General features: G+C 38.3%; 1 protein-coding gene, 1 long non-coding RNA gene and 1 pseudogene across 3 annotated transcripts; 1 reads left to right on the plus strand and 2 right to left on the minus strand.

Moving 5' to 3' along the window:
* Window positions 1-17354: 17354 nt before the first annotated feature.
* Window positions 17355-17450, minus strand: LOC145767750 (U6 spliceosomal RNA; annotated as a pseudogene).
* A 10622-nt stretch (window positions 17451-28072) lies between these two features.
* LOC145765957 (uncharacterized) lies at window positions 28073-29235 on the minus strand. Its single transcript, XR_014288683.1, has 2 exons — window positions 29139-29235; window positions 28073-28736 (listed from the first exon to the last, which is right to left on the minus strand). It is a non-coding gene; the product is annotated as an uncharacterized LOC145765957 (long non-coding RNA).
* A 508-nt stretch (window positions 29236-29743) lies between these two features.
* Window positions 29744-44346, plus strand: LOC145766475 (tomoregulin-2-like). Of its 2 annotated transcripts, XM_082578196.1 has the most exons (7): window positions 29744-29825; window positions 30520-30802; window positions 31103-31203; window positions 39757-39859; window positions 41793-41856; window positions 42321-42433; window positions 43540-44344. In XM_082578196.1, the coding sequence occupies exons 2-7, from the start codon at window positions 30681-30683 to the stop codon at window positions 43694-43696; spliced, it is 660 nt and encodes a 219-aa protein (XP_082434322.1). In that variant the 5' UTR covers window positions 29744-29825; window positions 30520-30680; the 3' UTR covers window positions 43697-44344. The 2 variants fall into 2 exon arrangements, with proteins under 2 accessions (XP_082434322.1, XP_082434321.1); XM_082578195.1 differs by lacking the exon at window positions 29744-29825 and having other exon boundaries at window positions 30289-30802; window positions 43540-44346.
* Window positions 44347-63319: the final 18973 nt, after the last annotated feature.

Here is a 63319-nt window from a genome sequence, read left to right on the forward strand (position 1 = left end):
ACTACCCATCTTAAACGACCAAAATCCGCCAAAAATAGACCATATGTTTGGCTTTTGCTTTTTTTTGAATGTTCTGCGAGATAACCCCTGCAGTGCGTCGATGGTAGCATGATGCTAATTTCTCTTAAAACTGTGTCTAATTGAAAGCAATGATAAAATTGCTTATCATATCATAAAGCCAATTTTCATGTAACACAATTACAATCATATGTAGCAGAATGAATGATTGCTTTTAGCGCCCAAATAGCAATGACTGCGAAAAGTCCATATAGAATAGATCAAACACAAGAAAAAAATGATTTGAAATTTAAAATAGAAAACTGGCCTTCAATAAACTCAGGGAGATTAGCGGAACATCAATTAATCAAAAACTAAACATCAAACAAAATGTAAAGAAATTTGCTCTCCCCAATTAACCGGACTTAAGAGGCTTGATCCCGATGTGTTCATGGGCTTGAGTATCGTTGTAGTCAGAGCCATAACTTCGACAGTTGGGCCCCGGTGCAACATGGGCTCCATTTGTTCTGTACATTTTTCCAGTAAAGACTCGGCATCGCTTTTTCTATTGTTTTTCTGTTTCTCCATTACGGTATACTCCTATATGGCACACGCCTCCGCATGATGAGCGGAGCTTTCATGACCTCGAATTTGCTGGGATAAATGTCTCCAGTCATTTAAACCTTTTGTATCCTTTGGATTTTGAAGTGTAAACGAAATACTTGGAAAGGCATTTTTGTGACAAAATAAGCAGCAGGGTTCGCAGTAGCCTGAACACAGTTTATGCTTGGAGAATAACATATTGTAACCAATGTTTTCTTAGTTTTAGACTTAATTGTGTCAGTTTTGGAAAGGCACAGGAATTCCTACACCTTATATCCACGTCTAACAGCATATGCTTCCTATGCGCCTGATTCAATTAAATGTGCTTAAGTAATTAATGTACCCCAGTAATGATTATGATTACCTCAGATACCTGAACAATATAGTCCAATTTTCCATCCATTTTGAACCAACGAATGAAAATGAAGTAGACAATGAATTACATCTTTTAGATACTAATAAAGCGTCTGGTTATGATAATATATCGCTAAATTTTATCCGTCCTGTATCAAGCATTATAGCACCTCCTTTGACAGCTTTGATCAACTATTCATTCACATATGGAATTTTCCCGGACAAACTAAAAATTGCCAAAGTTATACCAGTTTATAAGTCTGGTAACAAACAAGAGGTGACTAACTTTCAACCTATTTCGTTGTTATCGTGTTTCTCTATCATTTCAAAGCTAGTGTATAAACGGATTTCCTGTTTTATTGATAAAATGCTGTACTCATTCCTACGCAATATGGATCCCGTACTAATCGCTCTACAACACATGCCGCTCTCGATATCATCAGCACTTCCTACGATCAAATGATAACCAACGATTTTACAGGACTTGCTTTCTTGGACCTAAAAAAAGCTTTTGATACTGTTTGCCATAAACAACTCTTGCGCAAACTTGATCACTATGGTATCCAGGGAGTAGCAAACGACCTTGTCTCATCCTATTTGAATGGCCGTCAACAATATGATGAGATTAACAACTACTGTTTCACTCATCAGTTTATTGAGTTCGGCGTTCCGCAGAGATCTACATTAGGCCCATTGCTTTTTGTTGTTGTATATAAATGATTTGTCCAATAACATATCATCAACACCAAGATTGTTTGCCGATGACACGTGTCTCATTGTCAAAGCTGAAAACTTAACTCGGTTAGAAAACAACCTCAATTAAGATTTAGTTGAAATTAATAGCTGGATAAATGCCAACAAGTCAACTATCAATGCTTCTAAATTAAATTTATTAGTAATTCCGCCCAAAAAAGCTACAACAATCTTGATAAAATCCATGTTCTCTACAACGATGATAAATTAGAAATAGTTGACCATGCTAAGTAAATAACTTGGAGTAGCCTAACTATTGACCAACAACTTTCGTTTAAACTCCACATCGATGATCTAAAATCAAAAATATGGCGAGGTTTATGGATTTTTTCTTAACTTTCTGAAAATTTGTAGTGGACTTTTACAAACACAAACGTGAAAAAAAATGAAAATAATGATGTCACATGGTCGCGCTGGGCGTTTCTATGGTTACCAGGAGCCATTTTTCATAAAAATTGTCATATCTCGAAAACCACTGGAGATAAAAAGATGAACGTTACATCAAAAGCTGCAGAAGTGGCATGTTTATATCTTCTCTGAGAACACTTTTTATTGTAGGACTACTTGAAAGATATTTATAAGCAAAAAACTCAATTTTAGAATTTTTTTGTAGTAGGGGAGATGCAGGACCTATATTAGACATTTTCTTCTTTTTTGCCCTCATTTTTTCAGCTTATATCAAAATAAGACAACATTTTTAGAGAATGCGGCCAAGGTCAATGTTTATTCACTGTGTAAATATCTTGACAATCGAATATATTTTTGTGAGGTTAAAGCTTATACAAACTTTTTTGAAGAGTGTATAATCGGTCCTGCCCCTGAAGGACTTAAAGGTGTGAAGGTGTGAAAGAAAATCCTGGAAGTTTGGCGACATCATCAGAGCAGGTTACTAAAAAAGCCATTGCCGTTGTTGATTATAACTGGAGTTGAAGTGACAAATACCAAAGATACATTTTCGAACTATTGCTACATGTAGACTCTTTAGGGACAGACATAAAACGAAAAACATTGTTGGCAGTGCTAAAATCTTGCAATTTCAAGCAATTGCAATATGTCTGTCAATTGTAAATTGAAATTGACAAAACATTGTTAATATGTCTGTCAATTAAAATGGGTCCTGGTAATAAAAATGGGTCCTGGTAACCATAGAAACGCCCAGCGCGACCGTGTGACGTCATAATTTTCAATTTTTTTTTTTGTTCACGTTTGTGTTTGTAAAAGTCCACTACAAATTTTCAGAAAGTTAAGGAAAAACCCATGAACCTCGCCATTTTTGGCACAGCCTATTGAGCATCCCCATATACAATAAGCAAAAACAATATGGGGTTGCACTTTTAAGACATATGTCGACAAACTCCAAGCATTCCAAAACAAAGCAATAAAATCGTGACTCCATATTTCAAACAACTAAATGTTCTTAAAGTAAAACATTTGTTCAAACTCGAAACTGCAAAATTAATGCATAAATGTGAAAACAATTCTCTGCCATGTACTTTTTGTAACTATTTTAAAAGGCAAAAAATGTTCATTTTTGCAATACCAGAAATGCAATTGACATGGATAAATTTTATGTTTCTCAATACGCATTTTCAAAACTTCAACGTAGCTTCAAATATAAAGGTGTAAAATTTTGGAACTCAATCCCGCTGGAAATGAGCAAAAGCTCACCTAACTCATTCAAAAATCATTGTAAAAAATTTCTACTATTGTATTACTAATGTTGATGGCTCCAGCGCTTCAGGCCCATGCAGATTGTAGATCTCTTATTAACCGATGCATATTGTGTTCATTCAACCAACTATATGTTTCAATTCTTTTGCTTCGCTTCTTTGATTGCTTCTTTTATGCTTAATTTATTACCTTTTTTTGTTGAGGGTGGCTGCTTGACTAGAAGACCTTTAAGGTCACTTGACAGCCACCCGTTGCAGTATCCACATATTCTATGTGATCGTTTGTATCATTTGACTTTGCTTAATGAATGTGTGTATTTATACTCTCAACAAAATAAACGCCAATCAATTAGCGAGCGAAGCGATCAAATAAATTTTGTGAAAACAGAGCAAAATTGCATGTTTTTACTCAGTTGGAAGGAGGCACGTGATCATGTGCGTTTTTCCCCTGGATCCGCTGCTGTATTCACTTTCGCTGAGTACGTCTAGCGAAGATGTTGCAAGAATTGCAACTATTGCGTCACAAAGTACTAATTACAAAGAATGAAAATGATGTTTGATTTTTCATCAACATATCAGTTCCATTAGAGCAAAATCAGTCGAACCAAACACAAATATTAGGTGGCTAAAGTGGTGGCCCAAAAACCTGAAGTAATAAAAGAAAATCTTGCACAAAACAAGTCACAAGCTACGTGTAGATCCATAAAAAAATAACAATAAGTCTACTTTAATTTTGACGTAAATATTTATAATAAAATATAGCAATGCTAGGTCTCCTTGCTCTGCACCGGAAGCACCGGCGGTAGTTGCGGCCCTGAGTTGAATACTTACGTTACGAAACCTTAAAAAAGTTGCAGGTTGGAAAACCTTAAACGATGTAAAACGTGTAAGAATATTAGTTTGGAAAGTAAGGCATGTCGCGTAAAAATAAGAGGTGAGAAAGAAAAAAAAAGTAATCATCAAACCATTTTGTTGAAATGCAAAAAGTATTTTTTCCCCTTTTTATAAAGGGTTGTACCATGACTGATGACGTTGTTGTCAGGACAGTTGTCCGAATCTTCTATTGTTCTTAAGGATCTGTGCAGAAACTTAAAAACCAAAACTCTCCGTTCATGGATTCAGCATGATTTGAAATCGAGAAATCGATGTATTATCAAAATTATTCTTATTTTGACCACGGCCACCAGGAGATTCAGCCTGATTTGTCATATTTTGCAGATTTTGATTACAGCTACTGCTAGTGTTTGACTAACATTTTCAGAGATTTTTTTACTTTTTGCTGTCTCCTAATGTTATAAAAGCTTTTTGTTGCATTGAAGAAGCAATAGCAAATAATAAAAAGTAAGTTGAATCAGACTGTTATTGAAAAATTAACAGTCTGATTAAAATCTTCGAAATCAAATTTTCTTTATTTTTCAACATCTGAAGATGTTAGAACCTTTTGTGTCATCTGGAAAAAATCAGTAAAGAAAGCGTAAAAATATAATTTTTAGAAAACTTTATTTAAGCATTCGCTCTAAGTGAGCAAAATCTGGCTATTTCTGCAAAATGTGACAAATCAGGCCGTATCTTTAGGCAGCCATGTTTTGACCTAAAAATTAACTTTTTTACTTTTTTTAAAAGTTTGGCTTTATTCTGATCTAACAATTTTTCTTCAAGAATGATATTTTAATCGAAATATGAGTTAAAATACGCGAAAAGATCAGTTTTACAATGCTTCGTGCAATTTTTATTCGCATTTCACTTTCTGCATTTTGACAAAGATCTCAAGTTAATTGGGTAACAACACGTAACAACTCATTTGTTTATCAAACTTTAAATAATGACTTCACTTTACAAAAACACACTCACAAAGTAACATATCTCAAGTTTAATTAATCATATATTTTTAATTGGGGTGATATTGCAGCACATTGTCCACAGAAGTTCTACAGAGTCTTCAGAAGTTTCTCCATCCTCTTCGACCAATCGCCATCTTTCGGTGAAGCGGTGGCCATGTGCTCCAACCAGTTGTTTTTTATATCAATATCTTGGACTGGATCGTCATGCTATTGTCTGATTATTTATCTATTTTTCTAACATGCCAAATTGGATTTCTTTATCACTTTTGTTATGGTTTAACGTGTAAAACATATACACGGTAACCCAAATTTATCATATTACTGTGACATGCCACTACTACTTCCCAGCTAGCGATGCCTGTCGTTTTTGCATTAATTCAACGTTTGCTAACGTTGGATCAGTGTGGAAGTGACGAGTTTAGCTGACTGGGTTTTAAAATTATCGCTTTATCAATGCAACTTTTATCAAAGCACGCTTGATATCTTGAAGACATAACTTCCCTGGGTATAATTGAATTTCCGAAAGATGATGATGTTGTTTTTGCTAGTTTGTTTTATTTGTTTTCGTCATTGTTTTCAGTGTCGTCAAGTTATAGCCTATCTACTGTATTTTGTGAGTCGTGCAAGGCCTATGGTGCGTTGCGCTTGAAATGGCTTTGCCCGTGGTAGGATTTCTTTGTGGGGTTTTCTTTGCCTGCCTTGCTCTTTTTGCTATGAGCTAAACGCATCAAGACGTGTTCCCCTTAAGACCATCAGCACTCTTGATAACGCACCATGGCCAATCTTCATAGCAACTGTCCATACAAATCTTAAATATATCAGCTAAAGCTATGTGGGCTAATAAAGCTATAGCCTAAATTTATTTGTTTTTTTGTTTATTAACATTTTCTTTTTTTTATTTTCTTATATCTTAAATTTTTCTGAAGGTGTTGCGACCGTGCCAAATTTTTTTTTTTCAACTCAATAACTTACTTCGGTCACAAGCACGTTTTTAACGTTCGCGTTTTGTCGCTTCTACCTTTTTCTCGACCTTTGCTATGTTGACGTGTATTGTTTTGATATGATGGTCAGAAATAAAAACAACTGAACTGAACTGAACTGACATTGTGGAGACAAAAGCTTTGACAAATTCTCATTTTATTTTGACGTAAGTTATGAAACGTATGAAAAGAGTTGGCAACTGAAAATAATTTTGACACACGTTTGATGTCGCAACAAAGCAATGAACAAGTTTTCATTGGGTTGACTAAGCTGGCCTATTCTTTTCACAAATCACAAGACGCTTTCTCCATTCCTTGTTGCAACACAATCAAGCAATTGATGACGTCATGTAGGCTTTGTCTTGCTCCACATGTGTCGTGTTGTTGCTGTGCATTGTGCAAAGGGCCACAGCACAAAGAAGTGCTTCGATGTGTCGGCTTGCGTTGGAACCATGACAACACAATCAGTTTCGTTGAGATGTTCGTGAACGGCAAGTTTCGACATGACGCGAAGAGTGGAAATAAACCTGAGCGGCAACAACACCTCCACAATACAACAGCAGCTTTGTGTCCTGCTCGTTATTTGCTAAGCCTTCGTTAGAATGATCACATAGACTGAGTTGAGTTGATCACATACACTGAGTTGAGTTGAGTCGAAATAATACAGCCGTGTCCTTTCAACGCCGATAAAACATAAAACAATATCAAATAAAATACATTTGTACTACTATTTCAAAACGTTGTGTAAAATAAATGTGGAATAGAATTATTTAAAAACATATTGACAATTATTGTTATGCATTCGCATACTGGTGACATTATAAGAAGATTAAATACCGGCAAAGATAGAAGATGAACAGCGCGCATGAAGGTCACTGGCACAAACGACTACACAAGCGACATTCAGGTAGATACAAACTTCTACGGTCTTTGTTGGCTGTTGCTGAATTCGCAGAAACTTCTCTGCTTTTTCTATTTTTACTCTTATCCGGTCACAATCAAACAAGATGACGTCACCAAAGCGCTAGAGGTGATGTCACAAAAGCGAAAGCAGCTTGTGCGGCCGCGTTGAGTTTATTAGGTTGTTGAAGTTCACATGGGCGTATTGGTGCACAAGTATGTGAGCATTGCAGTAAAAACAAGGCCACATGTCACTTTGCCACTTGAATAAACAAGAAACATTTAGCTAGAAATCCCATTATAGGCAGACCGACGTTGTGTATATTTGAATTACAAAGCTTATTATCAGTCAGATACATTCATACGGCCGTATTGCAGGAACTAAAACTTGTTGCTAAAAAATTCTAACCAGTAAAATACTCTCACTCAAAAGCATTAATCTACAAATTGCATTGAACATATCCTGATGGTAATAGAAGTAAAAATGTTTGGGTAAGATTAAATGAAATTATTAGCCTATTAAATGTTTGCTTTGCCCAGTCCCCATGAGGGATTTAATCTCCTTTGGAATGTTTGCGGCGACTGAACTTCGGTGCGTACATTTGTTTTCAGGCCGCTGCGTGATTTTATTTTTTTTGAAAAAGCTTTGTTGAGTTGATATTAAAAACGCAAAGGTAAGGCTAAAAGAAAGGCGAGTCTCTTCTTTTGACAAGGCAAATATTCCACTTATGAAAGCCAGGAATTTTGAACATTATCCATGTATGCCAAATCAGCTCTTTGTTATTTCGCAGATGTTGAATCAGTGGCGTAGCCAAGGGGGGGGATTGGGGGTTGCAACCCCCTTTGGCACGCGTGTGACGTCACGATATTGAGAATGATGCTTTCAGTCTCTTTATGCTTGAGAATGATGCTTTCAGTCTAAGAAAAAATTTAACTGCATAAAAAGAGCGAGCTTTGCCAATACCAAACATTTAAACATCTCAGCCAGGAATTAGCAACAAGAAAACATAGAGACTTGGCTTTGGTTCCGAAAAATGCCGAAGAAAACATGATCTTATCCTTTTTCTATGCCACCGGACAGCACCATTTTACAGGAATATTTATACCCACATTTTTGTTGAAAATGCTATCAGAATGCACCAAACTCAAAGTAAATTTTCAAAATTTTCTGGGGGAGATCCCCCAAGCCCCCCGCCGCTGGGTCGTCAACGCCCCCCCTCCCCCTTCAAAATTCCTGGCTAGGCTACTGCGTTGAATCAATATATAAAAGAACTGACTTGTTGATCAGGAAAACTGTACAAAAGTAAAATCTTTTCTAGACTAGAATAATAACAATTTTTAAGTTTTCAATATTTAAACAAAGCACGTTTCTAAAATTTAAAGAATGTTTCTAAGATTTTAATAGTATGGTCTGAACCCGGTCAGTGCCCACACTGGATCCTGGAAAACTCTGCTCTGCCGCAAGCCTACTTGCATTCATGCCTAAAATATCAACGAAGAAACGAGAAATACACAGCATATCTCCACCAGAATTAATTATATTGATCGTTTGGTAAATCTACTTGTACCGAAGATGCAACAACGAGGAACACAATATTGCAGTAGTTTCTTATTGGAGATAGAAGGAAACAATTTTTGATGCTACAAACCTCTTGAAACGACAATTGACTATATAGGCCATAGCCCATAGGGCTTTCAGGATGACAATGTACAGAAAAGATGACAAAACCTTGAAGTGCAAAGAATTTAGTTCCACTCGAGTCAGTTCAATCATAAACAACTGAAAATCGATTTCGGTCTAGTGGCAGCTGAGATCATGTTCATTTAAACTTATTCAAATAGACATACTGTATAATAATATATAATAAACAAAAACCTTTTTGAACGACCTTTGCATAAAACAGGTTCTTTAACATGCGAAAAAAAGTCTTCAAGTTAACCAAATAATAACGATCTAATTTGGCCCAGGCAGGCATTTAATTTGGGTTCCACAAATGGGAAAACGTCACACGGAAATATATATCTCTTGTGGCCATGCCTAGTGTACCCACTGCACTGTAGAAGCCGAAAGGTCGAAACCGTGTGCCACTGTCTGCTGTTAATGAAGGTTTTGGTGTGCAGTTTTTATTACAGGATGTATGGCACGCGAAATAAAAGAAAGAAAAATCTATTGTTACTCATCACACAGAGAAAATATATATTTATTGTATTGTTCCACTCATCACGCATCCAGGAAGCTTTTGTAAGAAGGCATTATTCTCAGCAATGGCTACTGGTTCATGTTGACCAGTTTTCTTTTAGTTTTAGTCAGGAAGGGAATCTTGACAGACATCATTTCTGCTTATGTAAACCTAATTACAGTATGCCAGTATTCGAAAAATGAACCACAGAGCTTTTCTTGATTATTCTTAATGCACTTGAAAAATCATTTCTTTGTATTCTAAACTTTCCAGATGGTATCGCTTTTTATTATTAAGATTATCACACGATAGCAACAAACAAACATAAGAGAAAGCAGATATACGATAGAGCCAGATCTGGTATATGCGGTTGCCGCTCGTTGTGATATGACGAAAGTTATATTTTTGTACTTATTCGGACGTTAAATCAACGTAAAAGCGATGTCTTAGCATTAGTGGCATATTGGCCGTGTTGTTATGACAATGTGGCTCAAGACGAGATGCACGTAATCTCATTGTCCAACCGCCTTGGGTCGAGCCGCTGGCAGGCCTGGTACAAATATCCCTTGAGAGAAGTTCACCTCACTGCTTTTGTAAGAAGGCTTTATTCTCAGCAATGGCTATGGGTTCATGTTGACCAGTTTTATTTTAATTTGAATTGCAATATGAACACTAAAATCAAAAACGTTATGCAAAGTAGATGCATAACTACTGTTTGCCTATTTTCAAATGTTATCTTTCTTTTTACGAGAAATGCCTCACCTTTTCTGGCTTTTAAACTTTGCGTCCATCCTCACCAAAGTAACAAAACATCAGCGATTGCCATATTAGGGCAACATTATGTTAAAATACCGCCAGTTAAAAAACCGCCAGACTCTTCCAATCTGCCTTGAGCCAGCATGGAAGCAGTACGGCTCATAAAATCACATGGAACCCTGTCAAGTAACCCATGTTGATGCGCAATCTGCTGCAAGCAGAGATAGCGAATGATTATTATGTTAAAATATGGTTAATGTGAAAAAAAGAGATGTTTGTGATAAAAAGACGCATCTGCGCGTACGCGTCGTAACAAATTTTTGAATTAGCTGACAAGTGACAATAGAAGATAAATGTGAGGTCGCCAGACGCTGTAGCGATAATAATGAGGGCTTTTCTCGCAGAGATGTTACAAACGTTGCAGTGACTACTGTGCACTGTGCACGCAAATCGCCAGACACTGACAACTAAGAGAAGTTTTTGAACTTTTAAAGTGAAACTGCAAGCTTGGGTGAAGCGTAAGTAATCCTAAAGGAGATTTGTCCAATAAAGCCTATGGCGCTCCCTTGTAGATCAGCGCAAGTTGACAAACGAACTTGTGAGCAAACAATTATCGTTTTAAATTTGTCCAGGGCCCATCTACAGGTCATTTGTTTAAACACATTGTCAATAATTTATTAGTGTGAAGTATGGAGTTGGGTTGGCAAAGACACGACTTATGGTGAACAGTTATTTACATAATCCGAGTAGGCCTACATGTTAAAAAATGTCTGGAAAATTACCTATGTTGTCATTGAGTTATGTGCAAATAATAAAACTATTACTAGCCACAGACTTATGCTGTTCTCCCCAGTATCAAGCCAAATATTGTGGTTTGTACGAGTGAAGGACTGCCAACCTTAAGCCTCGTGTTACGTCACACACAACGATCTCAACAATCTTTATCTCGTGTGGCACTCTGTAGATGAAATCAACGAAGAAACAAGTAACGCCGTTTCACCAAACACGTTTATAGCAACGAATGAGAACCGACTTTCGTGTTGTCAAACCTAAAGGAAATTTATGCAATCGCGAAAGAATCGTTAAATAGAAACCATTCTAGGTTGGAACAAAAATTCGAAAATACAAACATCAGGTTGTGTCCTCTGTGACATCGTCACGGGTTGGTGACGTTGAAAACACAAAGGTTGGGGATGGTGTGCCCCATTGGTAGGTGGTTGGGCCTCAAAGAGCTTTGTGACACAACATTTTGGTTAGCGACGTCTGCGGATTCTTTATGCGTGGAACACAACCTTGCATTTCTAATATATTCGCCTTTGTGGTTGGCAATTGCACGAGCCGTGCGCGCTGTGTGCACAAATGAATAACACTAAAAATATCTTGGAGTTGGTAGTAAAATAGAACCGGAAAAGCCGAAACTAAATAAAGAATCAGTGACATGTTTTCAAAGGTTTCCTAGTCCCTTCTTTTAACTTCACGAATTTAATCGCTTTGCTGCGAAAAATGTGGTCAATGTCTTGTGCTTTGCTTGCACACGGCCACGATCACAGAGACATCCTAGCTGGAAAGGGGTCATTGTTGCATCACTACAACGTTTGCAGACGCTGTATGTTGCTCTTTTCTAGAAAAGGAAACAATTTAATTTGAGAGAAGTTACGTCTTGACGACTACAAATAAAAATACTACTTGCATCTTCATCAATTCTATAAACTTGACAAAACTGTCGATGAACTTCAAACATGCCTCAGGGGCTTTTACTTTGTAAATATCAGTGATGAAATGACTTTAAGTTAATTGGTGGATTAAGTAACAAATCTACATAAGCTGATGTGAGCTATTTTAAGCTGCTGACCTTGAAGGAAGGAAGTAGGATATCTTATGTTTCCATCGGAAAACAATCTGTTTTCTTTTTGGTCAATTCCTCTGGCGAGTCACCAGAAACATAAAACATGACATAACAAAATATAAAGTACAAGATGGCTGATCTCATTCACTGGAATACATTCTACCACATTATTCCAACGTCCAGATTACGTTGATTCATTTTGAGGGAGTTTGGTAGCTGGTATGGGTTGTCACCAGCAAGCGTTACCGGTACCGCTACTTGCACCTTACGCTAAGATTTCATAATTATCAAACTGCCAACTTGAAGATTTACATTTTCTAATTATTTGTTGATAAACATTAAACAATGCTTATAAAACGATAACTTTTGATCCAAGGTGCACATATTCTGCTATTCAATATTACGAGGCCCTCTGCTACTTACTTTAGGCTACATCATAAACGCGTTTCATGTTGTTGAATGCCTGATGAACAGCCTTATTCAATTTTAGCTGTTGTGAGTTTGTTATGCTTTAACAACGTTCATTTACTTCGAAACAACGTTTACCGGAAATTTTCAAAGTTTCTGAAGAACATTCATGATCTTCCTGCTAGCTTCAACATAACTTTGTGGGAATTTAAAAGCTCGTCTTGCGCAAAACCGAAAGCAGAATAGACTGATTTGGTCTGACATCAAAATGATGATATAAAATGTGTAGATATAAAAGCATAAAATATCAATCGCTTTGTCATAATGTAGTATCAGTATTTCAGGCAGTCTTGCTTTGCGGCTGATAAACTGCTTGAGTTAATTTATAAATTGCATGATCGTTGATGATGTAGCACAGTTGTGATGCATGGTCTTTTGGAGCGCAACAACAAAAGTGTGTATGAGAAACAATACTAGGTCGATTCTAAGTAGCGTTTAACTTGATATGTTTATGACGTCAGAGTCGTTTAAGCATTGAAATCTTTGCTTTGTTCTCGTCGACGGCTCCAGCTCATCTCCGAGCATTGGTTTTGTCTTAATTGCGATGTTCTATCCCAGTGAATACTGCAAAGCTTCTGCCATACGTCGTTCAACATACTGGCTAAATACTGTATTCAGAAACTGTTCTTTTTACCTCCATATAACTAAAACAGTCCGACGTTATAAAACATTGTATGGTTGGAAAGCTTTAAAGTGTCTCTGACAGGTAAATAAATTCGCTAAATTTACCTAAGATACCAAAAAGATGACACTAACAAACTTCCCTGACCAGAAAATCGTAAAAAATACCAACAGGCTACTAAGTTATACGCTTGCAAAGTTTCGTTGACTTTCGGCGAATCTGGCACTCATGCACTTGCGAAAATAAAAACGGCAACACCGCTGTGCCGTCACCATAAGTTGGAAAGATACATTCTTTGTCTGTGGTGACTTGGTGAGGTATAGTACGACTACTGAAAAACGTGAATGTGTGGGGCTCTGTTGGTCTAAAGCATGTGCAAAAGAACAATTACCGAAATGAAAAAGTAAACTTATTATTACTATCAGGTTGAGTTTATTTTTATCAAACAGCATCTCAAATCAATTGAAATTGCAGTTTCGTAGGGCTACAGTTTTGATACTTTTTTATTTGTCCTAGCCTGGCTATAGCCATTTGCAGTGTTACAACAGTATCTCACAAACAGTAAGTTACCCTTAATTTACGGTTAGGGCAATGCCTACAAATTGCTGTTTATGTGACAGTGTCACTGTCAGAGTGTCAGTGACAAAGACCGTGTGCTATCTTTTCACGCTTTTCCATAAAACCAGGTGGTGAGAAAAAAATGGTCAAAGTTTTCTTCAAGTTTTCGAAAGTGGGATGGGCCATGCAAAACTAGTCGTATATGTTTTCTTCACTTCACTGAATATGATTTTGTTATGGTGGTGCGCTTGCCACAACTAGCACTCTAGGTGGTGCGTTTGCCACAAGTGCGAGTCTATGGTCCAGCCCAATGAATGTGTATGTTGTCATGAAGTGCCACAGACGAAAGAACTCATGAAGAAAGACGCATCTAGTTGTGTTACAAATTTGACCGATTTTGAGGCATACTTACATCCTGCAGTTCTGAGAACTTTTTTATGAGGAGCAGAAAGAACTGGAGAAAAACCAATAAACCGAAAGGAGAAAACGGAGACCTATCAAACGAGTAAGGATGCTACAGTAGGCTAAAAATACCCTAAACACTAAAGAATGCACACTAAAAGAAGTGATTTTATTTCCTTGCAAGCATTATCGGTTAGTTGCCTACAAGCATGTATTGGAGTGGTTAGGCTACTACAAGGTGATGCTCTCGGAAGCAACAATCGGATTGTGCTGCCGTCATGCATTGTTTGGCGAATCCGAAACAATTTTCAAGTCCAGATGGCCGTTACGCCGGATTTCAATGGCCAACTGAAGGCACATTATGAGACAGAGAGAACTTTTATTTGTTTATGAATAGTGATGATGAATGATGATTCATTTTTCACTTCAAGTATATTTTATGTTTTGTAGGAACATATCCAGTACAATTTTATTAAACTGCAAAAAACAATAAATCTTTGAAAAAAGCAACTGCTTGTACCAGCTCCGACCAAACTGTGATCCACCAATTACATCTAGGAAACGTTTGTTTCATCTGTCGTTAACGACGCCCACTTAGGATGACGTTACACCACCAAAGTCGTCCCAGAGCAGTGAACCATGTAGTTTCGCCTGTGGTGGCGCTGCGGAGCAGTCGTTTGATATAAATTACGCCCTAACCAGTCGAGCTACGAGATTAAGATTAAAAAGTTCGCTAAGCATAATTCTGCGCTAGGAAATGCTTAAGTTAGGCTACTATACTTGGATCCAACCTGTCAGGGGCACTTTAATAGTAGTAGAAAGCGAGAGAATAATTTTGTGTCGCTTGTTATGAGAATAGTACAGTAGCTACAACCTACAAGTATAAACAACACGAAAATTACTACCACGAGAAAAAATAAATTCCACAACAGACAGGAGGCAGCGAAAGACCACTGTACATATCAGTCATCAAGACAGCTGCCTCCTGAATTTTCAATGAGACAAATGTCAAGCATTGACAAATTGCGTTTAACAAAAGACAACCTGATGTTCTATAAAAATGAAAAGATGTTATGTGCTGCAGCGATACTTGACCTAAGTAAAATCCTGTAGCTTGATGCAAATGTTATTAATTATTATGCCCTACAAAGCAGTATGAAAAAACGAGACCAAAAACACATAAATTATACAAAAACAGCAACTGCTAACATTAAGGACAAAACTAAACAAATGAAAAATAAACATAGCCTATAACTTACTCTAATGCAATTATGGCGTTATATAGTACAATAGGCTACAGGTACTAGCAACTAGCAACACTGTTTAAAATCCAAAGCAATTTGCAAAACAGCCGTCAATATAAAGCCAATAGGAACACTGAACAGTCACAGAAAAGTTCATGTATGTAATGAATTTTAAGTTTTATGGTGAAGATTTACTATAAATTTGTAGCCTGGATCATTTCTGAAGGTAACTCATTGCATATTTTTGGGCCCAAGACTTTCAAGTTGCTTTGACCTTTCCTTGCACTGATACCAAGTAATAAAGTAAATGAAAAATTTTTTTTTTGAAAAGCTTTCGTCTAGTGCGATGACAAGGTGCTTCAGCACTTTCATGAAAGTAAGGTTCAAAATATCCAGGTAAAAGCATATTGTATTTTCAAATCAAGACAAGTTTAGAGATTTTCAATTTATGCAAATTACTGACAAGAAGTATGTTGAGATCTTGATTTTGTAATAACGTTGGGTTCATGCAAATGTTATTGGATTTAATGTAGGAACAGAATCGACTCGGTGTCTATTCAATAGGACTATGATTGATTCAAACCCAGTGCCGAGAAGCTTGTTTTATGTTGTAGATAGTTATTTAGCCCATATAGTGCATGGACCTGGAAGATCTGTTCCAAGAGGAAAGATTGAGGCATATCATAATAAATCAACCGGGCATCAACGTGGCAAGATGGAAACTGGAAAGACTTCAAAGCAAGAAATCACAGATAACACGTTGATTAGTAGTGTTACATCACATTTCAAAATGAAAACAAAGTTAGATTGTTGGGCACCAGGCTGTCGCACAAGCCGTCTGTCGATGCAGGAAATCAGTTATTTTTACATTGATTCAACATCTGTAGATGTTAAACCAATGTAAAAAAACGCTAATTTTCTGGCTGTGGATACTGTACGTAGCCTACCTTACTCTGCTCAAACAATGTTCAGACACGCTTCCAACATAAAGTTGGCAAACCATGTTCTGTCATCTTTCTATGTTTGTTGGCTTGCTCGTTCATGCGAATTGTCAATGGTACTTCGTTTTCCTCACAGACTCGTTGATGACAAACAATTAGAAACCATTTTCAAAATCAATGCTCTTCAAATTTGACAAGTCGGTAATTTTCTAGTCCTGATGACTACATCCGTTTGAAGTTAACAAGCAACTGCAGTGCGATGTTGGCTTCTGGCTTGATGACTTTATAGGGAATCATGTTTTAAAACGTGTTGTTTGATTTTCAGGGATAACTTCAGTAATAATTAATCAAACAAAATCAACATATTCCGTTTGAGCCCAAAGTCAAAAATGGTACTTTCCAGACTGTATGAACCGGCGTATTTTTAACTTGAAACTGTTATGGCATACTTGAATGCACACACGTCTTGATTTGGCTAAACCTTGTGTCTGTACGTGGTAACCTGAAACTAAAAAGGAATATCCGTGTGGATTAAAACTTTTACAATAAATAGAAAACAAGGTTTATGAGAAGCGTTTTGTGGCATATCTTTAATACAATGCATAGCATTCAACTTTGCTTTGTATTTAAATTTGAATTTGAATTGAATTTGTTCAAAATCCGCGAGAGGTTTTGAACAAATGACTCCTAATGTTATACTTCAGGGGTCACCAACTGGCGGCCAGCGGGCCGCATGCGGCCCGCCACGCTGTATCGCTGCGGCCCGCGGAAGGTATCAGCGTACAAGTACAACCAAAAATACTTTTCTTGAGGAGTTAAAGAGCACGTAGGCAAAAAATACTTTCGGGGAAGCATATTTTCGCTTTGCATACGATTCCACCGACCGACCAATCAGATTATAGTTCTAGGTGGGGATCGCTTGAACTTATTCCAATGCGATGTCCAGCTACACTGTCCCAGTGGTTGATTAAAATGTCTGTTTCCGAATTTCGAAAATGTCTGTGAGCATAGGGTTGCTTATTTTAAGTTTGCAAATGTCATGTAAACACTAGTGTGCGTTTCATCGTTATTGTGTTTCACGAGTAGTGTTCTCTTTATGCAAGTTTTTGTTGGCAAAATAGATCGGTGTGCCAACTCAATTTATAATAAATTGGCAAAATATTATATATAAATTTAAAGACTTTTTCTGATTGTATTATGAAAATGTTTAGCTTAGTACTGCAAAATGTTTTTTTTTTAAGAAATATGGAACGTTTCACGATTTTGCGTGTCATCCTTGCGCAGGGACCATGTTAATCTTCTCTGTATCGTTCCAATTTTAGTATTGCCGAAGCATGTACTACCAAAGCAAATACTGCAAACAGTTGATCAACAAATTCTTGCCACGCTGATAAGCATCGCAAGTGACAGTTGTCTACAATAAAAGAAAGACGGTTTTATAGACTCTCACAAAAAGGATGAAAAACCAACTCATTGCTTTTTTAGAGGGAAGACTGTTCATGAATTGCGATAGAATTACGATTTTTCTGTGATTTCCACAAGCGTTTGTTTCATGGTGCCTGGTTTCTTTCTCCTTGTTATTGGAGCCTATTTTTCGCTGATATGTTTGCAGATCACTATTGTTGCCTGTATTGCGATGTGTCAAACATTTCCTTGTTTACTGAAATTGTTAATTGCAAGATATCTTTTGTGAAGTGAAGTGACAACACCACTCTTGCTTGGCGATGAATATTCTGATGAAACCGCTCGTCTCGCTATAAGTGCGCAAAACAAGTGGCCTCGTTTATTAGGCATTGTTAAAAAAGTCAAACGTGTTGTAAAAGGAGCTTGGCCTGGCGGTAGCGTTATTCGATTAATTTTTTTGCTGCGGTATTCTAACATAAATATGAACAACATGTAACGCTGGATACTGGGTACGAAATGCGTTCTTTTCTAGCATAAGAGTCAACCTACCTAAAATTTTATTAGTGCGGCCCGCCACAGCTCTCCTTAGTGCCAAAGTGGCCCGCATGCAAAAAAGGTTGGTGACCCCTGTCATACTTCAATAAAACGTTAAATATTTGCGAGTTGCACATTTCGATTCTCGGAACTCTGTATTTCGACAAGAAACAAAATTGATGAAACGATCCCAAACTGTCAATAAACTGACTTTGTTTGGGGAAGCCAAATTATCTCATTTAAATCTACAATAGACCCATAAAACAAACGCCTTCAAGCAGTGGCGTACGCAAGATTTTTTTCAAATCGAAACTAATAAAATTTGGCGACGTAGAATTTCCTTCCGTATGCAATCCCCCCACCTTCTTTAAAAAGTTTTTGAATTAGAAAATCATCTCGAATGCAAAAGTATACGCTAGATCAGGAGTCACCAACCTTTTTTGCATACGGGCCAATTTGGCACTAAAGAGAGCTGTGGCGGGCCGCGCTAATAAAATGTTAAGTAGGTTGACTCTTATGCTAGAAAAGAACGCATTTCGTACCCAGTATTCAGCGTTGCATGTTGTTCATGTTTATGTTAGAATACCGCAGGAACAAAATTAATCGAATAACTCTACTTTTACAACACTTTTGACTTTTTTAACAATGCCTAATAAACGAGGCCACCAGGCATCATGAAACAAACGCTTGTGGAAATCAACGAAAAAACGTTTCTGTCGTAATTCATGAACAGCCTTCCCTCTAAAAAAGCAATGAGTTGGTTTTTCTTTTTTTTTTTGTGAGAATTTATAAAACCGTCTTTTTTTGATTACTAGACAACTGTCACTTGCGGTGCTGATCAGCATGGCAAGAATTGTTGATTAACAACATTTTGCAGTACTAAGCTAAATATTTTCATAATAGCCCTAAAACTATAAAAAGTCTTTAAATTTATATATAGTATTTTGCCAATTTATTATAAATTGAATTGGAACACTGACCTATTTTGCCAACAAAAACTTGCATAAAGGGAACACTGCTCGTGAAACACAATAACGATGAAACGCACACTAGTGTTTACATGACATTTACAAACTTAAAATAAGCAACCCTATGCTCACAGACAATTTCGAAATTCAAAAATGGACGTTACAACCAGTGGGACAGTGTGGCTGGACATCGTATTGGAATAACTTTAAGCGACCCCCACCTAGAACTATAATCTGATTGGTCGGTCGGTGTAATCGTATGCAAAGCAAAAATATGCTTCCCCGAAAGTATTTTTGCCTTCATGCTTTTTAACTCCTCAAAAAAATTATTTTTGGTTGTACTTGTACGCTGATACCTTCCGCGAGCCGCACATAACAGGGTGTCGGGCCGCCAGTTGGTGACCCCTGCGCTAGATAATCTCTGTAAGCTGTCAACACTTCTGGATGCCATTATTGAACATCTTCGTCGTTTCATGAGCATTTCATTTTGAACAAGTCTTATGCTATTAACCGTTAAAAAGACATTTTCCAAGAAAACGAGAGCGTAGTGTTGTTTCTTCAGTAAACTTCAACAAAACAACATAGATTTTACTGGTTTTGTTGATTTAAAATAGTCATTCTAAATGATATTCAGCAATACAAAACCGATGGGTACAGCATAAGCTAGAAAACAGGAGTTTTGTAGCATTATTGTCACATTTGTTATTTAAAATTGACGAAAAACGCTGCACTAATAAATATGAATATGGGCGAGTCCTGGGCCCATAAACAGAGATGTGGGCGCACTAACCGGAGTTTTGGAAGCGGTAAGTAGGGTCTTACGTGATTTAAGCTATTGAATATAGAGATGTTGTACCAATTTTTACAACATTTTTCCATTTGAAATAGCCACAAAAACATAAAACAGAATGAAATGAGTTGGTCCCCGGTGGATACGAGGGCCGGTCTATACCGCCCTGCTACCCCAGACCACTCTTGAACAATAACATGCTTCCGCTACGCAATCACAACAACTCTAAAATATCAACATTTTAAACGAGGGAAGCCATAGCCCAATGGCCCTCCCACTGCGTACGCCACTGCTTTCAAGTATTTGAAACATAGGCACAAAGTTTTAGCAAAACAACAGACTAACTAACTTTTAAACCACTTTTTTGCCGTAAAAAGTTTTAATTATAATTTTTCTTGCTTTCTGTGATCGCTCTGACATCACACGCTCAACTCAGAACTCATCTTTGTTCATGATAACCAAACAATGGGTTGGAGGGCCTTAATTCGGGATAGGAGGTCATTGACGTAGTGACACTTTACTTTTCGTTTTGCAGTCTATTGTCGCATACTAACATATTAAAATTTTCAGTAAGGTATTTGGCTCATTCCACTTACACCAGTTCAAGTAAGAAAGCGTTCTCCAGAGCAGGTAGGCTATACCTCCCAACAAACTAGGTTCGAAATAATTACATCACATGCATCATGCTATTGACACAGATTAGAATTAAATTTGTTGCCCGACCCAACAAAGCTTTTATGCTTGAGCGGATTTTAGTTGTGGCTTTTAATATCTTGTTATTTACCAGAAACTGAGTTACCGAAAACCGAAGACTGAGTTACCAGAAACCACCATAATCGCAATTGATTTGGGAAGACTGGTGGTGATGGAGTTTGGGTTTGTGAGAAGTACCATAACCAGAACCGTACCCTCCAGCCGGGGGCACGGTTGATTATGGGCCTACCCATTTTAGTCTGTTTAATGTGTTTTGGCTGTTTGAAAAAGAAAAACTCTGCCACAGAAGCTTGATAATCAATAGGGTAAAACTGTAAATCATACCACGCGTATTTACTGCTTTTCAAATCCCGGCTGGGGGCCACCTAAGTCTAAGGATTCACGCATATTTAGTTCGTGCGTTTTTTAGCTTGTAATTTTACATTTTATATCTTCTTTTTTTTTTGCAAAATTTTTTCACTCGCTTTTTTCGCTCAACCACATTTTATTCACCAAACCAGCACTATTGAATAATGAGTATGCATAGCTTCAGAAGTGGAATAAGCTAGAATTTTTTTTTGTGTTGCATACCACAAAAACCTAACAAAACAATGTAGGCTAATATTCTGAAATAAACACTGCTTACTCAAATAGCTTATAATTACAATTATATTAATAAATTTCAATGTTAATGGAGATGGGCTGTAAAGTGAAATGTGCTGTGAATATAGGCCAACTAGGCTAAAAGTGAAAGTGGCATAGCATCTTTTCACATATAAACTAGGTGGGCAATTGCCCACCTAGTCCCTTTGCTTGCCCCCCTAGCCCTTTCTTTGCCCCCCTAGTTTGAAACTAGGTGGGCAATTTTTAATACTTAATTTTTGTTTAAGTTAGATCCAAGTTAAAGAATGAACAGCTAAACGGAAAGCTTTAGCATACATTTAGAACTTATGAGCCTACCTTTGACCTTACGGTACTTATAATATCCTTAATGTTCCACTCAAGCAGATTAATTAGCAATTTGTGTTGTGAGTAGCTTACCTCAAATTTTGTGTGAGATTCTAAATTAAGTTTGTTTCCTGATTTTCATCAAAATAAAATACCAGCTCTTTAGAATCATCTAATTCTGCAAAGATTCAACTCATTATAATATCTTAGCAGTTGTGTTTCATAGATTATCGCAGTGGCGTAGCCAAGGGGGGGGGGGGGGGGTTAGGGGTTACAACCCCCCCCCCCCTTGGCACGCTTGTGACGTCACGACATTGAGAATGATGCTATCAGTCTCTATGTCTCTAAAACAAAGTTTGCCTAATTTTAAACGAAACTGCATTAAAAGAGCGAGTTTTGCCAATACCAAACCTTCAAATATCTCAGCCAGGAATTAGCAACAAGAAAACATAGAGACTTAGCTTTATTATCGAAAAATGCCCAAGAAAACACCATCTTATCCTTTTGCTATGCCACCGGACAGCACCATTTTACAGGAATATTTATACCCACATTTTTGTTGAAAATGCTCTCAGAATGCACCAAATTCAAAGTAATTTTTCAAAATTTTCTGGAGGAGGCCCCCCAGACCCCCCGCCGCTGGGTGTCGTCTTTGGCGAAGACGCCGTCAAAATTCCCCCTTACAAAATTCCTGGCTACGCCACTGGATTGTCGCAGTTGTTTCTTTCTACTTTAGTACAAGAGACCTCTGCAACTAAATGTTGCTAGATTAAATTTTATTACATTATTATTTATAAAATATTGTGGGTGGGGATGAATATAGGAAACAATTATGGGTCTCAAAAGTTTAGTCTAGGTATACCGTATAATATGCCTTTTTACCCACAATTTGTCTGAGAAATCTACATCTTTAAGCTTAGGCTACATATTTTACACTCGTGAAAAAAATGCCTTTTTCCCATCATTTACGGGCGAAAAGTGCCCTTTTTAACATAACTCTTGCACTAAAAGTGCCCTTTTTTAAAAATTTGCCCACCTAGTCTCAATTTGTGAAAAGATGCTATGGAAAGTGGGGATATCTCAGATAAATTTTTTGAAGTTCTAGCCTGCTGAAACACTAGCCTGCGGCTACACCACACTAGGCTATACAAATTCTCAAGAAAAAATTATTGAAATCTTTCTGTGATTGTAACTGAATTTTTTTGTTTGAAATGATAGGCTTACTTAAATTTTAAACCCAACCGTCTACCCAAATCGTATTGTAATTTGATGAATTTGGTTACATAGGCTATACCGTACATAGTAACCTATGGCTGCAGCTATGGTCATACGAAATGTGCATCCCAATAAAAAAAAAAACATTAGTGCTTCTAAAGATGCCCAAAAGTGACTAAAATAAGATTACATTTGTAAAACATCACGGGGAACAAGCCCCCACACCCCCTTTAGGACTTTAGTTTTTCAGACAATAAGTTTACATTTATTTTATAAACTTTAAAAATCAGATCTTTCCCTAATCTTTTTCTACGTAAGTCAGCGGCTGAAATTTTTGGATTAGCTTATTAAGTATATTTTTTGTTGAAAATCCGAGAGTAGTTTACTCTTTGCTAATTTGAAAATTGTGAATTATTTCCTACATTGAAAGAGTTTGCGGTCCTAACCTAATGCTTTCTTGTCTCATCTTTAAGCGTTATCACTAGAGCATTTCGGGGGCTCAAAATAGTGCTCACATGGCAACGCATGCTTTTGAAGCTGTATGAACACGCGTTAGCGTTTATATGCATTGTCTCATTGGCAACAAAAAAGACAAGTGGTTCAGAATCATTGACATCAGAAGAGGTGACATTAAGTCTACATAAAATGATGGATTTATCTCAATGTCAGTTGCGTTGAAAACGTTTTTCTAAACGGAATTACCAACTTTAGAAGTTAGAAGACACTTAGAAGTTAGATGACACTGTATTCTGATGCAAAAATCAAAAAAAGATAATTTTGTCGTTGACTTTGTTTGAAAAACGAGAAAAGTTCTGGAAATTTCTTAATGTATTTATACGAAGGTTTATAGGTTGTTGACACATCTGAATTCACTTCCGCAACTTCATTCAGGCGGAATGAAGTTGTTTTGACCTGAAAATGAAAAACCCCGTTTATGCGTGAATGAACGACAAGCAGACGTGGTTGATGATGTAAAATTCCAGCAATCGACTTGTTTGTCAAAGTGACGTTGTCACAGGAGCTCATGAAAAGGACTTGAATATTGGAATTTCCAAACACTTTCCTTGTGGCTTTGAATTAGTCGACTGTAGGCTACACACGATGACAATGGAAGAAAACCTTGGATTCGGAAGCAAAGGTACGTCAAGAATGGAATGAACGTTGCACAAAGCAGTAAATCGTTTTACAACCCAGCCTCAATGAAAATCTGTTGGAACACGACAATACTAGGAGCGGATCCACGGGCGCTCTGTCACGTGCCATCTAAAACGAGAAAACATTGATGAAATTATGATTTATACTGTATTTCAGAAAAACAAGTTTTTCTCTCTTAACCTCATTAAATTTATCTAACTGACTAAATAGAGCAGTGGGGGTGCACATATGTTTAAGTAACCGTATTCTCACCATTCATTTGCTGAATCTAGGTTCAAGATTAAATCAAAACACAAAAAATGACTTTCAAAAAGCAGTACTTTAATTAATTAGGGATGGTTTCATTCACATTGTAATAAGCAAGGTAGACTTTACAGTCTTGTACGGTATGGTTCTTTTATGCATGGTTCAAGTTCTTTTAGATTTTTAACCGAAACCGAAAATGGCGCCCTCTCAAAATTTATTTTTCTTGCTGTCAAATCTTTTCCTTAACGCTTGATTTTCCAGTAATAAACATAGCTAGTTAGCTACTGATGATAATTATTGTCAGCACAAGCCAGCGAAGACCAACACGCAGGTCCAGAAGCTTCCCAATGGTAGGGTCATGATATGGGTTTTAGTCATCGTGTTTCTAGAATGGGAAACTGTTGTCGGACTGAAGAAGCCGCTTTGCTTAATTCTGGTAGTTTCGCATACCGGTACTTAAAAAGACGGTGAATCACTGATGCAGGCCCAGTGGCGTTGACAGAGGGGTCAAGGAGGTAACTTTTGACTGGGACCTGAAATGATTTTGCTGGCCTGCAACCTTTTCAAGAGGCTCAGGAACTTCAACAAACCACCGCTTATTTTTGGATAGTGCGTTTTCTTAGAAGTGTCTTGATTTGGGGCCAGTGGCGTAGCCAGGAAAAAAATTTGGGGGGGGCCAAATATTTAATGAATTGAAGAGAACGACAAAGTGTTTGATTTGAGCCATCGCCACCTGATGCGTAGTGGCGTATTCTGGTGGGTTGAGCAAGGGAAGCAATAAAGCTGGTGAATGGTTAGCGCGTGCCGAAGGCACGCGTATTCTAGGGGGGTCCGGGGGCATGCTCCCCCGGAAAATTTTTGCAAAATTACACTCAAATAATGGATTATAGCGCTTTCTGGAAACACTTTTAAGGTAATATTTGTATAAAATTTATTAGCAGATAAACAGCTATTAACTTATTAAAGGTAGCTCTTACACACGAACAGGCAAAAACTGCGGCTAAAATTAGAGAACACCAAAAACTCACCTACACAAAAACCCAACGAAGTAAGCCCTTCTGAAATTGCTTCAACAAATTAGTAAAATAAAACGTAGATCGCGTAAATTTGCGCGATTTACGATTTGCAAAATTTATTGGTGTCTTTCTGTGTGTCTAAAACAAGTCCTTGGGGGTGTTAATAGCCAAATCTTTTGGAAAACGTTATATGTTTCTACAAATTTTATTATATTTTCAACAAAGGGCTCAACTTTGGAATCTAAACTTTGAAAATTTGGGGGGGCCATGGCCCCTTTCGCCCCCCCTGGCTACGCCTATGTTTGGGGCCCAAAGATTTGATTAGTACCGGGCCCAAAATATTCTCTGTGCAGGCCACTACGAGCCATTGAATAGAGAACTGACTTTGAAGCGCGCTGTTTTTCCGCACATAGCGAGAATTAAACAATTATGACGTCTCTTGGTTCTCATAATTGAATATTTATCTTTGTATGTAGGTTCGTTACTAGAGCGTGACAACATATCAACAACAACAAAAATTGAAACATTTTAACAGTGCTTGTCAAATCAACAAGCGCGCAGGATTAAAATCTCGAAAGTTACAAAATGCGGAAATTAAATCAATATAGATTAATTCAAATCAATGAATAAACGGATGCAATGCATTGATGCCTTCCAGCACTTAGGCTACCAAGTGGTGGTAAATCACTTGTAGCGGTTGCGAAGGCACGTCAACTAAAGTGGATTTAAAGTATGCCCAACGGGACACATGCACCACGGAGGCCAGATGGACTGAGCGAGTACCTTGAAGACCCACTACGGTTGAAATGAACATGACACGCTTTAATAGTCGGTTTAGTCTACGATAGGCTATTCAAACTTCGTTAAACACTAAAAGTAATAGAAATCTTTCCGTCATAACTCTAACTGCTACACAAATCTAGTTGTACTTTGACGAATCAATGGCAAAATGCAAGCTGCGCATAAACTACAAAGCATTAGGCTACTATGCCACAAAATACGCAAAACGTTTTCAAAATAAGATGAATATGTTAAGATGGCTTCTCAAACCTCCTGTCAATCGATTTGATTTTGAGGACTTTCTATTTTTTACAACCAATTTAACATAGCGTACTCCATGTATATCGCTGCGGTGGGATGGCGCAGCGATAAGGCGTTCGCTTTCCAATCATGCAATCCTGATTCGACTCCCGGCTTAAGCTGGTTGTTGACAAACACCGCTCACCTCTACCCAGGGTGTAATAAATCGGGTGTGTGTAGTTGCTGAAATAAAGGCGGCCGAGAGAAAGGAACTGGCCACCCTACTCTCTTAGTGCCGAAGGCTTAGTATCATGAGAACCTTATCTTCACATCCCCTAATGCTTGATCAAGTAGGGGACTCACCTTTCACTCCATGTATTTCGCCTTTGTTTAATTAATTGTATTGTCCGCTGCGTAGCCGAGTGGTGATAACGTCTGCACGACATTCGAATAGACGTTGGTTCGACACCGCTCCAGAGCACGAGGCTGTGTCTCCACAAAGACACATAATAACAAGCCAAAACAAGGGAAACATTTGACTGGAAGACTATATGTCACTTCGCTGCTTCCTGTCGTCTGAGGTATCGCAGAGTATGTTAACGCAATGGGCGCAAATAAAAACACAATTATTATTATTGTCCTGCACAAACTAATTCATTTTTGATAACTTAAAGAGCAACCTAATCCTAGTTTGTATTTTTAAACATTTCCTTTTGTGAGGTATACAAAGTTTTAAAAAAATTGTTAAAGATATACCACGAGAAAAAAGGTAAAAGAGTGCTAGCATGCAAGTTTATTGTGATAACTCTTTCAACGGAATCGCTTCGACAATATTCATAAGTACTGTGCAGACTGCACAGTACTGTGCTCTCATACGGTAACGGTTTGAACAGCTCTCTTACAAACTCAGACAACAAACTTTGATCTGCTATCCATCAGAGGCATAAATAAACAACCTAATTATTTTAGAAAGAGCATATGTCACACGACAATCGTGTCTGCTCTACACAAGATTTGGCCGAGTTCAACGACAGACATTGTGATGCTTTGAACTACGACCATGTGGCACACGAAAAAGAATTCATGGTTTCAACTTAACATAAGTGTTTTGTTTAAGACAACCTCAATAATTTGATTTGAATACATCCTATATCAGCGACTGACTGATTGAATCTTTATCCTCGAACTGGGAAAGCTTCTTTAAGAGCTAAATCCTGGCAGTTTCGCATACTTGTAGAGGCTTTGGATTACTGACGCAGGCCCGGTCACCGAGATTGACAGAGTGAAGTTTCCGATTGTTGAAGTCTTGTTGCCAGGAAATTATCCCATCCATTAGATGCCGCTGAATGGAGAGCAGTCCTTGATACATTAGCTACTGGCAATATGAGATTAAAATGTAAAGGTATTTACGTCTTACCTTTGAATCACTCAGCCAATATTGCGTCACTGCCTACGTCAGCTGTGACATAGGTCATTTATGAGTTGGCAAGGACCAATCACAACGCGTCAATCTTGTTGCAAAATCAAATGACATTTTAGTGCAAATGAATTTAACTTGATAGTTTGTATTTGAAATAATTTAATTGCCAACTAAACTGGATTTGCTTGATCGGATTCTAACCTAAAGTGCAACTGCACGATCAAATTAACATAGGCTAAAATCCATTGCCAAGACATCGGGAACCTGTTGAAAAACTTACTTCCTTACAATTGAGGCCCACAGCCGAGAAACCGACCCTTTTCCCACGCTCTCTAGCGCTTCTCTCTCACGCTACCTGGAAGTAGCAAACTCGTCAACGCCACCTAGCGATATGACGTCAGTTGGAGTCGAGGTTAGTGGAGATCAAACTAGCTGGGATAGGCTTGGTTGCTAGTGAATGCGCAAATTTATAAGGCATCCATAGTGAAGACGCATCTTTCAGCCAGCATTATACAAATTTAGTTGTTTATGCCTGTGTGCCAGGAGTGGTTTGCGAAGCCCATCGCCGAAAGCTAGTTTCGTAGATTACAACATCCAAACTTGGTTATATCGAAAATATTTTGTATTGTAGGACATAGTACAGTCGACTATCATGCGATAACGCTTTAGCATTCATTGGGACTGTCTTCGACGGTGTTGACATCTACGTTCTTTAAAAATAATCTAGATGAAGCTAAAAAAAAAGACCAGAATAAACCAAATTGAAGCAGAAATGAACTAAAAAATAAACCAACATACAACACTAATGACAAATCGCATTACAACACATGAAGCTAAACAAAAAATACCAGAATAAGCCAAATTGAAGCAGAAATAAAGTATAAGAATAAACCAACATACAATACTGATGACAAATCGCATTACGACACACAAATCGAAAACAAACCAAACCAAACAAACACCAAATCGAAAAATAAAAATAAACCAAACAGTTGCAAATAAACCAGATTTCGTTTTAAAAAGACTAAAATGTTAACACTGGTCTTCGGAACCCAGCATGGTCTCCATCGTCACTGGGATACTTTCTGCGGATAAAAGAGACAATGCAGGATGGCAGCACGACTCTGTTGGACTTGCCCAGAACTTCTCCATCCAACAGCCACTCCAGCACGTGCCTACTGCCTATAGGCGACCAGCCTGAAGCTGAATTGCCTGGGAGATGTAACAGCAAGTCGTTTAATAATGAATGGAACAATTACGCCACCAGCACTTGAAAGGCTGTTGAACAGTAAACAAGCTCAAGTGAACTCACTCATTTGACAACTTTCCATCGCGTCCTCATTTGCGGACTTGATGAGCAAACTTGCACCAGTTAATTCGCAAACGTTCATTGTTAGGGGAGGCAAAAAATATCACCTTTGCATCAGAAACAAATTTTGTATGACAGATAGAGCAAATTTTCACCATTTTAAATGTTTGGCTTAGAACTAGAATAATCTAAAAAACGAAGTTGCAAGAGAAATGTTTTGTTTTAAAAGATTTATATAGTTGAACGAAAGACTTGAAGCTTACAAGAATGTCACATAACATTGGTTAAGATGTACCGTACCTTACCTCGCATGGCCTATGACAGCTTTGGTCTGTTCCTTAACCAACAATTTCAATGGATAAGTCAACAGACCTGGCTTATTTTTTTCAAACTCGAGATTGCAAAGAGCCTATGCTACCTGCCTTCACATAAAAAGCACGTGCAACAAGATCGAAGCAGTGAAAAAAAACAACTTCCTCTAGGACAAACACAACTAAAAGACTTGCAAAACCAATTGTCGCTTCGATCTGACTGACTCCAACTGACGTCATAATGCGCGTGTTGCGCAATGCCATCTTCTATTGCAGGAACGTGGCCAAAAATGCAAGCGCGTGGAAAACCATAGTTTTGATAATTTTTATTGAGATAAATATAGCCTTAAAAAGTAAGGGCGAGGTTTTTGCTTTTATAATGTTAAATGTAGTGTTGTTGCTGAGTTATGTATGTTTAGTGTAAATTATTATTAATGAGAACCACATCAGATCACGTGACGATGTTTGGTTTTTTTTTACGGGACTTGAACAATTTTGGTTGTGACGTCATCCTGTACATGTGATTGAACAAAACGAAAAAAGCAGATTCGTATAAAAGCGTAGTCGGCAGGTTTCACCAGTCATCTGTCTAATTGTGAACAACAGGCAAGCGAGTGAGCTAAATTGTTGGCACGATTGATAAACACATCGAGCTTAAAGCTCCGGCAGTCAGTGGCAAATGTAAGTTTATGTTGCACTTCATTTAGTTTTATCACCAGTGTTTAATATCGCATCGTTGCCATGATGGAGATGCAGCTTGAAACAAATGGTGCTAAGCTAGTTAAGAACTTGTTTCTTGAAATCGCCATTCATTTTTTGGTGACTTTGAAAAAATTTTTGGAAATTTCTCTGACTAGAAACTTTTTAAATACTTAATCCTGACACTCTCATGGCAGCGCCAGCCACTGAACCACTTCAGTCATATTTAGGGCTTGGAGGTGACGCTTTACTTTGCAAGGATTGGGAAGTAATGTTGTAGTGAGGAAAAGGTGACTTCAAATTATATGAAATTAGATTCTGTTTCCTTCCTGGAGGCAAATAGCATCATGGTTTGTTACAGCGTTGGTCGAAATCAAACACCTATTGGTTGATGGGTGGTGTAGGTGGCCTGCGGCGGAAAATGCAGTTAATATAGTTAGCTGCATTAAAGAGATACGTTGTCAGTGATGATCGACGTAGGCTATTTTCAAACCCGTTTGCAGCATTATTGAACTTTGAATGCAAGCGAAAACCTGATGTCTTACATTGATACAAACATGCTTTGAGTTATTTTATTATTTTGTAGACTAGAAGTGACTTGCGAAGTTTAAACTTCATTTTAACGAAAACAGTTACTTAACGTGTAAGAAAAAGTATAATTTCATGGATATTACAGCTTCGTCCTCCAAATCTGTATATTTTCTGTCGAATCGAATTTACCGTCTCCTCTATCTCATCATCTTCCTTCTTTTATGGAATACAACTCACTCTGGGGATTATTTCCTTTGTCAACCAAATAAACCTAGCTCGTGTAACTTTGGAGGCCAATGCACCCCTATGGACACTGTGCAATCGTTAAGGAGGAGTGGACGCTTTAACGGGGAACAACACATTTGTAAATGTGAAGCATTTGCTTGCTCTCGGGTCGGACTGGATCCTGTATGTGGAAACGACAACGTGTAAGTAGAACGTGGCTATTGACTGGGTAGACCTCTGCCTCTTAAATGACGGAAGTTGTTGCGCGGCAATGGATTATTATTGCCGACCTGAATGCTTCGTTTTGAACCTTGCACAGCACCACTCCTTCATTCAATTAGCACAGATCACTAACCCGACAGAAACTTCCAACAACTCAAGATTTCATCAGATGCAAAGGGAAGGCGTAATTCCTGTTTATTTATCATATGTTAGCAAATTACTGTGCCGTAGTTCGGTAAAACGACAACTCAATTGTTAGTAAAGCTATGCGATACTTGCAGGACATATGTCAATGACGTTTGCAGAAGGGCAAAGGAATGCACGTCACAGACACGAATAGACCCAGTTTGCAAAGGAAGATGTGGCAGTCCAGACTGTAAACGTAAGTACAACCTGATGCAACTACAGTATTTGAAACAGGTTTGATTGATTTGGTCATTTCTGCATCATAGGCCTACGGTACTAGTTAAGCGTGACGCGAGAAAATTTATCGAACGACAGTTAATCGAACGACAGTTTATCGAAAGACAGTTTATCTAACAACAATTCATCGAAACGACAGTTCATCGAACTGACTGTTTATCGAAACGACAGTTCATCGACCGACTGTTTATCGAAACGACAGTTTATCGAGCGACGAAGCACATATGCAATGGAATACTCAAGGGTTAGGGGTTAGGGTTAAAGGTTAGGGGTTAGGGTTAAGGGTTAGGGCTGAGGGGTTAAGGGTTAGAGTTAGGGGTTAGGAGTTAGAGTTGAGGGTTAGGAGTTAGGGTTAAGGGTTAGGGGTTAGGGTTGGGGTTAGGGGTTAGGGTTGGGGTTAGGGGTTAAGGGTTAAGGGTTAAGGGTTAGGGGTGAGGGGTTAAGGGTTAGAGTTAGGGGTTAGAGTTGAGGGTTAGGAGTTAGGGTTAAGGGTTGAGGTTAGGGTTAGGTTTTAGGTTAGGGGTTAGGTTTTCGATTAACTGTTGTTCGATAAATTGTCGTTCGGTGAACAGTCGCTTCGATAAACTGTCGTTTCGATAAACAGTCGTTCGATAAACTGTCGTTTCGATAAACTGTCGTTCGATCAATAGTCCTTCGATAAACTGTCGTTCGATAAGGTAGGCACTTTAACATTACCCACTGGTCGAAGAGGTACGCAATCATGCGTGACATGTTCAATCAATATTTGTGTTTTAGTCACAATTTCGACTTGTTAAAGTGGCTACCATTAAGATCCTTCTTGCACTCAGTTCAGTTGCAGAAGAAAAAATAGTATTAGCAGAGGGTGGGAATCAAACCCACAAATCGAAATTACTATACTCCTCTGCCCTAACCATTAGGCAACGGTGGTTGTGGTGAAGCATTCAGTTAAATTTCTTTGTATCAAAATTTTTCGATCAGAATATCACGTCACGAGTCACATGACTGAAATCAGCTGAATCGCGAATGAACATGTCACGCATGATTGCGTACCTCTTCGACCAGTGGGTAATGTTAAAGTGCCTACCGTTCGATAAACTGTCGTAGTACCCTAGTTAAGATCTGTTGTGATGGCATAATGCCAGTTTTAACTTTGCATTTTAGCTGTATCGACACCTACAATTTGTCCTAACTATTACAGTAGCTTTTTTATACGCCCTAATCTAAGATCGAACCTTCGTTGCTATAAGCAGTAACCTCCTTTAAACATTCACAATCTGACCACTGACATGGCACACAGGTTTCCAAGATGCCGGAAAAGGTTCAGTCTCATAAAAGCAATGTTTTGTCACTTAAATTATTGAGAGTGAAACCAATTACTTCGCATATGATTGCGGTTTCAAGCGGTTGAAAACCTTGTTGAAACCGGCACTACCTTGTTGAAACCAGCAGTACAGATAGAATTAGCCTACTTGTTCGTAGAGGTTTAGTTTTTTCAAAACAGTGAGCGAGCAACCAGTATTTACTGCTTGTTTAGCCCAGGGATCCCCAACCACCAGGTAACGACCCAGTAGGCTACTGGTCACGAAAAGATTGTTACGGGGTCTAGAGCAGTGGTTCTCAACCGCCGGTCCGCGTGCCGGTGCCGGTCCGTGTAATTTTTTTTTCCGGTCCGCAGAAGATCATATTTTCTGCAAAGCTTCATATTTTAACGTGGAGTCATTAGCATATTGTAAAATTGTGATCGCACTGTGAAACACGCACAGCCGTAAAACTGACATATCTCCACGTAAAATTGTTTGATAATAAAGGTGAACTTTTTTATGACCTAATTCTGTGGCATTGATAATCTTTTTGTGACAAATTTCCTGTAATTTTCAAAAAGTTTTGAAACACAGAAATACATAACCAAATGGGGAATTTTGTCATTCATTTTGAAAACTTCAAAGTCGTTGGAGACGAAAATTTGGAAATAGATAAATTTGAAGTTCCGGGATACAGTTAGGCCTGCAATGGAAATTTGCCAGAACCGGAGTTTGAGAAAGCAAAGATCTTGTTTTTCAAAGACTATGCGGAAAATAGCGCTTCGGAATGAAATAAAGACAAGCCGATTTGCTGTGGAGAATGCTGGTAAAATGGAGTGGTGAAAAAAGTAAAAAGAGGTGCTGAGCGTTGTGAGTCAACACTTGTTGTTGGCTAAGAATTGTGAGCAGTTGGCTAAGAATTTTGACGATCATTTTGCGTAACATGAAGATCTTCGATATGGAAACTTTTGGATAAACAATCCATGCATCGATGATGTCAACACATGTGACCTTAATCTTCATGAAAAAGAAAGTCTGGTTGAATTACGATATGTTGTGCTTCTACTTTGCAGTCCAGATTCGAAAAACATTGTCACACTTCTGGTTATCTCTTGCAAACGAATTCGTGCCTAACTTTCAAAACAATCGATTTGATGGCAATTGTTTCAACAAGCTATTTAGAAATTAATAACAAAGCAAAGAAATCGCCTGGGTGCCGAAACAGAGCTACGTGTTTTAGAAACTTCTTTGATATCTCGTTTTCCTCACACAAGCTACTGGCAGCGTAACAATAGCAAATTTCCCACTGACATTGATTTTGTATGCAAATGGATTGACATTTTCCTGTTTGAGTTGATTTGATTGCCGTTTTATTCCAATTTTTGTCCTGAATACAAATCAGTGGCGTAGCCAAGGGGGGGGTTTTGGGGGTTACAACTCCCCCCTTTGGCACGCGTGTGACGTCACGATATTGAGAATGATGCTTTCAGTCTAAATAAAAATTGCCTATTTTTAAACAAAATTGCACTAAAAGAGCGAGTTTTGCCAATACCAAACATTCAAACATCTCAGCCAGGAATTAGCAACAAGAAAACACAGAGACTTAGCTTTTTTTTCCGAAAAATGCCGAAGAAAACATGATCTTATCCTTTTTCTATGCTACCGGACAGCACCATTTTACAGGAATATTCGTACCCACATTTTTGTTGAAAATGCTCTCAGAATGCACCAAATTCAAAGTAATTTTTTAAAATTTTCTGGGGGAGGCCCCCCAGACCCCCCGCCGCTGGGTAGTCAAAACCCCCCCCTTTCAAAATTCCTGGCTACGCTACTGGGTATCATATGCTAAAATCTTGTATTATGGTGCGCAACGACAACTTTGGTTAACAAAACGTTAGAAATATTTGGTTGCCGGTCCGCGAACATTTTTTTAAATTTTGCCGGTCCCCCACTGTTAAAAAGTTGAGAACCACTGGTCTAGAGAACATACGTCGAAAATGGCCGTCAAGAGTGTAAGTTGGTTGAAAGCATGTCCTTAGCCATGGAATAAATTAAAGTGAAGATAATTGCAGCCATGTAATAAATACGTAAAAATAAATACTGTATTACTTATAAATATAATCTGTTGTAGGCTTTATTTCTACATTTTTGCAACATTTCTCCCTCGTTTTGTTCGCTCAATCTCTTGCCTAACGAGTGGCAGTGGGAACAGATGGTTACAGCAGTGAACTTAAAAGCTAGTAGGTTACCGGTAAAGTTTTAAGGGCCCCACAAAAACCAAGATACTAATAAAATACTCAAAATAAACACCTTGCTCACTAGCAATTGAATTGACCTTTTTTTAGATTTAAGGTAAAATGTGCCTTTGCAAAAGATGGGGCACCTCAGATTGATTCTCGAAATTTTACTGTAAGCTCATGCAATACTATATAAACCTTCAACAATAAATCATTGAGATTCTTCCGTAGTCGTGATAAAAAAATATGTAAAACGTAACTTAAATTTTAAATCGAAACTTGTTATTCAAAGGAACCCTTAAAACTCCTAGAAAAGTTTTAAAGAAAGTCTTGACCAAAAATTATTATTGCGCCTAAAAGTGCACAATAAAACGATCAAAACAATGTTAAATTAGTCAAAATTTTCTGTGGAGCAATCTTCCCAGACTCTCAACAAACTAGTTTTCTTTTCCAACCATGATTTCTACTTACCTATTTTATTTTCCAAATGCACTGTAGTGTGTTTAAACCGCTGTAAAAAAAATCTATAGAACGATAGGCTAAGTAGCCTAAACATCAAACTTCGTGTTTTCTTTCACCGGTCCGCGAGGCTATTTGCGATTAAACGTCAAACTACCTTGTTAGTTCATAGTAATGAGCGAACTAACTTGAGCTACTGGAACAAAAGCTCTTTCCACACGAACCAACAACTCATAATACGAACACGTGAAATTTGCGAGCGAACTTTCACCTGTCATCGATAAAATGTAATTAAAATAAGACGTTTTCTTGTCCAAAATCTGAAAGCTATCTTGAGATGTGACCTAAATTGTGTAAATTACATAAAAACGATAGGTCAATGAGATAGTGATAGTTTGTTGAGTATCACCTTTTCGGCGTATTTGTTCGGTTTGATTATGTTTATAAACCAAAGCTATTCGCTATTCTACGCTGCCTGGTCGCCAGTGGAAATAGATGGCAACAGGTTACTTGGTATATGGCTCGTTGCGTGACGTGACAATTTATCGAAAGACAATTTATTGAACGACAGTTTATCGACAGATTGTTTATCGAAACGACAGTTTATCGAACGACGAAGCACATATGCAATGGAATACTCAGGGGTTTGGGGTTAAAGGCTAGGGGTTAGGGGTAGGGGTTAAGGGTTAGGGGTTAAGGGGTTAGAGGTTAGGGTTAGGGGTTAGGGTTAAGAGGTTAGGGTAACGGGTTAGGGATTGAGGTTAGGGATTGGGGTTAAGGATTGGGGTTAGGGATTGGGGTTAGGGATTTGGGTTAAGGATTGGGGTTAGGGTTTAAGGGTTGAAGTTAGGGGTTAGAGGTTAAGGGGTTAGGAGTTAGGGTTAAGGGGTTAAGGGGTTAAGGGGTTAGGGGTTAAGGGTTAAGGGGTTAGGGTTAGATATAATATGGGTTAGGGGTTGGGGTTTGGGGTTGGGGGTTGGGGGTTGGGGGTTAAGGGTTAAGGGTAAAGGGGTTGGGGGTTGGGGTTAGGGTTAGGGGTTGGGATTGGGATTAGGTTTTCGATTAACTGTCGTTCGATAAATTGTCGTTCAGTGAACACTCGTTTCGATAAACTGTCGTTTCGATAAACAATCGTTTGATAAATTGCGTTCGATAAACTGTCGTTTCGATAAATTGTCGTTCGATCAATAGTCGTTCGATAAACTGTCATAGTACCGGCTCTTTGTTCGTTTGTATGTGTAGCAACTACAGTTGTAAATAGAGTTGTAAATGCAAAAAAAAACGAACCGTTTTTTTTTTTTAAAGTGTTTTTTTTTCAAAAAAAACTTGGGCCAAAAAAACACGCGTTTTTTTTCATATTTTTCTGGAAAAGTTGCAAATTTTTTACAATTTGCAGCTTAGTTTTATTCTAGTGCTTTTGAAAAACATTAAACTAGTAAAAATGGTTTTATTGGTGTGCTAAAATTCCTAAGTGTTTGTGTTTTGGCAGCAGATTATGTTTTCTGCATAGCTCTGCGTTGTTTCACTTTCTTCTTCATTCTCAGGCATGTGTTATGGCAGTAGACCTGACAAACATTGAATTATTGCAATTTGATACATGACACATGAGTTAATTTCTTTTTCCTTTTATGGAAGTGCCCTTTATGGATGGAAGGTAGCCTATGGTGTTAGTATACCGGTACTTGTTATTCTTGTATACACTTAATGGGTTGACAAAAATTTGGCAAAAACAAAATGGCACCGCAGTGGCGTAGCGAGGAATTTTGAAAGGGGGTGGGAGGGGGTTGAGCTAAGCCCGTCGGCGTGTTTGCCTAAGACCACACCCAGAGGTGGGGGGTCTGAGAATTTTGAAAAATTACTTTGAATCTGGTGCATTCTGAGAGCATTTTCAACAAAAATGTGGGTATGAATATTCCTGTAAAATAGTGCTTTCCGGTGGCATAGCAAAAGGATAAGATCATGTTTTCTTCGGCATTTTTCGGAAATAAAGCTAAGTCTCTATGTTTTCTTCTGATATTTGAATGTTTGGTATTGGCAAAACTCGCTCTTTTAATGCAGTTTCGTTTAAAATTAGGCAAACTTTGTTTTAGAGACATAAAAAGACTAAAATCATCATTCTCAATATCGTGACGTCACACGCGTGCCAAAGGGGGGTTAAAACCCCCAAACCCCCCTTGGCTACGCCACTGGATGGCAGTATTCAGAACACACATTACCTTGTTTGTGGTAATTTACTAATGCAAGCTATTGCCAATAGCTTGTTAAACATGTTTTTTAACTGATAGCTTAGCAACCATGTATATGCTTTATAAATGTTGAAACAGAAGTATTCCTTTCGTGTGTTGTAAGGTCTTTTGTTTTGTTTTGTTTGTTTGTTTATCTTTATCCTGCATTGCGGGAAAGCGGACTTGAGCCCTATGCATCGGTGTACGCCTTCCGACGTACACCTGACCCACGCTGCAGCCGATGGCAATGTCTGTTTCCGGTTGTCTACTCTACTTATGACTTAAATTTGGTACTACCCATTACTCAAAATCGATGACTGGGTAGAGGCAATTATCGTAAAGTTTCTTGCCCAGAGAAACAACAGCAAGTGCGGGTGGCTGGAGTCGAACATGCAGGCTCTCGACTGCGAGCCCAACGCGCTAACCACTCGGCCACTGCTGCCGACTTAGACACTTTGTCATTGATGCTTCTTGCAGATCATTTGTGACATAATGCAAGAGATCTTATCACTGATATGTTTAGCTGTCAGAAGTAAGTGCATTTGTCAGAAAAGGTTTAGGTTAATGTTCTATTCAAATGCCCACCACCCATGTTGACTATTGCTAGTAACTACTAACCCTAAATGAAGCAATTTTTTCTTTAAAGTAGAGTTTTTCAGCACTGCTCAATGTTCACAGAGTGAATAATTGCTTCATAATACTTTTCCTGACAAGTATAAAGTTTTACCCATATTCCCGCAATGCAGGAGAAAGATACAAAACAAACATCAAAGATGAAAACTTATTTTATTTGGGAACAAGAACAAATTTAATGAAACTAACAAAAATCTGATGTAGTAAAAGTCTATTTGTCTGCTACGAAGTAGTTATGCAAGATCAGAGTCCTCAGATGAATAATCTGTTGTGTTATTGCAATGAGATTACCTTAATTGCTACATATTGTGACAGGTAATGTCAAAATAGGTAAAAAAAAAAAACGATAAAAAACAAAAAAAAAGAATGAAAACAAAAGAAAACGATAAAAAAGAAAACGTTTTTTTACATCTCTAGTAGCAACATATTGTCTGGTAAGTACACTGAGTGTGGGTGACACGCGCAGTCAGAACGTCTTGAGGAACATAATCCTTTGCACTTTTCTTGCATACAACATCTAGGGGAAGACGGGGCAAAGCAAGACGCGGGGCAAAGCGGACATCGCGATATCTCCCGTTTTGTACTCTTTGGCTCCCTCTAACGGAAGCACTAGTTAGGCAACTATAAACTGTATTTGTTGCGGAAAAATGGCGACTGGCAGATCACAAAGCGTGTCGTGAGGAAATATAATGTGTTTTGGCATAGTTTCTTATAAGAAAGAGATGGAAAAGTAGCTACCACATTTGTTTGCATAAGAGAATTTGTTGGTAGCTTTGTTTTTATCTTAGACATTGAGACAGTATTTGTTGATAATAAAAGCAACTTTTCCTAAAACTTTACAGGTTTCACCAGAGATGTTATTTTCTAAAGGCTGTACTTTGGGTCAAAGTGGGACAGCTGTATTTGGGGCAAAGTGGGACAGTGCATTAGGGCAAAATGAGACTCTAGAAGTCTAGATTGTATCTGTGGTTCTTTTGTTGATTGAATTTTTGTTTACGACTCTTTTAGCCTTCAAGATTATAAAATATTTATCAGCTTTCATTTATATTGTACCGGTAGGCCTATACAATTTAATTCTGACAATGGTTCGTCGCTATAAAAGAAAAACTGAAATGGGTAAATGGAAGGATGCCAATAGCCTATCAAGAATGCAACAGAAAATGTGAAAAGCAAGAAGTTGTCTTTGAGAGAAGCGGCTAAACAGTACCAAATCCTGCAAAAATGAAATGTCCCGCTTTGCCCCACGGCTGAGGCAAAGCGGGTCGTTAAAAAAAAAAATTTCGTTTGTATTGTAAGAGTAGAAAGATTCCGCTTGATCTTCGAACCAAATATGCTGACCAACTAAGCCTTTCAATTAAAAAAGAAATTAACTAAATCCAACCATCGCTGTTGCTGAAATTACGTTTTTACGAAAAGTGTCCCGCTTTGCCCGTCTTCCCATGGTGATAGTATAACCTGTATAGTGCTCTTCTAAACTATATTTACAGGGGCAGATGGGTAAGCTCACAATGTCTTTTGCGTTCAGTGTGAGAAGTTAAAGAGAAGTTTTCATTATTTTGAAAAAGCTAAATATTGGCAGTAAATTTAAAGTTAAATATCTGGCACTGGCAAAGACGTGATCCGAGAACTGATTTGAGTCTTAATTATTATTCTATTGCTTATATTCTTTTTGCAGCGATCAGAGAAACTGCGAGAAGGTGTCCACCAGAGAAGTCAACGCTGTGCGTGAACTTCGGAGAGTGTCTACTAGCTGACATAACCAACGTGCCTTACTGCAAGTGAGACCATGTAACTATCTGTACGGAAGATTTCAACATTTTTAAAAGAAAAGTGCCATCAAAGATCATATCATGAAGTGTTCTTTTTGCACAGATCAGAAATTCTCTACTGAATCGTTTAAAATTTCACGCAAAGGCAGATCCAAATTTGACACAAAAATTGAGGAAGCGCTGATAAGCAAACACTACAACCCAAATTTAAACAAACAATTAATTATTTGCGGAGGTGCGTCCATTCTGCTCAACATTTATTAGATGTATCACGTACCCTGGGGTGGAAATTCTTTTATAGTTAGGCCTATGTAGTTGCCTTTTTCTAATGTAATTTGTTTTCCGTCTGTCTGTCTGTCTGTCTGTCTGTCTGTCTGTCTGTCTGTCTGTCTGTCTGTCTGTCTGTCTGTCTGTCTGTCTGTCTGTCTGTCTGTCTGTCTGTCTGTCTGTCTGTCTGTCTGTCTGTCTGTCTGTCTGTCTGTCTGTCTGTCTGTCTGTCTGTCTGTCTGTCTGTCTGTCTGTCTGTCTGTCTGTCTGTCTGTCTGTCTGTCTGTCTGTCTGTTTTTCATACTATTGCTTTTAATCGTTGCGTATTTCTTGATGCATATAGTCAGCTAGCTAGTTACGTTCAAGCAGTGGCGGCTCGTCATAAGGGACTGCGGGACTGCAGCCCCCCCAACATTTTTGTGCATATGTGAATTATATTACATATAGATAGTTTTGCTATGTTTTTTTAATTTATTTCGCTTGAAGAATTAAAAAAACTCTTAATATTAATTTTTTTTTGTAATAAAAAAAAATTTGTGTTACAAAAATTAATTGGCAACTCTGGGTCTGCAAATTCTGCAGGTCCGGTGTTGCTTGTTCTTTTTTCTATGACGTACGTTTTTCAGAAAAAAGTTTTCTAGCATCACTGAACAAGCGCTGTAGGGACTGCAAATAGAACAGACCCTGGTCAGGGATTCCAACTTTGATTCTCGTAAATCTTTAGGGTAAACGTGTGGAAGCTATCGGTGATTAGGTGAAGGGATCGTAGGTTACTTTACTTGATCTGTGTTTTGAGAAGTCACTGAGACAGACTAGTTTTGATGTGAAGTATAAAGCCAATTACTGTAATTATTGGTGCTCTTTCACAATTCGTCCTTTTGGGATGATGACGTAATGAAACGTCACACAGGTTGGAATGGACTATTATAAAGGAGGAAGTACGGGGTGGAAATGCACTGAAAAACACCTGAAGGAAACTGTCTCCCATTTATTTATTTGTTGTTCAATTTCAACAAATTTGCTATCGTTGGAAAGCACAAGCATAGATCTAACCAACTAAGTTAATACCAAGTCCCAAAATAGTACTACATCCATCTGGTGACCACCTAAACTTGACCAAATTCAAGCAATTATCAAAAGTTTACTTTAAATGATAAAAACATTAAACGACAGCCAATTAAAAGAATATGTTACTGTGTTACTAACCCAAACTCAGTGCATTTATAACTCAGTCCGGTACAGGTTTATAATTATTTATATTAGGTTAGCCTACTGGTTGATGCAGCCCCCCCATGTTTTGAGACCACGAGCCGCCACTGCGTTCAAGAAGTGTTTATTGCTTTTTTATAAATATTTCTGGATTTTCAATGACGGCTTAAGTTAAGCCGAAAACGTTCGACTGTTAAAACTGTTGGTAAATATGTAAAATATATTGTTATAATGCTCAACCATGTTGTACTGTGTCTTGCCTGTCTTTGGTACAAGAAAGCAAACTCTTTCCCGAAACTATGTTTTTATATATTGTCATGAAACTGGTTGATTGCCGGTTCAGATCAGGTTATAGAAAATTGAACTCAAAGTATATTTGGAAAGTTAAACAATTATAATAACGTTACTTCGACTTCATATTTTTATCTTTCTGCATTTGCACCAACTGAACTGACTTTCTTTGCAGATGCATATCAGGCTTCGAAGGAAGTCGTTGCGAGAAAGGTTCCATCAATGTACAAGGTGTTAAGGTAATCGTGGCTAAATGAGCATGCCTGCTATTGCTGTTGTTTCTGAAGCATGCCTTTATCATTGCGCTGCCCCAGTTAGCTGGTGATGCATGTCATTTGGAAGCTGTACAATCGCTATACATATGTAATTACATGTCATGCTTTTGTGCTGGGCGCAGACACATTGAAAAATTTATCTGCATGAATCAAATAGGACCAGATGTTTCAAATGCTTCTTTGCAACAATGGACCAGTTCGCTTGGGTTTTGTGCACGTTTTGGCAGATAGGCTAGGCCTACCATCTTTTTCTGGCATGTGTTTGCTTCTTCATATTTCCTCTTCTTCAATATTCTGTTTGAAGCGCTTGCACGCATACTTGCTTGTCGTGGTGGCTTCTTTCTTGTGATTAATCACCATGCGGATTGAGAAGTTGACAATGTCAGGATTAAGTATGGAACACCTGGTAACTTTCCAATATCTTACAGACGGAAGAGAATCCAAATAACCGGGAAGATTCAGCATTTAAAGTTGCTTTCTTAGTTGTCGTCGGAATCCTTTCACTTATTGCAATATTACACATTGTTTATTGCTTCATAAGGTCAGTAAAATGACGCAAGCTTAACAAGTTGTTATCTGCCAAATCTTAATCTGCAACAACTCACTCTAGTGACGTATGCAACTATCTAATTTAAAGCCGCTCCGATAAGTGTGGACGTTACTTGGCTTGTCATGTGAAAGATATTCCAAGAATAAAATCCTACTTCAAACCCTCGCCACCTGACCATGCTTTCCTCCTGACCCAGGTTTGCCAACCTGCAGAATGAGCCTGACAGATAAATTCAAATGTTTGTTGGTGCTAACTAATCCTTGAACCAGCTTGAAGGACACCAACGGTCAGTTGCTGTTGATTCAAAAACTCACTAACCTCCAAATGTGTCATGTACATGACCTGCGTACCAATCTTTTGTCGACCAATGCACACTTTTAAGAATTAGCATATAAGACATGTTTCTGCATTACAGTGAAGCCAATGTTAAAAAAAAATTTTCTCAAGCAACGCACCCCTGGACACCCGCTGCCTGGTTTCAATCTGAAATCTTAAATCGGAATGTTTCTTTATCCAGATCTGGTTTTCATCCTGATGAATTGGTCCTGTTGCTGATAAAGTTAAAAAATCCATGGCATTCTTTTCTTATTAAACAAACTCTTTTTGACAAGTTTAATAAGAAAATACGATGTTCAATTGAAAAGACACCAATTTCTTTAGTTAGGCCTACGCAGTTTGTTTTGTAGTTGTAGCTATTGTGAATTCTCTGATTGGGAAAGTTGTAATTAAAACTATGTGAATCTAGCTAATGCCGCAAACATGTGCAATAGAACTTGCAGCTATGCCTAAGCAGATGACCAGGACATGCGAACACTGGAAATAAATTCTCTACACATCTATAAACTTGATCTTTTGTAACATTTTAAAAATCTGTTTCTCTAAACCTCAATTCTTTAAATCAATGAAGCTGAAATCTTCCAAAAATATCATTTGATATTGAACAAAGTCGTTTCTATGAATGACAGTTTGCCTTGTCGTTGCCGAGCAACTGTTACAACGTGCTTCCTACATCATGCCAGTTGGCTTTGCTGTTGCGGAAAACTTAACATTTTAATATAAATATTAAATGACTATAAACAATTCCAACTTGTCATTAGATGTCGCGAGTCTTCCGACGATAACATGTTTGCTGAAGACGGAAAGAAGGGAGTGGGTGGTGGTTTAGTGACCCCGGTACGAAACCCGATTGAGAAGCGGCGTGGGCAGGAAGGAAATGCGAACTGCATATCCACCATAGAAGAGCAAGATGGTTGAAGAAAGAATCGCATCACTGTTTGGTTGTATTCAGCCGCAGTGCAAAAAATGACACAGTCTCACAGTAGAGGGACGAGGGAGATCTTTATTTATTGTTTTGTTTTTATATTATCACCTTCTGCTTATTAGCCGTAACTACCTTGGGCTTTTCTGCTTTGGGTCAATTAAGTTGAAACATGTTCGCATTGATATTTTTATTTAAAGATCTATTTATAGTTTGCAACATCAAATAAAAATAAACGATTTATTTATACAGTAAGAAGCCGCCCTGATCTGGCAATTTATTTTTTTACTGATCAGTGACTAAAGTAAAATTTTCAAGTTTGGCAGCTATTAAAAGAAAAGTTTATTCAGAAAAATATCAAAGAAAGGAAATTTCAGACTTTAACTTCGAAATGATATTTTAGTATTCAATCGTTTTATAGACCGTTTTAAGGGGTGGAGGAAAGTATCAATTTGACATTGATCAGAAAGAAAACGTTTTTTGGTTAATATAATTGGTGTTATTTATATCGTCGAAATATTGGCAAATCATTCTTCAAAATTGTAATTCAAAATTAAACGCAAACTACTAAAAGATGAACTCGTTAAGTGGTATCATTGATTGAAAGGCATTTTGAAAATGATTTGTAGTTGAGGCGCATGGTTTGAGAATGGAGCAACAAAATAGAAATGACGGCATAAGAGCCGTAGGCCAAAAGAAAACGATGTTTATTGTTTCTTCTGTTTTGCTTTCTATGGTCATCCCGACTATATAAGCTACCTGCTTGTTGGTTGTTACGTAACAACAGATTGTGCTGCAACATGACCAATGACGACACCATGCATGATTGTTGGTGGCACCAAGACGACAATGATAATCAAAACACCTTGTGACACCACTGCGTCATTGCGCAACCAGAAGAAGGCTAAAACATGTTTGCTCGTGATGTCATCAATACGGAAGAATTTCTCAACACATCAATACGAAAGAAATTCTCACCCCGATGCAACATGACATCTCTTTCCTGTTGGACTTTATCCCGACAACACTAGCTTCACCTGCGAAGATCACATCGAACATCACTTATTACTTGTCCTTCTATGCGGGCTACATAGACAGTGCAACGAAAAAGACTGTTCAAAACAAATAAAACAAATTATTTGAATTACATTTCGAATAGCCCAGGGGTCACCAGCTGGCGGCCCGACACCCTGTTATGTGCGGCCCGCGGAAGGTATCAGCGTACAAGTATAACCAAAAATACTTTTTTGAGGAGTTAAAAAGCATGAAGGCAAAAATACTTTCCGGAAAGCATATCTTTGCTTTGCATACAATTACACCGACAGACCAATCAGATTGTAGTTCTAGGTGCGAGTCGCTTAAAGTTATTCCAATGCAATGTCCAGCCACACTGTCCCAGTGGTTGATTAAAACGTCCGTTTTCGAATTTCGAAATTGTCTGTGAGCATAGGGTTGCTTATTTTAAGTTTGTAAATGTCATGTAAACACTAGTGTGCGTTTCACCGTTATTGTGTTTCACGAGCAGTGTTCCCTTTATGCAAGTTTTTGTTGGCAAAAATAGGTCAGTGTTCCAACTCAATTTATAATAAATTGGCAAAATATTATATATAAACTTTAAGACTTTTTATGGTTTTAGGCCTATTATGAAAATATTTAACTTAGTAGCCTACTGCAAAATCAAAGAAAGACGGTTTTATAGATTCTCACAAAAAAAAATGAAAAACCAACTCATTGCTTTTTTAGAGGGAAGACTGTTCATGAGTTACGACAGAAACGTTTTTTCGTTGATTTCCACAAGCGTTTGTTTCATGATGCCTGGTGGCCAGGCCTGGATTAACCATTGTGCTAGGGTGTGCTAAAGCACAGGGGCCCCGCAGACAGAGGGCCCCACTTTTCCTAAAAATGAAATAAATAAAATAAAATCACAAATTTTTCCTGAAAAAAATTTTCAAGAAAAAAAATTAAGAAAAGTGGGGCCCCTCTGTCTAAAAAAAGTAATACATTTATCAATATATCTTCCTCTTCACGTGAAATAGAAATATGGTTCTTGTATTTTTTCTTTAAGACTTTGCAGCAAAGAAAGCCAGAAAAAAGTCGTTCGACTGAATTTCATGTTAGTTTTCTAAATCCTATTGGTAGTTGGTAGTGAATAAAAGAGCAGTTTAGAATAGAAATACAGAATAACCTTTCATTGCAATTTGCAGTGTAGTGTGCAGTACTAACAGTGGTCCCTTGCTACAATGTTTTCCCTTGCACGGTTTCGTTGATTTAATGTGTGTAATTTTGCATCCATTAACTTATAACGTAAACATTGTTGACTTAATTTGCACATGCTTATTTAATCATCGATCACGTGCTATTTTAAAGTTATCTAACTTAGCTAAGCAACGCTCGGTTTCCTCTGCAAGCGAAACCAGCTCACTTCCATTACGCTCCACGTAAGCTGGTAAGGGCCCCCATAAAATTCATTAGCACAGGGGTTTATTAGGCATTGTTAGCCTCGTTTATTAGGCATTGTTAAAAAATCTGAGCTTTTTTCAAAGATTGCTTTTTTCAAAGATTTATTGTTTTTTGCAGTTTAATAAAACTGTACTGGATACGTTCCTACAAAACCTAAAATATACTTGAAGTGAAAAATGAAGAAATCGTACGAATCATCATTCATATTTAATTCATCATCATTCATCACTATTCATAAATAAATAAAAGTTCACTCTCTCTCCCTCATAATGTGCCTTCAGTTGGCCATTGAAATCCGGTGTAACGGCCATCTGGACTTGAAAATTGTTTCGGATTCGCCAAACAATGCATGACGGCAGCACAATCCGATTGTTGCTTCCGAGAGCATCACCTTGTAGTATCCACTCCAACACATGCCTGTAGGCAACTAATTACCGATACTGTCTGCAAGGAAATAAAATCACTTCATTTAGTGTGCATTCTTTAGCGTTTAGGGTATTTTTAGTCTAATGTAGCATCCTTACTCTTTTGATAGGTCTCCGTTTTCTCCTTTCGGTTTATTGTTTTTTTCTTGTGTTCTTCCGGCTCCTCATAAAAAAAAGTCCTCAGAACTGCGGGATGTAAGTGTGCCTCAAAATCGGTCAAATTGGTAACACAGTTAGATGCGTCTTTCTTCAAAAGTTCTTTCGTCTATGGCACTTCATGGCAACATACACATTCATTGGACTGGGACATAGACTCGCACTTGTGGCAAACGCACCACCTACAGTTCCCAGCACGCCACTCATTGCTGAGAAGATCCAAATCGGGTTGGTGGTGTTAACAAAATCATCTCCAGTGAAGTGAAGAGAACATATACGACTAGTTTTGTATGGTCCATCCCACTTTCGAACACTTGAAGAAAACTTTGACTATTTTCTTCTCAGCACCTTGTTTTGTTTGAAAGCATGAAAAGATAGATACGTCTTTGTCACGATACTGTCACATAAACAGCAATTTCCAGGCATTAGACCTACCTCAACCATAAATTAAGTATACTGTCTGTGAGATACTGCTGTTACACTGCAAATGGCTATAGCCAGATTAGGACAAATAAAAAATTATCAAAATTGTAGCCATACAAGAGTTTAGAAAAACTGCAATTTCAATTGAATTGAGATGCTGTTTGATAAAAATAAACTCAACCTATTTGATCTAAACCTGATAGTAATAATAAGTTGACTTTTTCCTTTCGGTAATTCTCATTTTGCACATGCTTTAGACCAATAGAGCCCCACACATTGACGTTTTGGAGCAGTCGTACCATACCTTACCAACTCACCACAGAGAAAGAATGTATCCTTTCCACCCACGGTGAGGTCACAGCAAGGTTGCCGTTTTTATTTTGCAATTGAATGAGTGCCAGATTCACCGAAAGTGAACGAAAGTTTGCAAGCGTGTAACTTATTAGCCTGTTGATATTTTTTACTATTTGCTGGTCAGGGAAGTTTGTTAGTGTCATCTCTTTGGTATCTTAGGTAAATTTAGCAAATTTATTTTCCTGTCAGAGGCACTTTAAGGCCTCTTACCTTTGTTGCAAAATTTTGTGCCATAAATATTATTTTGAGGAAAAAATGAAAGAATATAATTAGGCTAAAAGCGAATAGCAGAAATTGTTATATTGCAAAATGTGCAGTAACTTACATGACTTTAAAAGGGCACCATTGCCCCCCCTGCCCCTCCATCTGCAGAAATATTGAGGGCAGGGGGCATCCGCCCCCCCTGCTCCCCCACTTCCGGCGCTCCTGGGATCATCAGTGGTGCATATCCATATATCTTGAGTAGCAATAAACCTTCCAACTTTATGGGAATTTTGGACGTTCTTGACGAGTGAGAATCGAACCTCCGTCGAGATTGAACTACAGTGTCCAGTATGACATTCTTAACCGCTGGGTCACGTCTCAGGACAATGAAGCTATTGTCAACTGCAGTCTTATTGCGTTCAATGCAAGAGAGGATACCTATATTTTTCGGTAACCGCTTTAACGTAACAACTTTTGTAAGAGCTTGTAAAGCATGAACCAATCAGAACATGTTTAGTTGGCTACGTCCAATTGTGACCCTTCTAGCACTCAGCCAGAAAGTTCATCAGTGCTTTGAATGTTGCTGGGTAATTACAGAAGAAAAAAGAGTTATGACAGGGGTGGAAATCGTACCCACGTCATCAAAATGTAACCTTAGCGGGTTTAACCCGTAGCATCAATATAGCGGAAGGCTGGTAGCATCAATAAAGCGGAAGAGAGATATACCCATCGATGACGACACTAAAGACCATGTAAAGTTTCTTGTCCGACGCTTTATGTCTGATGCCAACTGCGTGTGCTCTACACGACGAAACAAAGTGCTTCAACGCATCTTGAGCAACCTCTCAAAAAACCAGAACATTAAAGTATGTAAGTTTGATAAAGGTAAAAGCACAGTAATACTGAACGCTGAAGACTACTTGGAAAACCCAGGGATTCATACCATAGGAATCGCCAACTCGGCTGGAAATCCGACAATCGGAGTGTAAAAGTGTTCTATTTACGTTATGTCGATGACATTTTCGCCATTTTTGATGATGATAAATCGTGCTCAAAATTTTAAACCTCTTAAACTCGCAGCATCAAAATATCTAATTTACACTTGAAAAATCTAATGATACCATCGTATTTTTAGATGCTGAAATTGAAATTAAACACAATTCCTTTGACACCGGATTTGGAGAAAACCTGCCAACACTGGCTTGCTTTTAAATTATAACGCTCTATGTCCTATGGTGTCCGACGTTTTTTCGTAAACAGTTGTTCGTAAAACAATTGTTCGTAAACAATTGTTCGTAAAGTTAATTCTTCGTAACACAATTCTTCGTAAAGCATTTCTTCGTGCGTGCATTTGACTGTAATACTAATTGTTCGTAAAACAGTTACAATTCTTTACGAACAAATAATTAGGGTAGCGTATATGCTAGAGATGTGCTAGATGTGACGTGCTGTAGACGAGCAGACAGAGTGTAGAGTCCCTGATTCAGAATGGCAGCGAAAAAGGAAAGCCAAAACTTTTGTATGGTGGCCAGCTTTATTACAAAGATTATAGTGCACTTAACGCACAAGGGCAACAAACTACTTATTGGAAATTTGAGCATTTCCAAAGGAAATTTCCTGAACGAGTAACAACAGGGGCGCCGAAACAATTTTTGACTGGGGGGGGCAGGATTATGAAAAAGGACACTTTTGTTGCTGAAAGGCCAATTTTTTTAAAACTTTTAAGATAAGATATAGGCCTAGCCGCCTAGCGATAATGCTCATCTATCAGCTCACTATCGAGTAATGATACAAGTGTCCGGTATACAAAGAAGGACATCATGCTATGTTATAATGATGTAACCTACTGTGTTGCAGAATTTGTGCTGTGAATATTATTTTGAGCTTTTGATTGAAAGCTTTTGATTAACGATTTCAAAAATATTTTCATTGTCGAATATCTCGAAAATTAGGGGCCTTGAAATACTTTAAAATGACTCTCACCTTTGTTTGTGCCAAAAAAAATTTGTTGGCCTGTGTTATAATTAGGCTAAAAGCGAAAAGCAGAAATTGTTATATTGCAAAATGTGCAGTAGTTTACATGACTTTAAAATGGCACCATTGCTCCCCTGTCCCTCCATGATGCCCCCCCTGCCCCCGCTTCCGACGCCCCTGAGTAACAACTGAAAAATTGTTCACAAACAATAATATTGACCTTGATGTATAATAATTGATGTATACGAAGAAATGATCTACGAAGAATTGTTTTACGAAGAATTAACTTTACGAACAACTGTTTACGAACAATTGTTTTACGAACAACTGTTTACGAACAATTCACCTATAACCATGTCCTATATAGCAAATGGAAATCTGGTTTAATCTTGTGTCTGTTATCTCGTGCTCATTTTAATCATCAATCATTTTATTTTATTTTTCGTCATTAACGCGTCATTGTTTTCATGTCGTCACGTTACAGCCTATCTATTTTGTGATTCGTGCAAGGCATGGTGCGTTGCGCTTGAAATGGCTTTGCCCGTGGTAGGATTTCTTTGTGGGGTTTTCTTTGCCTGCCTTGCTCTTTTTACTATGAGCTAAACGCATCAAGACGTGTTCCCCTCACGACCATCAGCACTCTTGATAACGCACCATGATCGATCTTCATAGCAACTGTCCATACAAATCTTAAATATATCAATCGGGGACAGATATCAGCCAGATATCAGCTAAAGCTATGTGGGCTAATAAAGCTATAGCCTAAATATATGTTGTTTATTTTATTTTATTTTTGTTTGTAACATTTTCTTCTTTTTTTCCCTTTATATCTTAAATTTTTTTGAAGGTGTTGCAACCGTGCAAAAATTTTTCAACTCAATAACTTACTTCGGTCACAAGCACGTTTTAACGTTCGCGTTTTGTCGCTTCTACCTTTTTCTCGACTTTTGCTATGTTGACGTGTATTGTTTTTGATATTATGATAGTCAGAAATAAAAACAACTGAACTGAAATGTATTGGATCTGCAATTATCAATGGGCTCGGAGTAATAGGTAAGCAATTTTAATTTGATGACGTTAGAGTGACGTCATTTAAAAATAAAAAATATTTTTTCAAATATGAGTTGTCTCTTTCTTATACACGTAGGGAAAAAAGTTGAAAATTCGACTAGAAACTTGCGCAAAAGGAAAATTGCACTTTCGACACTTGCGGCGCAAGGTGCTGCTAAACAAACGGCCATAACTTTTTTGCCAAGGGTATTACAGTTTGCTCCAAACATCAGATGTGGTAACGTGGCTTTTGTTATTGCTGTCTTTTGTGACGTATTCTCAAGCAGTGTTTGCACATTTGGGTATTTTGAAAAAAATGAAAATTAATGAAACATTGGACTTTGGGCCTTGCCAGCGCCATTGAAAACAATTTTGTTTTGGTAATTTTTCTTGAAATGTATTCTTGAATGTTCAGTTTTCGCATTTTAATGCTTAATTCCCGTTTGAAATTTTCATTTAGTGGGTCTTTAATTACTGAATCATTATGCCACCTCCCTTCAATGTCGCCAATAATACGAAAAACTTTAAGCAGATCAGCGTGATACATGTTTACTGTTTGCAACAATCTGGAATGTGAACTCCATCTCGTAGGTGATGCCCTTGGCAAACGCCGCTTTACAACATCATCCAACAAGCGAGTGCGTTTTACAGATTTACTAAAAAGTGCACTTAACCTTTCCAGTGTTGAAAAAAATGTTTTGCATTCGGGCATGCATTTTGCTGAATGCAACAGCACTAGGTTCAGTTTATGTGCATAACAATGCGTAAATATAGCTTCGGGCACCTCTTCCTTTAACCGACTTGCACCCCGTTTAAATCTGATGACATCACAGATGCTCCGTCATAAGTCTGCGCTACCAGCTTTTCCACGCAATTAAACTTTTGCAATGTTCCTAAGATATATTGAGCTATTGCAGAGGCTCGTCTATCATCACTCACAACATCAAACTCCAGGAAAGCTTCTTTTATTTCATATGTGGTCTCACTAACATAGCGAAAAATGACGAAGATCTGTGCTTTTTGCGTGACATCTGTCGTCTCGTCCACTTCTACAGCGACAAACGAGGCTTCATTGATGTCCTTTCTAATATCAGTTCGTATAACTTCAGCCACTGCTTCAATAAGGTCATTCTGTATTCGATTAGAATCTAATCTAATCATTAGATAAACCAGAAAACACTGTAGATGTTTCCAAATGTCGAGAAAGTCTTTCATCATTTTCAGCAACAGCATACATTCATTCAACATCATTTCCACGATTAGAAGAGTTTGCGCTCTCATTGTTACCATGGGCGCCGATCCCTATAGGACAGCGGGGACATGTCCCCACCATCTTTTTACATGTCCCCGCCATCTTTTTACATTATTTTTATAACGTACCATAAAAAGGAAAATATTAACAAAATGTCACAATTTTATTAGTCAGATGTTTAAAATCTATTGAAAGGAAGGGACAACATTTTTGTTTTATGCGAAGAAACCCCGACCGTAATAGAAATGTTTTATTATGTGGGGAAAGTTCCCCGCATAGTCGTTTCCCACCTCAACTTCAAACACCAGAGACGAAATATCGGTCAGAGTATTTTGCAGTTATTGACAGCGCGCAGCGAAATCTTACTGGCTATTTCAGGTCGACCGACCATGAGCACTACAAAATTCTGGAAGAATTACTCTTTAGTGGAAAGCTGCAATGACATGTGGTAGACGATTATCCTGAGTTCTCTGACACGAGTCTCTTGTACAAGAACTATGCTTCTTTCGAAAGCAGGACAACGGAAAATTGGTGGAAAATCTTCGAATGATATTCAAGAAGATGCCATCTCATATCACCAGCAGCCAGTTTGTGTTCAGCTGAACGGTCATTTTCAATTTTGCGACATTTCAAAACTTGGTTACGATCTATACCATGAGTCCATGCCACAGAAACGGCTAAATCATGGTATGGCCTGCCATGTGCGCACCAATGTTTGGAATTCGATCAACCTCCAGACCTCTCAAGGACTTCGTTTTAATTCGCCGGAGACTTGTTGCAGAGTGTTTGGACGTCTGCTGTCCAATGCTGACACTGACAATTAAAATATATACTACGAAAGGCTTACTCCTGTTTAGCTAAGAAACATGTTCCATTAATAAGAACCTTCAAAATTTCTCGGTTTTCTCTAACTTGAGAATTGTGAACGCTGATCCTTAGTTTCTGCTGCTCATTTAATGCCAAATCAATTCTTGAGATTTCAATAGTCTTTAAAGCAATTTGATTTTGAATGTTGTAAATTTTTTAAGTCGTAAAACCCTTCTTTAGTCGAAACATTATCATTGGATGTTGAAAACAAGAGACAGGGAAAGCAGAATAGGTGATTTTTTGAAGCACAGCGAGTTAATTTTTTTTGTCCAGTCGTCTGATGCAAACCTTTTAAATCTGGAACAGGTCTTCCTTTATTTATGACTTCAACTTTAGATTGGAAGTTCAGTTTTGAAACATCTCCCAGCTTAGATACTGTTATTAGAGTTCCGAGTGACAGTATACTCTGAGGCAGTTGGTCACAGCGGTAAACCATAATCTCTTCGTGGGAAAATTGTAACGTAAGATTCCCAAATCCGTTCGTCTGCATGCAATGACCCAAAAATAAACACACTTTCGAAACGTCTATTCAAAAGTGTATTCCAGTAAAATTAGCCCGAGGCTATCGAAATGACTGGTGCAACGCCGTACACCTAAAAACTGTCACTACACAACAGATTACTTGGATAAAAGACGGAACTTTTGTCCAGCTAGCAAGCACTAAGCCAACAGTTAAATGTGCGGCCAACTTTCAAACAATCATTTTACGAATGAATCAGAAAAGATATCAATATCTCAAATTCACGTAGAAAGTAACTGTGACGCAATAGTGAAATCAATTGTCACGCAATTCAAAACAGGTGTCCAAAGCTAGTGAACCAATGCATTCATGTTTAAACAGGCCCAAACAGGTTTGAAACAAGTCTATGAACAATGGTGCAATTTCGGCACATTTTCTAGCAACTTTCATGACGTAATATTCAGTAGACTTGAACGGTTTTATATGACGTTTGATTTGTACAGAGATTGGCCGTAACATAGCGGCCCCTAGTTATGACAGTCTAACATGGCATAACTAAAAAAGAATTGAAGGACAATCGTGAGCCAATGAATAAAACACACGATACACAAATTTTTTGAATCACTCACGTTTAAGTTAATACGCAAATACAAAGGGCATGCAAAGAATGAACAGCAATAAGAATAAACACGACGATACATGAAATTAGTACCATACGTACACGCTAAAATGACGCTATATACAATGGTTGCGCTAATAACCGACTGTTCCGGGCTCAGACAAAGGTCGGCCACCGCAGACAAAACCAGGCTCAAACCCTAACACTTAGGTGTTCTTTACGGGGGCGAGGCACGAAATATCCCTCAACACGTAGTCTACTTTCACTTTCCCCGTACTCTCATCATAGTTGCAGACGGCAACTTTGGCTCTACGAACCGCAGGCTTCCCTTTCCTAATTTGTGGAACTACCTCATGCACCCTCCCAAGTTGATACTTCCCACGTTTACCAATGTCTTGGAGAGAACCTACCACTACAAGTTGACCAGGCTCCAAATTCTCGGCCATTTTTAGCCATTTTTTCCGGCCCTGAAGACCTGGCAAGTAAAAATCGATCCATTTATTCCAAAACTGCTGAGAAAGTGACAAATTGAACCGATAATCCCTTCTTAATTGGTCACGATCATGTGGTTGCCCAACAGCACAGTATGGGTCTAAGTATGGGGTCAAAAGTGAGGCAGGGGTGATGACAGTAAAATCCCTAGGGTCGTCACTCAAAGGTACCAAAGGGCGTTCGTTCACGATCCGAACGGCACTGCCTGTGTACGTAAGCAGTTCAATAAAATTGGGCTTACGAATTGAAGAGTCCAAAATGTGAAAAAAGTATTTGGTCACATCAGCCATGAAACCAAATCTTTCAAGCCGAAATCTAGCCAAGACATCTGCCAGAGGGTTTAACAAGTCAGACAAGTCAGGGCAAGAAGACATTACATCATTTACACAAGTTCCTCGGAATTCAGATTGTTTTAAAGCCTTCTTCGTTAAATCAGCAGCTCTATCTGACGCCAACACAAAATTGTTAGGTAAATCAATATCTTCCTTCAACGGAACAGGTATCTCAAATCGACCATCTTTCAACTCAATATTCGGTTCGACAAGTTCTCTAGCCAAAATGTCATTGCGAGACAATTCACAGGTTTCATTTTGCAAAGTCAAATCCTGAATGACTTTATTCAGGTCTGCTATTTCCATATCGCGAGACTCAATTTTACGCTGAAAGCCAGAGATGACATCCGACTCTGAAGACGTCTGCACTCTGCACACTTTAGCAACGCTTTCAACTAAGGGTGACTTACCACCACAAGCCAACCAACCGAGAGGAGTGAGCAAAGCATGCGGTTCACTACGATTGTCACCAACACGCTCTTCTTTTGCACACATCAAATAAGCGTTGTCGTTGCCAATCAGTACATCTACAGTACTACAATCATTCAAATGAAACATATTCACGTCATGAAAATGACGGAAACCACTTAAATCCTGTTTATGCGGTAAAGTTTTAACATCGTCAGCCCAAGCTGGGTTAACCACCGAAGTTATATCACAAAATAGTTCATCAGTCTCTAACGACTGGATGTGGAGTTTAACAAGGTCAGCACAAGTAGGTTTCTGACCAGCCAGAGTATCCATTTTAAACGACGCTTTATCATACGGTTTAAGACCAAGTTCGCACACCAAATCACTCGAAACAAAGGTCAACTGCGAACCAGGGTCATGCTGACAATACACCAACTTCGATTTGCCAGTCATTGGATTCAAAACACGAGCAGCAGTAACGCGGTTAAAGGCTGCTTTAACATTTCCAATCTTAACATTACGCACAGGAACTCTGGCACCAGCATCATCTTTACCGACCGAATCCAGAGAATCACGTGACGTCACATAAAAATCATGCAGAAGAAAATAGTGTTTCCTATCGTTGTTAGGCCCACACTGACGACAGTTGTTTGCATGATTACAGTCCTTAACCATATGCTGGCGCAAACAGTTCAAGCATTTTCCAGCTTTCACAATGACATCTCTCCGACCTTTAGGTGTCAAGCGCAAAAATTCTTTACAATTAGACAAAAAATGATATTCAACTTGACCACGTGACGAACAACAAAAACATGCCGGTATGTCACTACGTCTGGCCACACCGCCGCGCGGTGCGCCAACAGCAGTCGAGTACTGCGAACTTCCTGACATGACATTATCATGGGGTTTTACAGACGTCTGCCTAACCGGACATGAAGGCAATTTTCCTTTGCCAAACTTTTTAAAATGCTGCGACTCACCAGAATCGCCCATTAGCATAATGCTAAAATCAGTCGACTTGCGCGTTTCCTCTCGTACTACAAATTCAAACAAACTCTGAAAGGTAGGTTCCTCAGTGCTACCATACTGATCACCTAAAAAGTCAAGATAACGCTGCTTAGCGTCAAACGGGAGTCGCTTAGCCAAATCCAGAACAAAACGTCCTTCTAATTTATCACGCTGACCATAAGCTTGCGCGTAAAGCAGACACTGCGACAATTCATCTTTAAACTCTTTCAGATCACTGGAAGAAGTCGAAGTCAATTTGCTACCATAGCGATACTTTCTAATTTCCGGTTCTGCGAAAAGACCTCCACGAACTCCAAAACGTTGAGACAAGCGAGCTAATGACATTTCTATCCTGTCTTCCTCTGACAAGCCAGGAGTGTCGGAAACCAAATTAGCAATCGTTTGTGCAGCTGTTCTAACACAAGCTGCTTGCAACAAAGTCAAACGAGTTCCCTTAAAGGGCGAAGCTGCCATCAAGGCCATAACACGATTTTTAAAGAAGACAAATGGCATATTATTACCATCGTAACCAATCAAGGCCGCCTTATCGAAGAACGTCCTACTATTTTGGTATTCAAAAAAGCAATCCTGTTGTTGAGAACTCGATTTAGCGGGAGAAGACAAGCTATATCCCTTAAGGGGCTGAGTGGGCTCAGTCACATGCACAGCCCGATCACCATCCTCAAACACGTTAAAATCAGGAGACACGATACGCCTCTCACAACCACCCAAATTACGTGTAGCTGGGCGATCAAAAACTAGCGGCGCAGAAAACTTTGAAGGGGGCAAAGCATTACTGCTAATGGCGGCCCCGTGACCTGTACGCTCTGGGGGAGGAGATCGGTTATAATTCACAGACCTTGGCTCTACAGCCTTCGGAAGACCCTTAGCCGCGGCCCCGAGACCTCCTGAAACATCTTGAAAAGATGTGGATTGTACTGGTCCACTTACAGATTGAACAGGCGTCTGGAAAAGGTTAGGTAAATTAAACTGCGATTGATGTTCACTTCTGGAATGCCTAGAAGAGCTCTTCTTAGAGCTACGCCGGGAGCCCGCCTCTGATCGATATTCAGCTAAAACTACCTCTTTTCGTTGTTCAGCCCTCAACTGAGCGTCTTTGAGTGCGAACTCAGCAGCTCTCGCTTCGGCTCTCGCGGCGGCCTCTGCAGCTCTCGCAGCAGCCTCAGCTCGTATGGCCTCAGCTCTCGCTTCGGCCTCAGCTTGTATCTGGAGCTCCTCTCGTTTTAACTGTAGGTTAATTTGTGTAACTATTCGTGACGAGCTCTCAGACATCCTAGTGCTTACGTTTGAGGCGCTATCCTCAGGATGTATGTCAGCATCCAACCTATCTGAGAAATCACTTTCTTTTTGTTCGAAGTTATTTTTTAACGAGTTAAATTCGGGATCTACCCTATCACGAAGTTCTGCCAAGATTGCAGAGTTAACAATTTTACTCAAAAGAGCATGGAAATGCCGTAATTCCTCTTCTAAAGTAGATAACTTAGATCGAAAAATTAACAGTTCCTGCTTATCACTCAAAGAACCTAGGGCCACAGAAAGTTTCCCAATTTGAGTCAAAATATCCCGTCTAAGATGCCGGGCCTCTCGAACTGACTTAGCCTCATCGTTAATGGGTCCCTCCCCAGAATGGCCTGCCCGACCGCAAAGAACATCATCAGGCTTAAACTCAGTCGAGTCGACGGCGGTCGAGTCCCTGTCACCACCGAGTGTAGACATATTAAATGTCAGGGCTAAATTTAACAATTAAAAAAATTAAGTTACACAAACACACAAAATTATTACAGTAGTTATAAAAAACTTAACTGCAAAGACCGTAAAAATACAAAAAAGAATTTAAATGCACGATACCGTATCTGTACGAGTATGAAGTCCTAAAGTCCACAAAACTTGCTTGGATTCTTCCACTTGAATCTTCAAGCACAGATGGATTGCCTTTTAATCTTCTTTCTTGCCAATGAATGTCAAAGTTATTTTTCTTCTGTACCAAACTGAGAAGAAATGTCTTTACTTTTTAGCTTAAAGTTCTTCAGTTGCCTACCGAGAAGAAATGTCTTTAATTTTCTTTGCTTCTTTAGACTACCAACCAATAAGATCTTCTTTTATTATTTCTTTGCTTCTAAGTGCTTCTTGGCCTACCAACTAACTAACTTCGTCTTTTATTTTTTATGCTTTTAGTGCTTCTTGGCCTACCAGCTAACAAGAACTCGTCTTTTATTTTTTTATGCTTTTAGTGCTTCTTGGCCTACCAGCTAACAAGAACTCGTCTTTTATTTTTTATGGTCACAGCGGTAAACCATAATTTCTTCGTGGGAAAATTGTAACTTAAAGTTCCCGGATCCTTTCGTCTGCATATAATGACCGAAGAAACACACACTTGAACTTCTTTTCAAAAAGTGTATTTCTGTAAAAATTAGCCCACGGCTACCGAAAACGAGGGGGTGCAACGCGTACACCACTGAAACTGTCACTACACAACAGATTACTTGGATAAAAGACGGAACCTTTGTCCAGCTAGCAAGCACTAAGCCAACAGTTAAATGTGCGGCCAACTTTCAAACAATCATTTTACGAATGAATCAGAAAAGATATCAATATCTCAAATTCACGTAGAAAGTAACTGTGACGCAATAGTGAAATCAATTGTCACGCAATTCAAAACAGGTGTCCAAAGCTAGTGAACCAATGCATTCATGTTTAAACAGGCCCAAACAGGTTTGAAACAAGTCTATGAACAATGGTGCAATTTCGGCACATTTTCTAGCAACTTTCATGACGTAATATTCAGTAGACTTGAACGGTTTTATATGACGTTTGATTTGTACAGAGATTGGCCGTAACAGCAGTGGAATTTGGTAAAGGATGATGTAGGAGGTAGGTGGCAAACGTTCAGGGTGAACAAAGGACTTGGCTGTTTTAATTTTTTTTACCAATGTGTTGTAGCTCTGTGTTTCTAGGTTACTACTGCCATCGTTGCCAAACATAACGGTCATAGCTTTGTTTCCAAGATCCTTAATGATGTGGTCTGTCTGATTTGGGAGAATAAAGCAATTTGCACATTCTTTGATTATTGGTTGACTTTTCACTAGTTTCTTGAAAGCGTCTTCTTCCCGATACCAAATATCCTTGACATTGAATCACAACCGGTGAATGCATGAATGAAGAGGAGCTGTGAGCATATGTCTGGTCCGATGATTGCTTTAAGTTTGTTGATGTCGTGTATCTTGGTTGCGTAAGCTTTGTCGGAGCGGAAGTAAAGGTCTTTAATGTCTGGGTCAGTGTCAGCATAGTGAATAGTAACAATATTAAAAGGTCTGTGTCTTCACCAATTAAAGTCGTGCTATGTCGATGAGAGCTGTCCATCTGCCGTCTTGACGATGTCCACATCTGCATCACCTGGTGCGTTGATCGCATTGCAGCTTCTATTTCTTAGTTGAGCAGAAATTAGAGAAATTAATCCTTCCTTGTTGGAAGCTCGAGACAAGAACTTCTCCTTCTTTCCAATGAACTCGGTGTCTACAGTAAAGTGAACAACCGGGTGGACGTTCATGCCGCGTCTTTGATGGGTATTGTCTTTGATAGACGGACCACCATATCTATCAAACACCACCGTTGCTGAGCGATAATGACGAATGGTAAAATCTGCATGCGACTGCGCTCTCTGCATGCGACTGTGCAATAGACCCATAACTGTTTCCAGTTTCCATGGCACTCGATGCAACAAGAACCCTCCATCAAGGACGTAGTGATCGGTTTTCGAGGCAGATTCTTTCACTACTTCATAATCGCCTGACATCACACTGCTGGCATGTTCTGTGATGACAGTAGCTATTTGAGGCTTATCTTCTGCAAGAAACAGGGTCTGGATATTACGTGGCTGTCACAAGTAATACTCGTCTTCCTCTCAACTGGTCTGAGTTTTTGGGAAATGATAGCAGCAAAACTGCGTTATGTCATCTGGTTCAACAAGCTGTGATAACTTCAGTCGATCCAAACTTGTCTACGATTGTTGTTACATCGTTAGATACAGCTCTTAAGAGTCAAAGATTGGACATGTCTGAGGTTTTCCAATGTGATAACGAAGAGGCAGACACCCGTATGTTTCTCCATGTGAAACATGGAAAATCCGATGCCATAGTCAAAACAGTAGATACTGGTGTGGTAATTATTACAATTTTGTGTTTTGACAAGTTAGAAATTTGTAAACTATGGGTTGAATTTGGAGTTGTAGAAAAAACTCGCTTCATTCCAATCCATGACATTGTTCCATCTTTACCTCAATCTCCGATGATTAGCGCTTCTTTACTTTTGTTTTATGCTATCACAATCTGTGATACTGTTTCGTCTTTGGAAAAAAAGGCGTGGGATTGTTGGATGCTTAATCTTACCGAAACGTGTGGCTTATGTAACTCTCTGAATTTCTCAAGCTCTTCTAGTTCTATAAATGACATACAAAGTATGTCATAGCTCTTTATGGCAATGGTCCTACTATCACGGATGTAGACGAATGCCGATATATGATGTTTACCAATGGTTGCACTATTGAAAAGCTGCCACCAACGTCAGCTGCTCTGATGCAACATTAGTCCAGTCGCTGAATGATTTGACCCGGAAAAAAATAATACCAAGCTGAAACTTTGTCAGGAGGTTCGATTGGTGATGTGGAGTCACCAAAAAAAATCCCCATGAATCTCCCTTGGGAATAGTGAGTTTTGGTCATTTTTCCATAATGGCCGCAGCTCCCATAGGCCGAAATTCGAAATCGTCTAAAATTGATGTTTTATACCTCATTCGAAAGATAATTTCATACTGAATCATTTTCACACTATAGTCAAAAAATACACACATTTGAAGTTATTTGCTATTAAATGCGGACTATAAGGCAGAATCCACCATAAGGCTTTAGCCTGGTGTGACAAGGAGGAGTGACAAGCAATGGATTACTCCATTGTTAAACCAGAGCTTACGAAAAAGTGTAGGCTACAATTTCCCATCCGAAGTTACTCTTCAAACTGATTTTGAAATACTCAATAGATAAACAACAAGTCTCCATAAAAGTGGAAAATTAAAACCAATTGTAGCCTATATAGTGTAGAAATTCAAAAGTTGCTGAATATAATTTTTGGAATATTTTATGCTGAATTACTCGCAAACCAATATTGACATATTTTTGACATTAAAATACACCACACTGAACAAATGTTGACCGGTAAATAGAAAAATTGTAGAAATTATGTCAAAAAATGTGAAATACAAGATTTTACATTTTGGGACACTACAAAAAAAAACACCGACCTAAATAGTAAAGGATCTTTTATAACAAATTTCAGTTCATAAATTTTTTTAAATCTTGTAACCAATGTCCAAGTACTGGCATTTCCATATTTTATATTAGAATAAATCAAAGATATTCCGTCCATCGTCATCGTCGTTATCATCATCACTTGATTCGCAAACTTCAAGTATCTAAAATTAATAACATTGATCTTAAGATATGAAATATCTGATCTGACTGCATGTCACCTGACATATAAATAGTTAAAGTCACTCTATACAACTAAAATGATGGTCACATGACTTGCTTCTGTTGTAATGAATTATGGCGTTTTATACTTATTTTCATCATAATTAACTAAAAGCTTGATTGTCCAAGAAATTAGAAAACATTGAACTGAAGAACTGTTTACCTCTTTATTTCACATCCTTCACCATGACAACCACTGCATGTTGTTACACAACTGAGGCCATGCTTCTTACATGAACAACTCCTTGTACCACATTGATTCTTAGTTGATTGGCATTTACATCTTACAACCTGCAGGACACACTCTGGAGCAACTTTTTTGTCCGTCATTATTGGAGAATAGTTGTTGTCTTCAAGTTTCCAGCCCCAGTCTTCTTAATTTGACTATATTTCCCTATTGCTTAACAATTTCCATATGGTTACTTGATAATGTGCACGAAGAGCATGATAATAAGCTGCTCTGCTTGTTGGTAGCATTTTTTCTGGTTCCAACACACCCTGGGTTGCCATCTCCATATACTTTCTATGTCTAAAGTAAAATTAATAATGGAAGGTATATGAAATAATAACTTATTACAGGGATGTTTAAAAGATCAAGGAAATTATCTTAAATTGCCTCTCTTCTGCGTTAGGGAGCGTTCAAATATTACGTAACGCTTTTTTTTTTCCGAATTTTTGACCCCCTTTCCCCCATGTGACGCCAACGTAACGTTTTTGTTAACCCCCCCTACCCCACGTGACGCTTTTTCATTACAAAGCCCGTTTTGCCAGCTTACATCAAAATTATGACGTGGAAACACGTGCTGATAAAATATCTTGGTTTGTATGCACCTAAAGCTTACGTTTGAGGCATGAAATTTTAGCTATATTCTTTTTTTGGAATTAAAACGTTATGTACCTACTGAAAACGTTTAGTAGCCCACCGTCTAAATGTTTCGATCCAAACTAGGGATGGTAGAAGTAGGGGATTGCTCACTCAAAAGTAAGGTGGACAACTGGAGGGTCACTATGTTATGACAAAATTTGATGCAACTACAGCTTGAGGTCTACTGCCATATGATATGTCGCATACTCAGGTGCAGTTTATATGACCTGTCCACGTGTGTATAAAGTGTGTATCGCCAAAATAAATGTAGGAAATATGTGATGTCATGTTTATTTAATAGTATTCAAATCATGATAATGCAGGGGTAGACTTCACGCTACATCGATAACAGTAGGTAGCCTCACACTGCTGCAGTAAGGTTTTGCACATTTTCTAGCACCCACAATTTTAACCAAATATAGCAATTCATTTGATGAGAATGAATTTACCTAAAAGCAAAGAAAACGTTGTGCAGTTCTGCTAATTTTTGAATTTCTTAGTGACCCTCCAGCTGTCCATTTCGTAAAAGAAATTCAGTAAAGTGAGTCGTCCCGGTATTCTACTGTCCCTAATCCAAACCTTTCATTATTTGGTTATGTATTGAAAGAAACATCACAAAAGCGCAAAAGAAACCGCAAGGAAAGCTAAGCATCTTCGAATGGGGTCATCAATGCTTCAAAAATGTTTCTATACATTGGAGCAGTAGGCTACTCTCGCTTGTGCGG

This window comes from Aplidium turbinatum, chromosome 3 (assembly GCF_918807975.1).
Source record: "Aplidium turbinatum chromosome 3, kaAplTurb1.1, whole genome shotgun sequence".
NCBI lineage: Eukaryota > Metazoa > Chordata > Ascidiacea > Aplousobranchia > Polyclinidae > Aplidium > Aplidium turbinatum.

What these genes read in the sequence shown, in the direction of transcription:
- LOC145766475 (XM_082578195.1), top strand. Translation starts at nt 30,507, where the DNA reads ATGGATATTACAGCTTCGTCCTCCAAATCTGTATATTTTCTGTCGAAT. An exon ending in GTATGTGGAAACGACAACGT is followed by an intron (nt 30,803 to 31,102) that starts GTAAGTAGAACG and finishes CGATACTTGCAG; the next exon opens with GACATATGTCAATGACGTTT. An exon ending in ACCAACGTGCCTTACTGCAA is followed by an intron (nt 39,860 to 41,792) that starts GTGAGACCATGT and finishes CTTTCTTTGCAG; the next exon opens with ATGCATATCAGGCTTCGAAG.